Source organism: Pocillopora damicornis, chromosome 5 (genome assembly GCF_964200805.1).
Source record: "Pocillopora damicornis chromosome 5, jaPocDami1.2, whole genome shotgun sequence".
Lineage (NCBI taxonomy): Eukaryota > Metazoa > Cnidaria > Anthozoa > Scleractinia > Pocilloporidae > Pocillopora > Pocillopora damicornis.
In genome coordinates, this window is record NC_142674.1 from 18,121,883 (window position 1) to 18,193,971 (window position 72,089).

Sequence of the window (72,089 nt, forward strand, 5' to 3'; positions counted from 1 at the left end):
ACTGGTCATCAGTGTGACGATTTTCATTACAAAGTTCCTCTACAAAGTTATTAACTCTGGCATAAACCCCATAGCTTATGCCCTCTTCAAAAGGGACATAGAGCAAGAATGTAAAAGCCGCTGAAGTAACGAAATGAAAAAGCAACCTCACACAGTTTTTTTTTAAAGTTTTCTTGGCATGTCTTCGAGGCAGGTTTTAATTTCCGCTAGCGCGTTTAGCAAACAACTTTGAAGACAAAACTTTGAAACGGCATTGGACGTATATACATAACAACGTCTCCATGAGTCAGTTATTTCTTTTCTTTTTCTTTTCTTTTTGGAGGGGGGTGGAGCTATCTTCGATGGTAAATTCGGAAACAAAGCTCTACTTTGGGTAATTTTTGAATGATGCTGCAAGTGACAATGCTATAACATTTAGAAGCTTTTCCATTCCACAGAAACTTTTAAGGGAAATGCTTAACTAACTGTGAATTATTTGACTAGTATAAACGTCATGTAAATTATTGGAACTATCACAATGAAATTGTGAAAGGCGTGTTTTTTCGGGAAATTTGACGCCGTTTAAGTCTCTTGATAAGTGTTCGTGACAGGTTTTTTGGCTCTGTTGGTGCGTTGGGCAAACAATTTTTCCACGAAAGGTGACGAACTTGATGACAACGAGAGATATAATTACTCCAGTTCAAACAGGAAGATGGATAAAATTTTACTTTACCATTCGCACCTGCTGTTTTAGCTTCAAATAGATCTTTACCGACAAAATCCTTCGCAGTTGGGAGGTTATCTTAAAGAATTATCTGGTGGTAACCTAATTCCAATGAGATTAACTTATTCGATATATTGCTGGTGTCAACTTCTTTTTTCCATGGAAATACCTCGACACTGAAGTAACGTCGGCATAAAACAGAATTTTAGCTTTTAACCTTGTTGTATTTTGATCAATGATTTATTTTCCGGGAGCCTACAAAAATAACTGCCATTCAATATGCATGACCACCTGTATTTGCTCATATTTGACTGCCCTACTTCCTCTATCGCTGAAATGAAAAAGCAACCTCACACTGTTATTTTTTATGTTTTCTTGGCGTGTCTTCGTGACAGGTTTTAATTTCCGCTAGTCGGTTTAGCAAACAACTTTTTGATGAAAATAGCAGCTATGTTTTTTTTTAAGGGAAAGATGATAAGACAGGAAAACGTTTACAAGATGAAAATATGAAATATATTTGAAAACCTCAATCATTGCAAGGTTGCAAGGTTTCGGTTTCTCGGTTGGTTCTTGGAGTAGACATCGTAAGGTTTAGATGGTCGATTTAAGATGTAATTATTGGAAAAATCGGTTATTAAAAAGAGGTCAAATTTAATAATTAACTCGCTCACCGTATGGTCTCTGTGGCTAAGTGGTAGGGGGGCATCGGAGCGCGAAATCCGAAGGTCTGAGGTTCGCTTCATCATAGAGACTCAGAATTTCTCTTTTGTCCCACGCTCGTGACATGATGAAAAACATCCCTCTCCATGAAATTATCGTTATGCGAATAATTTGTTTTCAACAGGGAAATACGAAGCTATTTTTCATCAATTCACATCTTATTTGCACTATTGTGCAACATAAATTTTCTCAAAATAGGACTCTGCTGTAACGCAGAGTGCTGGTGCATCAAAGGGTAAATCTAGAAACGTTTCCTCTGCCTTCTCTCTTTCTTTCCTCAAATTTTAGTTTGTTGGTTTAAATGTCAAGGATAGAATACATGAGATGATGATGGTCCATACTTCTTGCGAGCCATTAAACGGGCACAGTGTATGACAAAAAAGTTAAAGAGTGATGGATAATTGCAGCCTTAAATGCTACTTGATTAAACAAAGTTTGTTGTCCTAATTGGCTTTATAGGCAAACTTATAAATGAAGCCGGATGGTTTTATTTAAAACTTAAGAAGTTTACATTCTCAAAACTCTCTTCACCCAACTGAAGGAAGAAATTGAAAAGTTCAAGACAGCCCATCAAGACGAAACGTAATGGAAACGTGGTTTTGGATTCTCGCTTGGTTCCTCTCAATCCTCACGATGGCTGGAAATGGATTTATCATCTTCCTCGTCTGCTATAAACGTCAGCTTCGTACCAAGACCAACACATTAATTGTGTCTTTAGCAGTGGCTGATTTTTGTGTTGGGATGATAGCTGTTCCTTCCCGATTTCTCTGCGGCATAGTAAATAAGTGCATCACCAGCGAAAAAGCAATCTTCATTGGGATTTATGTCAGAGTATTTTTCGTGTACGCATCTGGGTCAAACTTATATAGTTTAGCATTTGAACGCTACATCGCCGTGGCGAAACCGTTGAAATACTTGACTTTTATGACGAGCCGCCGAGTCATTCAAATGGTTCTTACATCTTGGGCAATTCCTTTTCTTTCGGCTGTTATTCTATTTTCGATGACATTAAATTCACTCCATCGTATCAGCGCTTATTTCCATTTGTTTTTCGAAATAATCCTATGTGTGATTTTTATCTTTTGCGTGGCATCCATGTTTCTTGTTGTTTACAAGAACTCTAAAAATCGCATTTCACCCAAGCAAATGCAGTTAAACAAACGGTTCGCTAAAGTTAAAGCTCAGAACACCTCAGCAGTAAAATGGCTGGCTTTGGTAACATGTGTGTTTCTATCCTGTTACGGATTATTCATGCATTGTAGTTTATTATCTATAACTAGTCATCAGTGTGAAGATTTTCATTACAAAGTTCCTCTACAAGTTATTAACTCTGGCATAAACCCTATAGCTTATGCCCTCTTCAAAAGGGACATAGAGCAAGAATGTAAAAGGCTCTTTTTCAAAAGGCGTCTCTGATTATTCCTCAAAGCAGTTCTTAGGCAAAAAAAAAACTTTAGTTGATGAATTTAGTTATCATCTCCTTTTAGATCTCGACGATGTCCGGCTGTGGATCCATCCGAAATGTACTGGTTCTTATCTTCGTTGATTTTAGACATACAGTGAAACACATATAACTCAACAGTGTAAGATTGTAGCAGGTAACTTAGTGTTAACAACTAGGTTGAAAACGTAAATTGACCACCGTTAAGAGTAAAAAAGCTTACGTTTCGAGCGCTAGCCCTTCGTCAGAGCAATTGAATTGCTACACTCTCCCACCGACGCAGCAACACAGTTTCTTTAGAAACTTACCTCCTTTATTCAGTGTAAGATTGTAGCTTCGATGTTAAAATTACTTTTTAGATTTAAGACCTTGTGCTGAATATAATGAAGCATTCCATTGCTGGAGCAGAATCTTTTTTCCTTTCAGCATTGAAGCTGATTTGTATTTTAGTACAACAAAGGTCTGATTCTCAGAACTACAAGCTAGCTTTACTTGTGATAATTAAACTGTAAACACATATTATATTCCTTCTCTATTGATAAGCTTCTATAAGTCTCTAACAGATCGCCATGTCCCTTTACTGGTCCCTCTTTTTTTTAGAAAGTCGTGTTTTTTATAAATTAGGGGGTTGTGGAGCTGTCCTTAATAGTCAATTCGAAAACAATGCTCTTCCTTGGGTAAATTTTGAATGGTGCAGTAAGTGGCAATGCTATAACATTTCCAAGCTTTTCCATTCCACAGAAACTTTTAGGGAAATGCTTGAATAACTGTGAATTATTTGACTAGTGTACATGTCATGTAAATTATTGGAAATAAGCGAGTTCTTTCAGGAAATTTGACACCGTTAAAGTTTCTTGATGAGTGTTCGTGACAGTTTTTTTGGCTTTGTTAGTGCCTTTGGAAAACAATTTTCCACGAAAGGTGGCGATCTTGATGACAACGTGACATACAATTGTTCCAGTTCAAACAGGAAGATGGATAAAACTTTACTTTACGATTCACAGCTGCTGATAGCCTAATTTCAATGAAATTGAATCACTCGATATTGCTGATGTCAACTTCTTTTTTCTGGGGAAAGTCCTCGACACTGAGGCATAAAGCAAAATTTTAGCTTTTAACCCTGTTGTAATTTGATCAATAATTTATTTTCCATGAGCCTACAAAATAACTTTCATTCAATATGCATGACCACCTCTATTTAGTCTTATTTAACTGCCCTACTTCCACTATTACTGAAATGAAGAAACCTCTCAGAGTTGTTTTTTGAGGTTTCTTGACATGTCTTCGTGACAGATTTTAATTTCCGCCAGTCTTTTTAGCAAACAACTTTTCAATGGAAATGGCAGCAATGTTTTTTTAAGGGAAAGATGGTAATGCAGGTAAACGTTTACAAGACGAAAATATGAAATACATTTGAAAACCTCCGTCACTGCAAGGTTGCCAGGTTTCGGTTTCTCGGTTGGTTCCTGGAGTAGACATCCTAGGGTTTAGTTGGTCGATTTAAGATGTAATCATTGGAAAAATCGGTAATTAAAGAGATGTCAAATTTAATAATTTCATCGCTCACCGTAGAGTCTCTGTGGCTCAAAGGCAGGGCATCGGAGCGCGACATCCGAAGGTCTGAGGTTCGCTTCATCATGGGGACTCAGAATTTCTTTTTTGTCCCAGGCTCGTGACAAGACGAAAAACATCTTTCTCCATGGAATTATCGTTAATACGAAGCTATTTTTCATCAATTCACATCTTATTTGCCCTATTTTGCAATGCTAATATCCTCGAAATAGGACTCTGCTGTAATTCAGAGTGCCGGTGCATTAAAGGGTAAATCTGGACACGTTTTCTCTACATTCTCTCTTTCCTTTCCTCAAATTTTCATTTCTTGGTATAGATGACAAGGATAGAACACATGAGATGATGAAGTAAAACATTCCTGTTTTGTCGTCAATCCCTGAACTATATTTCTTGCGAACCATTGAGCAGGTGGAGTGTGTGACAAAAATGTTAAAGAGTGGTGTATGCTTGCATCCTTAAATGCTGCTTAATTAAAGAAAGTCTATTGACCTAATTAGCTTAAAGGTAAACTCACAAATGGAGCCGAATAGTTTTTACATAAAACTTCTATATGAACACAAATTTCTATTCTCAAAACTCTCTCTCTGCCCGACTAAAGGAAGCAACTGAAAAGTCCAAAACAACCATCAAGACGAAACTTAATGGAAACGTGGTTTTGGGTTCTCGCTTGCTTCCTTTCCATCCTCATGATGGCTGGAAATGGATTTGTCATCCTCCTCGTCCGCAGAAACGTCAGCTTCGTACCAAGACCAACAAATTAATTGTATCTTCAGCAGTGGCCGATTTTTGTGTTGGGATGATAGTTGTCCCTTCCCGTTTTCTCTGCGGCATGGAAAATAAATATATTACTGGTTAAAAAGGAATCTGGGATTTATGTCGGAGTATTTTTAGTGTACGCATGTGGGTCAAACTTAGTTTAGCACTAGAAGGCTATATCGCCGTGGCGAAACCGTTGAAATACCTAAGTTTTATGATGAGTGGCCGAGTCATTCAAATGGTTCTTACGTCTTGGACAATTCCTTTTCTTTTCTTCCTGACTATAGCTTCGACCCGATTCAATTTAATCTTTCGGGTTAGTGGCTTTGTGTATTTGCTTTCCGAGGTAATTTTGTGCGTAATTTTAATTTTTTGCCTCGCATCCATATTACTTGTTGTTTACAAGAACTCTGGAAAACGCCGTTTAGCAAAGCAATTGCAGTTTAATCAACGCATCATCAAAAAGAAGACTCACCACAGGTCAGCAGTCACAAGGGTGGCATTGGTAACGAGTATGTTTCCTTTGTGTTACGGATTACTGATACGTTGTAGTATAGTAGTTTTAACTGGTCATTCTTGTAACGATTTTCACTATAAAGTATCTCGACAAGTTGTAAACTCTGAAATAAACCCTATAGCTTATGCTTTCTTCAAAAGGGACATGAAGCAATAATGTAAAAGGCTTTTTTTCAAAAGGCGTTGTTGAATTACTGCAGAGAAGTACAAGATTAATAAAAACTTCAGTTGATGCATATACTTCTTTCGACAATACTTCTTTTAGATCGCTAGGACGTCCGGTAGTGGATCGACCACGATTCTCTAATTCTCATCTTCATTAAAATTTAGTTGAAAAGCTTCTAATGAAAGAAATAATTAAACTGTGTAAGAAATGGAATGTTGATATTACATTTATTCTAAGATTTAAGACCAGCTATCGAATATATCGAGGCTTAACTTTGAAAATAAATTTGACTAAGGGGTATGTTTTTAAAAAAACATCGAAGCTGGCTTGCATTTTGGTCTAAGAAACATCCGTTTCTTAAAAATATGGACTTGTTGTTGGATATCTCAAGTGTAAAAACATTTCATTTGTACCTCCTCAATAAATAGAATAACTGATTACCTGGTCCGCGCGCGCGTTCAATGGTCGCTAATAAGAGATAAATTTTGTGAATTTTCTTCTTCAACAGTTGCCTGTCTACTTGTTAGTTGTTCCAAGAGCTGTCATCTATGGGGAAGTAACAATGGATTGATAAGTCTGTCAATGTCGAAATTCAGATGTTTTATATCAAAGCGTTTTCTCTATTTCATTTGCAAAAATTTCGTTTAGTTGAGTTAGATGACCCTGATGGGTGCGTGGGTGTTTTCATTCAAGCTGTTTTCATTCCAAGGATACTCTTCATGGGAATACTTGTCAAAAAAAAAACCGCTCACTATGCTGGTAGTGAATAACACGATGAAAGTAAAAGTCGAGCAGAGTGTAATAGGTAATCATATGATTCCTCGTGCAATTTGGAATAAATAAGCACGAATAAATTTTTTCAAAGACTAACAAAATTTCATAAGCCCGTCGGGCGAGTGCAATTTGTGGTCTTAGAAAGAGATTAACAAGTGCTTATTTACTTCAAATTGCACAAGAAAAATCATGTGATTACGTATTAGGAATATAAATGAAAAAATATGAGATAGCTTATCATAATTCTGCAGAAGCAAAGTGCGCGCATCAAGTGCAAAAATGACTTTGTGCGTTCGGTCAAAAAAAAAAACAAGACCCCTAAGATCAAAACAATATGCAATAATATTTTCACATATTTAAGGCACAAAAAAGTTCAAAGTCCGACTAAAAAGTTCAAGGAATTGTTCATTCTGTGTCCGAATCATTTTCGATGAAATGGAATCGTCGTCTCCGAGGTTTAACCATGTTTGTTTTTAGTTTCAGCGTAGAATCGCTCGAGTTAACTCGTAATTTTCGATTTCCTTGGAAATTGCCTTCTCTGATCACCCCTTTTTCCAAACCGACAACCAAACTGTCCTGTTACGGCGGCGAAAGAAAACCTAATTAAAATGCCGGCCATTGTTTTACTCGCAAATTTTCAGCGTAAATGTTGCGAAATCTGAGGCTCGCACATGACTGACTATCTGTGAGTTTCTTTGTTTATTGGCCAATCAGAATTTCTGGTTTGTTATACTTCTTCGCATTGAATTAACCCTCTTCTGCACTGAATTGCCTGAAAACTGCATTTATCTTAACCAATCAGAACTGAGTAATTTTTTTTCATGTATATTATTAAATTAGGTAATGAGATAATTTCGAGTACAATTTGGTGTTAATATGTTCGAGAAAATTTTTCGAGAACAACAAAATTGCACTAGCCCGTAGGGCATGCACAAGAGCAATCTGCAACATGTTCCCCCTATCCATTGGATAATTAATTTTTTTGGTAGTTTAGGTGACAATAATGTAAGATGGCCTGGCAGTTTTCATTCCATGGAAATTCTTCATGGAAATTCTTGTCCAAAAAGATACTCATTACACTTGTTGTGGATAACTTGACAAAAATAAAAGTCGTGCAATGTGTATAGGTACTTTCATAATTTCAAGTGTAGTTTGGTGTTAATAAGCTCAAGAGAATTTTCGTGTTTCGACTTTGCACTCGTGTTACATAAGAATGCACTCAATTTCAGCCGATCAGAGGTGCGTAATTTTTTTAATGTTCATTATTAATTGGAATAAAGTCGGGGAAACTGTGAAAGGCGAGCGCTTTCAGAAAATTTTACACTGTTAATTTTTGTTGAGTAGTCTTTGTACTATGCTAGTGTGAGTGCAAACGATTTTTTCCATGAAAAGTGGTGCAATTTTTTGAGGAAAAGGGGATAATAATCGCCATTATTAAATAATAATAATAATTTTTAAAAAATCAAAAACCGTACGCACGGAGCCGTACGGGTCTTATGATAAACATATGTTATCATGACTATTGCCCCCCAAAAGTGCAAAAAAGAGAATTACTACCTTAAGTATGCTGCGCTGCAAATTATTTATAATTTAGATGCATTTTTTGTCGACTACATATGCTATGCAAGGCTCCCTTAATGGCTGTAATTTTCCCCAACCTCAGCCGGAGCTATTTCGTATAAGGTAACCTGCTCTTGTCCTGTTTAACACTTACAGTTCCCTCATACATGTTTCCGTTATAATCCTTGTGATATACGTGATAAGTGAACTATAGCTGCATGATTGGTTCCAAAAATCCCAGAGGAAGACAACGAAAATTTCTTTTGTGTTAGGCTGGGGTGTCAAACAATTAACATGATCTCGTACCTTAGTGGTTGCTCGTCATTATAACTAGGGCAGTTTTGTCTTTTTACGGGCCTAATAAACCATGCTTATGGCTCAGCTATTGAAATTGATGTTGCATCGAACATAAAAACAGTGATACCGCTTACAAGCTGTTGTTCTGTGGCTATAGGTCCCCTCAACTATATCGCACAATAGCGAAATGATCCAGCAGGTGATGGATTTAAGTAGTATACATAAAACCCATCGCTTCTCCTCACATGAATTTTAACTTTTCTGTGGCAGCAATTAGAATGACTCATGGAAACACGCCTCTCTGTCGACAATGCCATCAACGATGATTGGGTGCAGCCCGTTTAAGAAACCTGTGACGACTGTTAGACATTTGCGGGGACTGACACATTGGTCCAGCATTTTAGTGTATGAACTGGATTGAAATCTGTACCAGCCAGACACAAGGGACCTGTCCGAGTTCTTTCCTCTTCCAAACGATGTGTGGCGACCAGGCTTGCTCAGTACACTGTAATTCATACATTCTCCTGGCGCTGAAAATAAGTGTGCAAATTTTAGTCAAAGTTAAGAAACTTACAACTAACGTCCTGAAGAGCGAATGTCTAGGCCATCTTACTCAGATTAAGATTGTCAGTTTTTAGTCATACTTTGTCATTTTCAGAAAAAAAATTTTTTATTACATCCATTTTGAAATCATTATTGATCCTTGCAATCTGACTAGCTCTCAGCACTATAATTTGTTTTCGAATCACACTATCTTTTGCTCAGTGAGAGTTTTGTCAAGCTTTGTCCATTTGACAAAATATGAAATGAACAGCTCCTAGAAAGCATCCTACTATAATTCATTGGCTCATTGGATCCCTCAACTTTATTTCACGTACCCTCTCCGATGGGATGTGAGTTGGTTTCCACAATAGGAAATATGACCAGTCAGAAAAATCAAAGATCTGTCCTAAAGATCACTTGTGGTTATCATTATCATAGAATAAAAAAATGTTTGCAGTAACTGTACGATGAAAAACTTCAAAAGTTACCTACCGATTTCACAATCACTGCCACGATAACCCGGATAGCAAATGCATTTATGGATTCTGTCTCTGAATGAAATCGGTGAACATTTCCCATGGCTGGAACAAGTTTGTCCGGTACAAGGATTCTTAGAGAATAAACATCGTTAAGGTCATAAATGCATTGTTTTTCTGCTAATTATGTTTCAAGGCGGTCTTCAGAGTATCAACCTTGAACTTTCCAGAGGTGATTAAACCAGAACTTTTCCTTTCAACACCAATAAATTATGTAGAAAAGTGATGATGGGTATCAGCAAACTCATCAGTTACTACTTTCAACAACGAATTCGATAAGATTCGGACTTGTAACCCGTTTTCTTTCATTCCCGAGAAATACCTAGCTACCAAATAGAGTATGATGCCAATTCATTGGTTGGGGAAAAAAGGAGTCAGTTTATGTGAGTCACGAACTTTTTGCAAGCTATCCTCAACTGAACTGTTTTGATTACTTCACTATTGTTTTTCTATTTTTTGATCCTTGCTCCGGCATTTCTCCGAGCTACACAGGGTACCAAAGGATAACTTTTTAACCGGGCAATTAAATACGGTCCGTTAGGGAACTTTAGACAAAGAAAATATATTTTGTGTACTTAGAGAGGTAAATTATGAAAGAAAGGAAAGTGATTTGCCAAAGACCATTACGGCAATGTATATCTAGATACAGACTTTTTATTCCGCGAGAACACAAAACCTATTTAAGAAAACTGCTTCCACTTTTATACGCCTCCTCATTCTGGAATTAAACCTTTTAAATTAAATCTCATGAATAGGTGCCTTTGCTGACATTAAAATTTTCTTTTTCAAGTGTTTCCATCCTCGTAAACTTTGTGTGTTTGCACTGATGTTTTTGTTTTTTTTTGTTTTTTTTTATCATCATTAGGAATAAACACTTCAGGACTCCCGCCTCGCTAGTTCAAATTTTGATAAATTCCTAAATGAAATTTCAGCCTTTTCGTAGTATGATTTCATTATTATGAAAAACAGTAGGGCGCCGTTTGGTCGAGAAATTACTTGCTTTCCTAATTCATGAACGCTCTAATTCTGGATATTTCTTGTTAGCGGAATCCATCTACACTTAGAGGACGTCAAAGATTATCGTTAACGAATAACTATCAGAGCCACCTTTGCATATTTCCCCTGTGAAGCATAATACACTTTATTCGGCTTTTTCATTTTCCTTCCTTTCTCCTTTAATTTTTGACGGGTGGATCATTTGACAAAGAGTTTTGTGAACATTCCACCCGAGGAACGAAAGAAATGTTATGAATTTGGAAGGTTAATCGTAATGCGACTTAAACTAAAATTAAGTTTTTAATCCTCTACCGCTTACTATAGACCGACACGTTAGCCTACACCAATGTTTCTAGTTTTCTACCTTCAACATGAGGTGATGCGAATGGTTATTTGCAATGAGCTTTTCAGTGTTATTGTAGAAATGGCACGATAGAAGCTCACACCAGAGTTTTCCTGTACTATCAGCAAAACCAGCCACGTTGAATGAAATGCAGAAGTTGTTCTCAAGGCAATCGAAGCCACACTCGAGGATGTCATCCACAAACGTCCTCTTTATGTGGGGAACATCAAGACGACAAAATGGAAGAGGCTCAAACGAAGCTATTATATACTTAGCAAAGAGTCGTTGACAATTCAAAATGCACAGAATTAACACAATGATAGTACAGAATTTCTTCTCTTTTGTAAATTTATGCCCAACCATTTTTTAACGCCAGATAGAAGCCTGGTGGTCTCCGAAAGACAAGACAAATGGAAATCATAGATAAATTGTAGTTATAACAATATAAATAATCGATGAGAAATCAAACACAATGTAAAATAAACAACGATATTTAACATATGTCCCTTTCTAACATTAAAGGTCCCAAATGTTACATGAAAATCACGAACCACTTTCATTCTACCTCCACGCACCAATGTTACCAACTACATAACGAGCACTCTGTGATAAAAGTTTTTAGATCGGAAGGACAGAAAGAAGCGGATTAGGTGATCGTTTTTGTGCGAAGAGACATAAAAAAATGACAAAGACGCCTCCAAACCTTTCTTTAAACAGCTTAACATTCCTGATCAATTATTCAAAAACAAGTCTGTCGGCGGGATTTTTTCTCCACCGGGGCAATACTGAGAGTATGCTATTTTCCTCCAACGCTAAGACAACGCTTTGAAAGTCAGCTTCTTAAACATCGTCTCGGTGTTCAAAATATATTTATCAACTTATAATTGGTAATCAACCAATTGATTCTTTTGTCCACGACTCAGAGAAAGAGCCTTTTTATATTCGAATAGACCTCATGATTATCGCAAGTTAGCTTTTGTCACATACATAAGTTTTAATATACCCGTAAGTTTTAAATATACCCATATGGAATCATCACGTGGAGTAAAGACAATTAACAAAAGGATGTAGTAAAAATGAGTTCCAGTTTTTGGAAGGTAACAATTCAAAAAATCAAAACAGAAATCTTGACGTCTTGATGTGACTAAAAACAAATTAAGCAAGTAATTCAGAGACGTGAAATTGAAATTCTTCTTCTAAATTCTTGGACCTGCTGCAAAGGTTCTGTTTTAAGATTTTGTTACAAATGTGGTTTCTCCTGAAAGAGAGAGTTATCTCAATTTCAAAACCTATGTAGTCCACAAAAAAAAAATTCTTTTAAATTAAAAAAAAATGTTTCTTTGCGCAAAATTGAGGCTAGATGGTTTTAGAAAACCTCTATTTCAATATAAAGGTAATTTATAAGGTAAGGTCGATTTTCAACGATACATATTCGAAATATGAACGTTCCACACGCAAAATCGATAGAAGACTGTCAAATTAACATAAACATTACAAAACTTAAGTTGATAAGCTGATGTTTGTTTCAAACTTATTGCAATGGAGATGTTGAGAAAGACGTTATGCTTAGCAAATCTTTTCGGAAAGTCATTTTAAATTTTTTCAAGGTGATTTAGTATATTTCGGATATATTTTGCAAAAATATGACTAATTTTGAACCAACTTTGAAACTTATTAAATTTAAAATCAACATCCTGTCTGGTTTAACAAGTGTAGAGTGGTTTCAATGCAGTGTTTCTTTATTCAGTGAATTCGATTTTCAATACCGTACTCGGCAAAGCCTCTTGCGGTATTGAAATTACTCGTTCATTGTTAATGAACACGTGCAGAATACTCCCTATAATTCACTCACTGGGTACCTTAAACTGTAAATAATAAACTTTATTTATACACGAGAACTTTAGCGAACTGGGAAAGTTCGTTACAAAAATGAACGTGTACCCGATTGTATTAATATCGTATTAACATCATTAATAGTATTAGTATTTTTTTTCCGTTTCTCTGAAAGTTCAGGCATCTCTTAGACAAAAGCAAAGTAGTTGCTCCTTGGTTATGGAATCAATTGCCTCTTGAACTCTGGAGTGTTACCTCTGTTGACCAGTCCAAGATGCAGTTGAAGACACTTATTTAAATTGACTTATGATGTCTAGTTTTTAGTAGTGTAGTTTAGTTAATTTCATTATAATATTAGCTTTTGTACTTTATAATTTACCCTTTGTTGTACAGCGCTTTGAGCAATTAGTGAACACAGCGTATAAAAGTGTTTTTATCATAATTATCATTATCATCCTTATAATTATTATTATAGTTATTGATATTATTGGGTCGTGAGCATGATTTGGATCGCCTAACCAATTAGATCTTCTTTGGCTTTTGCAAAATCCTTTTAACAGTCGAAAAAATATTTCTCGCCTTTAAGGGCAGTTACCGTCGAATCTTTGATGTGATTTTTTTAGATAGTGAAAATAATGCGTTTGGAGAAACGCAGGAGGATTAAATGTTGTAGGAAGAAAGCTTATTTACTGCAATTCATTCATTTCATATCTCACTTTCTATTCTCATTTTTATTAATCTGCCCTCTTTGAACGACGTGTTCGATTCACAAGCCTTTTGCTTAGAAATTTCTTTTGACAGCATTGTTGGGGTTCTTTGGTAGCTGATGGTTTTCCCTCGTCAAACTTCACCTCTTTGCACTTTTCAGCGGCCTCCTTCGCTTTTTAAGCAGTTTTGCATATTCAATAGCTTCTTGATCAAAGACTCTTTTTCCGACAGTGGTACATGTCAGGTTTCTTCAACAGTTCGATATTTCACCTCCTTTAAACGTTTCTTTATGAAATTTTCAGTAAACTGTTTCACTCCCTTGGCTACCTCGGCATCTGCATGATCTCCTAGGTTCTCGACGATCATAATGTCGTAAACTAAATATCCTGCAATATAAATTTCTTGTGCTCTTTTCTCGAAGTCCATTACCTTGACTCCTGAATCCCATTGTCTATAACATATTTACAAGAGGATCGAACGGGATTTCTTGGTCAAACATCTTCTCCGTGCCTATAGAAAATTTTGCTCGTCCTTCCGCTTGTTCCTCACCGCAGTACGGGGGAGGGGGGTGATTTCAAACCCCTTTGCTTTTCGTCACGTTGAGATATTTTGAAAGGTTTCTCTCTTAAACAAATAGCCTGCCATGTCGTCTACGAGATGATGTTAATATTACGGGATACATATGCAAATGACGCTGCTGGAGGCTACTGACGCCATTCGACATGGATAATTTTTAAAATAAATCACTTTTTTCACCATAATTTTTGGCTTGTCGGAAGAATAGTAGCTATCGAACTTGACAGGAAATTGCTACGTCCCCAACCCGGTAAGTGAGAGGTTTTCAAAAATCACCACCACTGTATCAACTTAACAGTCTGATCCAGGTTATTCAAAAGATAACAAGTGTTCATTAATACTGTTTAATAAACAGCTACTTAGTCCTTGATTCGCTTACGTGCCATTGATCATTTTTTGTCTCTTCATATTCTCTATTGAAAGCTATTATTCTGTGCACATCAGAAATTGAAACATCGCTTTACAAAGTTTTAATAAGTGTGAACACTAAGCAGAAAGAGGCTTTTCTGTTTTTTTTTTTATTTATGACCATCAACATGTCCTAATTTTGTTTTGGCGATTAACCTCTCCCCCTCTTTTTTGCAAACGCAACTAAAAGGAGTGAAACGTAACTGCAAGGCATTCACTATGAGAAAAGAAGAAAGAAACTATTAGCGTATTAGCGTTAAAAGTTTGGTTCGCCGCAAGTAACTATCAAACCAGCCATTAATGCAAAAATTGATTCCGCCTCAAGTGATCCATTTGTTTACAACTGATTCCTTCCAGGGAACCATTTCTTTACAATTGATTCCCTCAAGCCAATCATTAATTCACAACTGATTCCTTCAGTGTTTTCATTGGGAGTACGAATGGAAAAGAACTTATTGATTTGGCATTTTACGGTTCATTGCAAATGATTCTATCAAAATCCCTCTGACACACGAAAAGCCCATTGTCCTCATTTTATAACAAGCTGTATCGTGCCCTCGCCTGCTATTTTTCTGTACTTGCTGTGCCCACTTTTCGACTCTTTCATTCCAAGTCCAAGCTTGCTCATCAAAACATATGTCTGTTAAAAGTATTGCTAATTAACTGACGGAGCTCATCCATTTTTTCATCAAGATCGTTAGGTATTTTTTTTCTTTCTCTGAGTGAAAGTTCTCGGAAAAGTCTGGCAATTTCATTCCAAGTCAGAAATTGAGAAATTTAAGGGAAAGAAAAAATTCTCTATCGATTCAAGTACTTTCGAAGGTTTTAAAGGCACAAAATGCTAAAACACTGAGTTGAGTTTCAATGGATAAAAAAAATTGATTTAATTTTAGTGGTAGCTCATCCACATACTCAGCTCTTTATCGATAAAATTCCAAAACCGGCTGGCGAATAACATTCATATACGACTCTGCTGTAACGTTGATCATTTGATAATAAAAGTGGGCGATTTTGGCTTGGCACGGACGAAAAGGATGATGCTTTAGATAAAGATTCACAAGATAACATCCTTAGGAACACTTGTAAGCCTCCGTTATTGCAAGGTTTGGGTTTCTCAGCTGATTTATTAAGCAGAGATCACAAGGTGTTCGTAGGTGGATGAAAACTGATGTAATCATTCGAAAAAGGAATGATAAAAAGGTTATCAAATGTCAATCATAGAAAGTTTTGTCATCAATTTCTCATCGGTCCATACCTCTTAAAAATGATAAACATGCGCCTTACCCCGTGCACAAAGTTCCTGACACAAAAAGAAGGACGAACGGATACTTTCAGCCTAATTACATAACAACAGCGACTGACTTAATTTTAACTTTAAAGTGCGGGTTGGGCTGGGTGGTTTTGTCGAACTTCTTTAAAAACACAAGTCTTTATTCTTAAAACTTTATCAAAACACTCTTTGCTCGACCGAAGAGGCAATTTAAGAGTCCTGGACAGCCATGGAGCTGTGGTTTTGGGTTTTCAGCTGGTTTCTTTACATTCTCACGATAGTTGGAAATGGATTTGACATTTTCCTCGTCTGCAGAAAACGTCAGCTTCGCACCGAAACCATCACATTCATTGTGTCCTTAGCAGTGGCTGATTTTGCTTTGGGAGTGATTGCTGTTCCTTTGCGTTTTCTCTGTAACATGATAAACGAGTGTATCTCCAATAAAAATGCAAGCTTATCCGTGATATATGTGTGGGTGTTCATACTTTACGCTTCTAGAACAAACTCGTCTAGCTTAGTTCTGGAACGCTATATCGCCGTCGTGAAACCGTTCAAATATTTGACTTTTACGCTTATTTCCATCTGTTATTCGAAGTAATCTTGTGTGTGATTTTTATCTTTTGCGTTGCTGTTTATAAGAACTCTAAAAATCGCATTTTACCTAAGCAAATCCAGTTAAACAAACGGTTCGCTTAAGTTAAAGCTCAGAACACCTCAGCAGTAAAATGACTAGCTTTGGTAACGTGTATGTTTCTATCCTGTGACGGACTATTCATGCATTGTAGTTTATTAACTATAAATGGTCGTCAATGTGAGGATTTTCATCACAAAGTTCCTCTACAAGTTATTAACTCTGGCATAAACCCCATAGCTTATGCCCTCTTCAAAAGGGACATAGAGCAAGAATGTAAAAGGCTCTTTTTCAAAAGGCGTCTCTGATTATTCCTCAAAGCAGTTCTTAGGCAAGAAAAACTTCAGTTGATGAATTTAGTTATCACTTTCCCTTAGATCTCAACGATGTTCAGCTGTGGATCCATCCGGAATGTACTGGCTCTTATCTTCGTGGATTTCTAACGGTGTAATATTGTAGCTTCGATATTAAATTTATTTCTAAGATTTAAGACCTTGTAATGAATATAACAAAGCATTCCATTGCTGGAGCAGAATTTTTTTTCTTTAAGCATTGAAGCTGATTTGTATTTCGATATAGGAAAGATCTGATTCTTAAACCTACCAGCTTGCTTTACATGCGATAATAAAACTGTAAACACATCTAATATTCCTTCACTTTTGATTAGCCTCTACAAGTCTCTATCAGATCGCCTTATCCACTGACTGGTCCTCCCTGTGTTTTAGAAAATCGTGTTTTTGTTGACATATTACGTCAGAAAAAACTTTGAAACGGCATTTAACTTATATACAAAACAACTTCTCCATGAGTCGGTTTTTTTTTTTTGTTTTTTTGGAAGGGGTTGGAGTTGTCTTTCATAGTAAATTCGAAAATAAAAGCTCTCCTTTGGGCAATTTTTGAATGGTGCCGTTAATGACAATGCTATAACATTTCCAAGCTTTTCCATTCCTTAGAAACTTTTTAGGGAAATGCTTAACCAACTGTGAATTATTTGGCTAGTACATAAGTCATACAAATCATTGGAACTATGACAATGAAATCGTGAAAGGCGAGTTCTTTCGGGAAATTTGACGCCCTTAAAGTTTCTTGATAAGTGCTCGTGACAGGTTTTTTGGCTTTGTTAGTGCGTTGGGCAAACAATTATTCCACGAAAGGTAACGAACTTGATGACAACGTGAGATATAATTGCTCCAGTTCAAACAGAAAGATGGGTAAAACTTTACTTGAACCTTAGCAGTTAGGAGGTTATTTTTGAAAATTCTCTGGTGGTAGTTTATTCGATACTAGTCCTAGACAATGAAGGAACGTCGGCATAAAACAGAATTTTAGCTTTTAACCTTGTTGTATTTTGATCAATAATTTATTTCCGTGAGCCTAAAAAATAACTGCCATTCAATATACATGACCACCTGTATTTGCTCCTATTTAACTGCCCTACTTCTACTATTACTAAAATGAAAAAGAAAACTCTCACACTTATTTTTTTAAGTTTTCTTGGCATGTCTTCGTGACAGGTTTTAATTTCCGCTAGTCCGCTAGCAAAGACATTTTCGATGAAAATGGCAGCAATGTTTTTTTAAGGGAAAGATGGTAATACAGAAAAACGTTTACCAGACGAAAATATGAAATACATTCGAAAACCTCCGTCATTGCAAGGTTTTCGGTTTCTCGGTTGGTTCTTGGAGTAGACATTGTACGGTTTAGTTGGTCGATTTAAAATGTAATCATTGGAAAAATCGGTAATTAAAAATATGTCAAATTTCATAATTTACTCGCTCATCGTAGAAACTCTGTGGCTGTAGCATCGGAGAGCGAAATCCAAAGGTCTGAGTTCGATTCATCGTATGGGGACTCATTTCTTTTTTCTCTCACGCTCGTGACAAGACAAAAACATCTTTCTCCATGAAATTATTGCTATTTTTCATCAAATCACGTCTTATTTGCACTATTGTGCAACACGAATATTCTCAAAATAGGACTCTGCTGTCACACGTCATAACGCAATTTTCATTTGTTACTATAAATGAAAAGGATAGACCACATGAGATGATGAAGTAAAAATTTCCTGTTTTGTCGTCAATCTCTGATTGGTCCATACTTCTTGCGAACCATTTAACTGGCACAGTGTCTGTCAAAAATGTTAAAGAGTGATGGATGCTTGCAGCCTAAAATGCTACTTAATTGAAGCAAGTCTATTGACCTAATTAGCTTTAAGGAGGACAAATTTCCATTCTCAAAACTCTCTCCACCCGAGTGAAGGTAGCAGTTGAAAAGTCCAAGACAGCCATCAAGACGAAACTTAATGGAAACGTGGTTTTGGGTTCTCGCTTGGTTCCTTTCCATCCTCACAATGGCTGGAAATGGATTTGTCATCCTCCTCGTCTACAACAAACGTCAGCTTCGTACCAAGACCAACACATTGATTGTGTCTTTAGCAGTGGCCGATTTTTGTGTTGGGATGATAGTTCTCCCTTCACGTTTTCTCTGCGGCGTGGAAAATAAGTGCGTTACCAATAAAACAGCAAGCTTAATCAGTACTTATGTAAGAGTATTTTTGGTGTACGCATCTGGGTCAAACTTATTTAGCGTAGTACTTGAACGCTATATCGCTGTGGCGAAACCTCTGAAATATTTGACTTTTATGACAAGCTGCAGAGTCATTCAAATGGTTGTTACATCTTGGGCAATTCCTTTTCTTTTCATTCTGACTATAGCTTCGATCCGATTCAATTTAATCTTTCGTGTTAGTGGCTTTGTGTATTTGCTTTTCGAGGTAATTTTGTGCGTCATTTTAATGTTTAGCCTCGCATCCATGTTTCTTGCTGTTTACAAGAACTCTGGAAAACGCCGTTTAGCAAAGCAATTGCAGTTTAATCAACGCATTGTCAAAAACAAGACTCACAACAGGTCAGCAGTCACATGGGTGGCATTGGTAACGAGTGTGTTTCTTTTGTGTTACGGATTACTGATACGTTGTAGTATAGTAGTTTTAACTGGTCATCCTTGTAACGATTTTCACTATAAAGTACCTCTACAAGTTGTAAACTCTGGAATAAACCCTATAGCTTATGCTTTCTTCAAAAGGGACATAAAGCAAGAATGTAAAAGGCTTTTTTCAAAAGGCGCTGTTTAATTACTGCAGAGCCGTTCATGGTTAATAAAAACTTCAGTTGATGCGTATACTTATTTCGACAATACTTCTTTTGGATCACTAGGACGTCCGGTTGCGGATCGACCACGATTCTCTAATTCTCATCTGCATTGCAATTTGGTTGAAAAGCTTCTCATGAAAGAAATAACGCAACTGTGTAAGAAATTATAAGATTTAGGACCAGCTATCGAATATATTGAGGCTTAACTTTGTAAATAAAGTTGACTAAAAAGAATGTTTCTAAAAAACATCGAAGCTGACTCGTATTTTAGTCTAAGAAACATCTGGTTCTTAAAATATGAACTTGCCGCTAGATATCTCAATACAAGTGTAAAAATGTATCATTTGTATCTTCTCAATAAATGGAATAACTGATTGCCTGGTCCACGCGTTCAGTGCTCTCTAATAAACGATAAATTTTCTGAATTTTCTTCTAAAACAGTTCCCTGTGTACGTGTTAGTTGTTCCAAGAGCTGTCATCTACGGGGAAGTTACAATTGCTTGATAAGTCTGTCAATGTCGAAATTCGACTCTTTGATATCAAAGCGTTTTCTCTATTTCATTTGCAAAAATTTCTTTCCGTTGCGTTAGATGACCATGATTGACGCTGAATTGTATTTCAGTCACAGAAACATCCGATTGCTAAAACTGCGAAAACACTTTGTTTACTATCATCAAAAAGTAACTGACATATCATATTCCTCCTCAATTTGCTGTAACACTCGAAAAGATCGCCTGTTCCTCTATCTGTTCCTCTCAAAATTTCAGAACATTATGCTCTTGTTCAACAAACTGCAGGACTTTGAAACGATGAAAGCTAGAAAGGAAGAGCTAATTTTACCGACTTTTCGTGCAAAATAGTCGATTTTGTTGACATGTTTTAGAACTTATTCATGAGCTGCTATTTTCGGAGAAGCTATATTTGATTGATAAGTCCGTCAATGCCGAATTCAGACTCTCTGTTATCAACAAGTTCTTCCTATCTATTGCATAATTTGACAGCGTAGGTGTTTTCATTCACGCTGTTTTCATTCCAAGGAAACTCTTCGTGGGAGTACTTGTCAAAAAAAAAACGCTCACTAGATTGCTAGTGAATAACTTGACAAACGTAAAAGTCGTGCAATGTGTATAAGTATAGGTAATCACATGATTTCGAGTGCAATTTGGATTAAATACGCACGAGTAAATTTTTTGAAAGACTAACAAAATTGCATGAGCCCGTAGGGCGAGTGCAATTTGTGGTCTTTGAAAAAATTAATAAGTGCTTATTTACTTCAAATTGCATTCCTGTTACATGAGAATGTACTCGATTTCAGCCAATCAGAGGCGCTTAATTTTTTTATATTCATTATTAACTGGCATAAAGTCGAGGAAACTTGAAAGGCGAGCGCTCTCAGAAAAATTTACGCCGTTAATTTTTGTTGAGTAGTCTTTTTACTCTGTTTGTGTGAGTGCAAACAATTTTTCCGTGAAAAATGGTGCAATTTTTTGAGGAAAAGAGGATAACATCACTATTATTAAATAATAATAATTATTTAAAATAATTAAAAGCCGTACGCGAGGAGACGCACGGGTCTTATGATAAACATATGTTATCATGACTACTGCCCTCCAAAAGTACAAAAAAGAGAATTACTACCTTTAGTATTTTGCGTTGCAAATAATTTCCAATTTGGATGCATTTTTTTTTTGTCGACTACATATCCTATGCAAGGCTGGCTTTAGTGGCTGTAATTTTCCTCTAACCTTAGCCAGTATTTCGTATAGGTAACCTGCTCTTGTCCTGTTTAACAATTACAGTTCCCTCATACATGTTTCTGTTATAATCCTTGTGATATCACGTGATCGGTGAACTATAGCTCCATGATTGGTTCCAAAAATCTCAGAGGAAAGCAAAATATTTTCTTTGTGTTAGGCTGTCAAACAATTAACAATGTTCTCGTACCTTCGTGGTTCCTCGTCACTATAACTAGAGCAGTTTTGTCTTTTTGCGGGCCTAATAAACCATGCTTATGGCTCAGCTATTGAAATTGATGTTGCATCGAACATAAAAACCGTGATGCTGCTTACAAGCTGTTGTTCTGTGGCTATAGGTCCCCTCAACTATATCGCACAATGACGAAATGATCCAGAAGGTGATGGATTTAAGTAGTAAACATAAAATCCATCGTATTTCCTCACATTAATTTTAACTTTTCTGTAGCAGCAATCAGAATGACCATCGAAACACGCCTCCCTGTTGACAATGCCATCCTTGATGAGTGGATGCAGCCGTTTAAAAAACCACTGAGGAGTGTTAGGCATTTGCGGGGACTGATACATTGGTCCAGCATTTTAGTGCGTGAGCTGGATTGAAATCTGTAACAGCCAGACACAAGGGTTCCGAGTTCCCTTTTCTTCCAAACGATGTGTGGCGACCGGGCTCGCTCAGTACACTGTAATTCATACATTCCAATGGCGCTGAAAATAAGTGTGCACATTTTAGTCAAAGTTAAGAAACCTACAACTGAAGTCCTGAAGGACGAATGTTTAGGTCATTTTATTCTGATAGAGACGGTCAGTTTTTTATCATAATTTATCATTTTCAGCAAAAAATTGCTTTATTAGAATCATTTTAAAATCATTATTGATCCTTGCAATCTGATTAGCTCTTCGCACTATGATGTATTTTCGAATCGTACTATTTTTTGCTCTGTCAGGGTTTTGTTAAGCTTCGTCCATTTGACAAAATATGAAATGGACAGCTCCAAAAAAGCATCCTACTATAATTCATTGGCACATTTGTTCCCTGAACTTTATTTCACGTACCTTCTCCGATAGGATGTGAGTTGGTTTCCACAATAGGAATTATGACCAGTCAGAAAAATCAAAGATCTGTCCTAAGATCAATTGTGGTTATCATTATCATGGAATGATTGAAAAGCTTCAAAAGTTACCTACCAATTTCACAATCACTGCCACGATAACCCGGATAGCAAATGCATTTATGGATTCAGTCTCTGAATGAAATCGGCGAACATTTCCCATGGCTAGAACAAGTTTGTCTGGTACAAGGATTCTTAAAGAATAAACATCGTTAAGTTCATAAATGCAATTTTTCTCTGCCAATTACAAGCCGGTCTTCACAGCATCAACCTTGAACGTTCCAGAGATGATTGAGCCAGAACTTTTCCTTTCAACACCAATAAATTATGTAGAAAAGTGATGATGGGTATCAGCAAACCCATCAGTAAGTAAGAGTATTCTTCAACAAGGAACTCGATAAGATTCGGACTTGTAACCTGTTTTTTCATTCCCGAGAAATACTTAGTTACCAAATAAGGTATGATGCCAATTGATTGGTCGGGGAAGAAAGAAGTCAGTTTATATGGGTCACGAACTTTTTGCAAGCTATCTTCAACTCAACTGTTTTGATTACTTCGCCATTGTTTTTCTATTTTTTGATCCTTATTCCGGCATCTCTGCGAGCTACACAGGGTAGCAAAGGATAACTTTATAACAGGGCAATTAAATACGGTTCGTTAGGGAAGTTTAGACAAAGAAAAAAATTTTTGTGTACGTAGAGAGGTAAATTATGAAAGAGAAGAAGGTGATTTGCCAAAGACCCTTACGGCAATGTATATCTCGATACAGACTTTTCATTCCGCGAGAATAAAAAAGCTATTTAAGAAAACTGTTTCCACTTTTATACGCCTCCTCATTCTGAAATTAAACCTTTTAAATTAAATCTCATGAATAGGTGTCTTTGTTGACATTAAAATCTTCTTTTTCAAGTATTTCCATTCACGTAAACTTTGCCTGTTTGCAGCGAAAAACTGATGTTTTTGTTTTATTTTATCATCATTAGGAATAAAAACTTTAGGACTCCCGCCTCACGAGTTCAGATTTTGATAAGTTCCTGAATGAAATTTCAGCCTTTTCGTATTACAATTTCATTATTATGAAAAACAGTAGGGTGCCGTTTGGTCGAGAAATTACTTGCTTTCCTAATTCAGGAACGCTCTAATTCTGAATATTTCTTATTACCTGAATCCATCTACACTTAGAGGACGTCAAAGATTATCGTTGACGAATAACTATCAGAGGCACCTTTGCATATTTCCCTGTGAAGCATAATACACTTTATTCGGCTTTTTCATTTTCCTTCTTTTCTCCTTTAATTTTTGACGGGTGGATCATTTGACAAAGAGTTTTTTTAACATTCCACCAGAGGAACGAAAGAACTGTTTTGAATTTGGAAGGTTAATCGTAATGCGACTCAAACTAAAATTAAGTTTTTAATCCTCTACAGCTTACTATAGATTGACATGTCAGCCTACACCAATGTTATTAGTTTTCTACCTTCAACATGAGGTGATGCGAATGGTTATCTGCAATGAGCTTTTCAGTGTTGTTGTAGAAATGAGACGATAGAAGCTCACACCAGAGTTTTCCTGCAAAACCAGCCAAGTTCAATGAAACGCAGAAATTGCTCTCAAGGCAATGGAAACCACACTTATCCACAAACGTTCTCTTTTTGTGGGGAACATCAAGACGATAAAATGGAAGAGGCTCAAGCGAGGCTGTTATATATATAGCAACGAGTCGTTGACAATTCAAAATGCACAGAATTAACACAATGATGACACAGAATTTCATCTCTTTTGTAAATTTATGCCAAAAAATTTTCAACGCCAGATAGAAGCCTGATGGTCTCAGAAATACGAGGCAAATGGAAATCACACATAAATTGTAGTTATAACAATGTTAAATGATTGATGAGAAATCAAACAAAGTATAAAATAAACGATATTTATATTTTATTTTATGTCCCTTTCTAACATTTAAGGTCCCAAACGCTACATGAAAATCACCAACCACTTTCATTCTACCTCCACGAACCAATGTTACCAACCACGTAACGAACACTCTGTGTTTTGGATCGGAAGGACAGAAAGAAGCGGATTAGGTAATCGTTTTTGTGCGAAGAGGCATAAAAAAATGACAAAGACGCCTCCAAACTTTCTCTAAACAGCTTAACATTCCTGATCAATTATTCAAAAACAGGGCTGTCAGCGGGATTTTCTCTCCACCATTGCAATAGTGAGAGTATGCTATTTTACTCCAACGCTAAGAAAACGCTCTGAAAGTCAGCTTCTTAAATATCGTCTCGGCGTTCAACAAACTTATAAATGACAATCAACCAATTTATTCTATTGTCCATGAAGCTGAGAAAGAGCCTCTTTTTATTCGAATAGACCTCATGAATATCACAAGTTAGCTTTTGTCACATACACAAGTTTTAATGTACCTGTAAGCTTTAATATACCTACATGGAATCATGGAGTGAATTTAACAAAAGGATGTACTACAAATGAGTTTCAGTTTTGGAAGGTAACAATTGAAAAAATCAAAACAGAAATCTTAACTTCTTAATGTGACTGAAAACAAATTAACCAATTAATTCAGAAACGTGGTTTCTCCTGACCGAGAAAGTTACTTTAATTTCAAAACCTATGTCGTCCACACACAAAAAAAAATTTTTCTTCACGCAAACTTGGGGCTCGATGGTTTTACAAAACCTCAATTGCAATATAAAGTCAATTTTTCCTTTCTTTTAAGAATTTTGAGAACTTTCCTCTTAGTTTCTGCTAGTGTGTTTGGCAGACAATTTTCTCGTGAAAAGTGGCGCACTTGTTAAGGAAATTTCAAGTTCAATACGCAGTTGAAGACATACTTATTTAAATTGGCTTATGTAGTTTAGTTAATTTCATTATAATAGCTATTAGCTTTTGTATTTTATAATTTAACCTTTGCTGTACAGCGCTGTGAGCAATTAGTAAACACAGCGTCTTATCAGTGTTTTTATTATTATTATTATTATCATTATAATCCCTATTGTGATTATTATTATAACGTGAGCATAATTTGGATCACCTCCCCAATAAGATCTTCTTTGGCTTTTGCAAAATCCTTTTAATAGTCGAAAAAATATTTCTTGCCCTTTAGGGCAGTTACCCTCAAATCTTCGATGTTTTTTTTTAGATAGTGAAATGATGCGTTTGGAGAAACGCAGTAGGATTAAATGTTGTAGGAAGAAAGCTTATTACCTGCAATTCATGTATCTCCCTCTTCAGAAACCTCCGAATCCTTTCCTTAAAATTTTCGACAAATCTTTCAACGACGCCGCTTGTTAACAATTATTCGCCTCGTGTAGAAAATTTTTTTGGATACAATTGCTTAGGAGCTTTTTGATTATGTTGTAAATATCCGTGTGATGCTGAAAGCATTCTGTTTCAATTCAGTATTTTGATTACTCGTATGAAGAAGCAGTTTCCACGAGAATTATAAGTTTCATTTAATTCAGTCAGCAAATACTTCATATCTTTCTTTTGAATAGTGTTACTCCAAACTTATTAGCATCTTTTGGGCTCTTCGGAATTTAGTTTTCCTTATCGCATTTATCAGTTCCTCATTAACACTTACTAAACAAGAAGCAGCTATTTAGATAATATAAATTTAGCGCTCCTGTTATGATCACCTCGCCATAATCACCTCGCGCGAGGCATTTATGGGGAGATATGAAGCAATCTTCGACCAATCAGAGCGCTCACATCTGTATATTTACCGGAACAATTATACTTTCAACAGATAGAACACTTATTTTAAATCATAGTAACATATCTTTGACCTTCTCCCTCCTCATTTTCATTGTGTCCTTTTTTCTTGTCTCACTTTCTATTCTCATTTTTACTAATCTGCCCTCTTTGAATGACGTGTTAGATTCACAAGCCTTTAGCTTAGAAATATCTTTTGGCGGCAATTGTAGGGGTTCTTTGGCATCTGATGGTTTTCCCTCGCCAGACGTCTTTTCTTTGTACTTTTTCTTCGCTTCTTTGGGCAGTTTTGAAAATTCAATAGCTTCTTGATCAAAGACTTCTTTTTTTAGACAGTGGTACATGTCAGGTTTCTTCGACAGTACGATATTTCGTCTCCTTTAAACGTTTTTTATGCAATTTTCAGTAACCTGTTTCGCTCCCTTGGCTACCTCGGCATCTGCATGATCTCCTAGGTTCTCGACGATCATATTGTCGTTAGCTAAATATCCTGCAGTATCAACTTCTTGTGCTCTTTTCTCAAGGTCCGTTAATCTTGACACCTTAATCCCTTTGTCTATGGCATGTTTTACAACTGGATCGAACAGGAGTTCTTGGCCAAACATCTTTTCCATGCATGTAGAAAATTTTCCTCGTCCTTTCGCTTGTTCCTCACTGCAGAAGGGGGAAGGGGGGTGATTTGAAACCCCTTTGCTTTTCGTCAAGTTGAGACATTTTCTCTTAAACAAATAGCCTGCCATGTCGTCTACGAGATGATGTTAATATTACGGGATACATATGCAAATGACGCTGCTGGAGGTTACTGACGCCATCGAACATGGATAATTTTTAAAATATATCACTTTTTTCACCATAATTTTTGGCTTGTCAGACGAATAGTAGCTATCGAACTTGACAGGAAATTACTTCGACCCCAACCCGGTTAGTGGGAGGTTTTCAAAATGATCATCAGTGTGATCCGTGATCCACTTGATCGATTGAACCGTGTGATAAAATTGTTCAGCAGAACCACGATTTCCGATCGAGACAAAGCTAGAGGCCATTACTAAATTGAATGGGTTCTTCGAGAATCATTGACTACGAAGAACATTGGTGGAAATAGTCCATCCTTTGTCACTAACCTAAATGCACTTCTAAGTACTTGTGACATTTGTTGTTAGTTTATCAACGAAGGTAAAAGCTTATCACCATTAAACTAAGATGCATAAATGTTGAAAAAAAATAATAATTGGCGCCTTTTTGAGGATATCAAACAACCCGGTGTCCTATGGACTCGCAGGGAGCTTTTTTCGTTTATTTAAGTTATTTCTTATCTTTTTAGAAAGAGTTCGTCGCTTATAGTCATGAACACCTAACCTGACTGGATCCAGCGATCGTATTGGCGAAATCGATAGCATTTTTACTGAGATTAAGCAGCCCGAATTCAAGGCCACAGGGATCGCACGACGGCACTAATTGCGAAAGCTGTGATCCTATAAACAATTGATGCTGCCAGTTTCAAATTAACAGTCTGATCCAGGTTATTCAAAAGATAAGTGTTCTTTTATACTGTTTAATAAACAACTACCTAGTTCTCGATTTGCTTACGTACCACTGATCATTATTTTTCCCTTCATATTCTCTCTTGGCAGCTATTATTCTGTGTACATTAGAAATCACCACATTGCTGTAAAATGTGTTAATAAGTGGCAATATTAAACAGAGAGAGGCTTTTCTGTTTTATTGTCTTATTTATGACCATCAACATGTCCTTATTTTGTTTTAGCAAATAACCTCTCCCCCTCTTTTTGCAAACGCAACCAAAACAAAATCGGCCTTTTTAAGGAGTGAAACGTAACTGCAAGGCATTAACTGAACGCAACCAAGAATGAAGCTAGTAATTTAGTGTTAACAACTGAGTTGAAAACGTAAATTAGCCACCGTAAAGGGTAAAAAAGCTGACGTTTCGAGCGTTAGCCCTTCGTCAGAGCGATTAGAGGAATTGTGGGTTGTGTCACACAACCCACAATTCCTCTAATCGCTCTGACGTAGGGCTAACGCTCGAAACGTCAGCTTTTTTACCCTTTACGGTGGCTAATTTACGTTTTCAACCCAGTTGTTAACACTAAATTACCTGCTATACTCTCCCACCGACGCAGCACCACAGTTTCTTTAGAAACTTACCCCTTTATTCAAGAATGAAGCTATTCGAGTTGAAGGTTTGGTTCGCGCGAGCAGCTATCAAACCAGCCGTTAATTCAAAAATTGATTCCACCTCAAGCGAACCATTTATTTACAATTGATTCCTTCAAGCCATCCAGAAAGATGTATATATCCTGGTGTCTCAAAATAACTGTCAACAACATGACAAAAATCAGAAATTGCTGTTTTCAGTCTCCAATATAATACATTCTTCGATCTCTTTTTCTTTCTTCAAGAAATAGAAAGAAGATTACCTTTGCGGTGTATTTGCAATCAGTCATCCTTTGCATTTATTAAATTGGCAGTTGTGGATATTGTGACATAGATTCTGAGTACTGAAATGTTTGTTTACCTTGACTATAAAGAAGTACATGCGGTCTTTGTCTCCAGACTGAATCATCATGTGTTTTCTTAAGCATTTATCTTGCACAATGACTACTATTAATGATTCCTTTCATTTTGTTTGACTCGATCTCTCAGTTATGTTTTTTCTTTACTTTTATGTTTTGTTACCCTGAGAATTTCCTAACCTTGGTCATGCACAGGCTTGCCACGAGTTTGATGCGGGCGGGTTTAGTTACAAAATATATAGCACCAGTGTTAGTTAATATTTTGAAGAGTTCATTAATATTTTGAGATTGAGTTTAACAGTCGAATTTTTAATTTCTCAACGAATCGGCTTGAATTAGGCCCATCAGGTTCCAAAACATAAAGGTATTCAAGGTCAGTTGAAATGAACACTTTGCAATAAAAAACAGCTTAACATCATAATAGTTGTTTTATTCTCCTACCATCATATTCAAACGGAAACTAATAACACGGTGTTAGTTTCATAACTTATACTTTCCCCAGAGCAGTGAGCCCTCGATGTAAAATAGAACGTTTGGATTAAACGTATAGATCTTGCTTCATCGCACTTTCCACCTTTATGACGTAATTGATAGGTTAGTGAGTTAAGATATGAGTCTGTAAACACGGCTGTGAAGTTACATATTTGTGAGAACCATTTCAAAGCTTTCACAACGAGGAAAAAAAATTAGAAAAAAATATTAAGGCAAAATAAAGAACTTCAAGGCTTTGCCCGGCTCGATGTCGGTAATCTGGACGACTTCGTCGAGGGAGCTTAAGCAAAGACGATAAATGTGCAACAAATTACGCAGTTAACAACTTCCAAGGTAATTTTCGAGAATTCCTCCCACCCAAGAGTTTAGGTGAGGCTATGCAAATATGGAAAAATTTCCTTGTTGCTTAAGCGATGCGGGCTAACTGAGTGTACAAAATTTAAAAAAATAAATAATATTCCTGGACCCTATTAAAACTGCCAGTTTTTCTATATTTTACACTTAGCGCCAACGACAAATAGGAAAAGACGGTAATCTCAGAATTTTTTTGATGATGTCATAATAATAATAATAATAATAATAATTTATTAGTTGTATAGCCCTATTTACATGTACAGATCAATAGTGCTTTACACTGAATAAAAATTTAAAACCTTATATATCTAAATAAAAATTTACAATAGTAATGGTAGCTAAAAATACATAAGAATAAATTATTTTAATGTAATATATCTGAGTTAATGATTACAAAAAGCTTCATTAAACAGAAACGTTTTAATAGCTTTTTTAAATTTATCCAAACACTTAATCATTCTAATTCCATGAGGAAGTCTGTTCCATAAGTATGGTGCTGCTGCCTGAAAAGACCGATCTCCAAATGTCTTCAGCATCTTACCCTTAGGGGGCTCTAAGTAAAGACCGTCATTAGATCGAAGACAATAAGAAGATTTTGATTTAATAGATATGAGGCTGTTAATATATGACGGAGCTAAATTATGAACCGCTTTAAAAGTAAGTAGAAGAATTTTAAATTTAATGCGAGCCTGGATTGGAAGCCAGTGTAACTCGTATAGAATAGGAGTAATATGAGAGTACCTTCCAAGGTTCAATAGCAGTCTTGCGGCTGCATTCTGTACACGTTGTACTTTAGCTATCAGTTCCTTTGAGGCACCATACAAAAGACTGTTACAATAATCTAATCTATTCGTTATAAACGCATGAACTAAAGTATGGAGACTGTCTTCGTGTAAATATTTCTTAATGCTTCTAATGTTATGAAGATAAAAGAATGCAGATTTGCAAATATTTGTAATATGCTTAGACATGCTTAGGTTAGCATCCAACCAACAGCCTAGATTTTTAACCTCGGAGCTATTATTAATTACCGAGTTGCCAACGGAGATACTGATTGGCTGTAGTTTAGATAATTGTTGTTTGGAGCCTATTAAAATCAGTTCAGTCTTGCTATCATTAATTAACAGTCTATCATGAATCATCCACTTCCTGATCTTTTCAATACAGTTCTCCATTGCTTGCAAGACTTGGTCTTGAGATGTAGTATTAGGTTTAAAACTCAAATATAACTGGGTGTCATCAGCATAACAATGAGCACAAGGAAGCTCGTGTTCAATGATCTTAAAGAGCTTAGATGCATATATAATAAATATAATCGGTCCAAGACACGACCCTTGAGGAACTCCGCAGCCTAAATCAAATGGGTTAGATATCGATCCCTCGATGTCAACTTTTTGCATCCTGTTATGGAGATATGACTCAAACCAGCTCAGGGCAGAATCAGCAATACCTAATTCTTCGTGTAGACGTTTGATCAGTATATCATGATTAACAGTGTCGAAGGCGGCACTAAGATCCAACATGACAAGAAGAGTGACCTCTTGTGAATTCATCTTCATTAAGATATCGTTAACAACTCGAAGAAGCGCTGTTTCGGTACTATGTCCTTTTCTGTAAGATGATTGCATTTCTGGATAAACAGAATTGTCTATCATGTGTAAATGAAGTTGATTATACACCGCCTTTTCAGTGAGCTTCGATATGTATGGCAAATTACTAACAGGTCTGTAGTTACTAAGAAGTGGATCAAGACCAGCTTTTTTGAGCAACGGCTTAACAAGTGCACATTTCCAGACATCAGCAAACACACCATCCAAGAGGGATAGATTTATCATTTTTGTGATCACGCATACCTTGTCATACGCACTTGAGTCTTTTCTGTCTTTGTGAAATTGATCTGCATGAACACAATATAAGCATTGTAAGTCATAATATCACTGCAGGTGGAAGAAGAGATAATAACTCCTGTAACATTTCCTAGCTCATGCAAGGAATTTGTTTGTTTTTCGCTTCTGAGCAGAAACTCTTCAAATCTTTGAATAGAGATTTGGTCTCGAAATATTTCTTGGTCGTTTTTACCTTGTCATTTATTCGTAGTTTTCGGGCAGAAAACGATTACCTGGTATACCCGATCATGTTGCAATAAACTCTTTTTTGTCGAGCTCAGCTTCTGTCTTCATGCTATGTTAAAAATAAATTGTTTCATACTTTAGCTGTCCTAACATCCATCAACAAATTACATATTCACAATAATGAATTCTTATAATTACTACTTCTGAAAACCCTCTCTTTCTAACAAAGATAAATGCGAAATGCCCTGGACCACTCTTACAGAGATCGCCACTTAATTGACATTATTGATAGATCAACTTTCACTCCACGATTCTATGTTAGGAACATGCCAAAAAACCAAAAACCTTCCAATTTTGTATTGAAATGTTATCAGGTTGTTTTTCTTTTTCTAGATCGTTTTTTGTTATAGCCAAAGGGATTTAATATGACCATTAATTTTATTGCGAAAAATAATCAAATACTTATTAAAAAATAATTTCTATTCGTATAGGGTTTTCTAGAGCCAGCTGTTACGACCTACAATTTTCATAAAAAAGCAATTCCAAATTGTCTTCCTTTCTCAAGTTACCTTTTAAAGTCATTTATGACTATAGTAACTTATTTTCACATACTGGCTGAATTGCTAACCGTTTTAGAAGAATCCTTTGAGAGCAAAGAATTACTACCGAAGAGTGGTCACAAGGCAATTTTATCTTCCATCTATTTTCGAAAAAATGACATATGTACGGCTGCGAACGCAAGTTACTTCGTTATATCTTTTCCATGTGATTATTGTGTTCAATACCCATTTGCCCATTTGTTTAAGAAGATCAGAGAATGATAAAGGGACAAATTCTGACAGATGCTGCATCTGAAGTACAACGGAAGTTTTATTTTGTAGAGCTTAAAAATAAAAAGGAAGATAGGAGCCAATTGATCCAACTTTGATAAAATTTAGATTTAGACAACTTGGAAAAAGTTGATCATAATAAATATATAGCATTGGATAATGCGATAGTTATCGCCCGCTAATTGACAGTCAAAGCTTGCTTCCCCGTAAAATCCAGATCCTGGAGATGTTGGCATGTACACAAACCTAGTGCTCTTATTTTCTAGCATTTACCGTTTCAAAGTTCTGATGATTGTTATGTATCAACAGGACCATGATGTTCTATAGATTAATAAAGGCACGTTACTTGAAGAGGAATATATAGATACGATGTGCGTTTACGCATATATTATTATATGGACGGTAAGTTTATACTTTAGGAACCAAACTTACACTTCGTTCAGTATCAGGGTAAAAAAAATCTCTTTCAGCGAAGTAAAGGCTCGATATATTCGATGTGTGGTCTTAAATCTTTTAAGAAATAAAATTAGTATCAATGTTACATTGTTGTTCAGTTGAGTGATCTATGTTTTATTGAAAGCCTTTCGTGTAATATAAATATCAATTAAGGTAAGAAGTAAATCTTAGAAGTAAACTTAATATCACAGCCATCTTCGAGTCGAGTCGAGTCGAGCAATCTCTCTATTAGAAGCTTTTCAACTACATATCTTTTAAGATAAGAACTAATACATCACGGATGAATCCAAAACCGGATGTCCTCGTGATCGAAGGGAGCCGTTTAGTTTATGCATCAACTAAAAATTTAATTGCCTAGAAACCGCAGAGAATTTGTGAGCTGCTGTTAGAAAAAAAAAAAAAAAGCTTACATACGTCGGCTTTTCATTATAGCCCTGAAATGTAAATGCAGAGGAAAACTTGGAAGAGCTAGTCCGGGAAAATGGACACAGGCCTTCCATGAAAGTCACAGATAAGTGCAAGAGCTGAACGTAAAAACAATTTTTACCTTGATAAGTTAAGAAACTATATCTTTTATCTGCATTGATTTCTGAGCTCTTTACAGCAAAAAAGAACCCCTGATATAGAACACAAGGAAGTTCATTGGTCAGTTCGTGTCAAGTTACTTTTGCATCTCGATTAGTTCTCGTGACAGAGATAGATTAATAAGTCTTTATTCCTCAGGATTAGATACGAAAATTACACTTTAAGAAACTATCATAGTCCTTTTCAGAATTCGTTTAACATAATATACTAGCAGTGCCCCTGATCAAAATTAAACTGACGGGTTCCCCTCCTCCGTTCATCGATTTTTTTTCAAGATCCGAATTAGGAAAGAAATGAAACTTCAATTATATTTTAGAAATTACTTCTCTCAGGATTCGTTCCATCAACATTTTCTTATTGACCAACACAAAGGAAAATTAATAATAGATATCACACTCTTCCTGTCAAATCATATGGTAAACACAGTACGAGGTAACTCTCCTTTGCAGTCATTTATGTGACAACTATGACCTTTTCTTAGAAAAAGCGGGAGGCAAAAATGACTTTGCAATATTTTCACGAAAATTCCAGATTCTTTGCATGCAATATATTCACCTCCGCCTTCAAGCTCCATCAGCCTGAAGAGAGCAGGTACGTGACAGACTGCTGAACCAATGATCAAATTGCTTTTCACAATACATAAAAAACTATCGTGAATGGCCCAAAGCCAATGGTTTTAATGAAAACTGTGGGTCGGAGCAGCAGGATCTAGGAAACTTTTGTGTAAAAACAGATATTAATCCATGAAAATGACTACTCCTGAAAACATCTTCTGGAAAAGAAAAAAAATCGGAGAAATTTACGGTATAGATTCAACAGAAACTTGTAAGGAGTTAGCTTTTCGGCTGCCTCCCTAAGTGGAGATCGAATGGTGTTAGTTAGCGATTAAAAAGCAATGGAAAAAGCAATAATTAAAGGATGTGAAATTATTGTTATTTGGTAACGTCAAGGAGTTGAAAACTACAGGCGGCAACCATTTGGCTCACTACTTGCCGCTTTTTAATTTCAAAACTATGGTAATATGAAATGTTTGTAAAACGAATTAGATGACAATTAAAACAGCCCTTCCATTTCTGATTGGTCCATTCCATGCCCAGTAAACAGGTGTCAAACTCTGTGCGTCAAAGCGTCTGACAAAAGCTTCTGAGGGTGATAGTTTGCAGCTTTAATCGTGACTCTGTTAGCCCAAATGGTTTTTCAGTTGCCTGTAGATGGAGCCAAATGGTTTTCATAAAACCTCAATATATACATAATTTTTCCTTCTTAAAAGTTTGAAATATTCTACTTGTTCCAGTGAAGGAGGCAATTAAAGTCTCATACAGCGACTGAGAAGATTGTTGAATATTTTAACGGCAGACTTCAATAACTCCTTCAGTCCACTCTTTGTCGGAATAATTTTTGACACAGCAAAGAGCCAAACCTGCAACAGAATGGATGCGAAAACTGCGACGAATCGCAGTATTGCGGCGAATTTCACCGGGAATTTATCACTTCGTCCAGCTGTCCAGTCTGTACCGTTGGGGCCCGAGGTAAGTCCATTTGACGAGTTTTTCAGGTTTGCCTTCGGATCAGCAATTTACATTATCATCGCTTCCTTCGTAACCGTCTTAGCCAACGGTTTGTTTCTTGTCGTTTTCTTCTTCGATCCATTGAAGACATTTCGCACTGCCACTACCTATTTCCTAATCGGTCTTGCCTTTGTGGATATCTTAACAGCCGCCTCGCAAGAGCCCATGTACGCTACATGCTTCATAATGATGTATCTTAGACATCCTGACACCCTAGCAACGTGCACACCTCTTCTGAATGTGGGCCAAGTGATAGCTGTTGCAGCCATGAATGCATCCTTTCTGATAGTACTTGCTTTCACAATTACACAGTACATTGTGTTGGCCTCGCCGCTGAAATACGGCCGGCGCGTTACAAATCGTGCGTGGTTATCTGTGTTTTGGCTATATACGCGTATTCCATATTGTTCAGTCTCTTTCCTTTTATGAGCCTAACCGAAGAGATCGTGCAAAAGATCGATAACATTTTTCACTACATTACATTGGTCTACGTCACTATTATCTTTTACATTCTGCTGTACGTCGCCTTTAGGAAGAAAATGGCTGCTTCTAAGAGTCTTCAAGAACACAAGACCACACAAGATAGAGGGAGAGACAATAAACAAACAGGGGTGGAACGCAAGTTTATCATCATCAATTTTCTCCTAATCGCCATCTTGTTTTTGACGTCTCAGCCGTCTGCCATTTTATGGATTTACCGCTTGTATTCCAACGAAAATCCCAACACTCCAAGAGTTCTTATCGTCAATCTCATGTTGGCGGATAACCTGCTTTACCTGAAATTCCTGCTCGACCCGTTTGTCTACGCATGGCGAATACCCAGATATCGACGGGCGCTAAAATATGTCATGCGTTGTGGCAGAGAGGAACCTGAGGAGACCTTCAGTGACCGCGTCATGGCCCAGGGTAGGAAGTCACGTGAAACAGTGGTAGCCCTGGACTTTAAATGCATTAAGGACTAAAACTTTGATATTAGTTTAAGGTTTAGAGAGGCTATTTGGAAAAATGTCGAGTCTTACAAGCCTTTCATTCGATCTTCTCATCACCATAGCCTCTATAACTATTTTCAAACTCTTTTTTTTCAAATTTCTCAGACTCTGGGATCCGAACCGATTGTCTACTTCCAGAGAAAGCTAGAGCAGCGTTAAGGTTTCTTCGTGAGCAAAAAAACGCACTTTCTGAAGCTGATAAATTGCCAAGATACACAAAATAGGAAATCGCAACCATAATTAGTCCCGAATGGTTATCAAATTTGACAACCATGTGACGTCATAATATGGCGACCAGTTCAGAACTCGAAGATTTTCTCACTCAATGCGAAATGTTCGTCATTTATTCGTTTTTCTCGCCGTGAATAATCATAACTCTATTGCAAATTAATGAATAGATTATGTTCTTCGCTCTTCCTCAAGATGGTGGTCATCAATGTGTAATAGAGACGACATTTTGGGCAGAGAAGGAACAGGGCACTTGAAATGACGCGTGTGATCGAGGTGTGTTTTTCAATTTTGCCTTAAGATTTAGGGTAGTAAATTAACTTTTACGAAGTAAAAAAAATTATGGAGCTTATCCTCAATCTATTTTCTTCCGATGTTTATGTTATTTATCGTGATGCAAACTGCACCAGAATAGTGCATGAGGTGGTCTTGATTTACGTCCACCCAATCACCAACTGCCATTTTTAATTTTCAACGATGCTTTTCATCTTTCTGTTCATTATGAAAACATTGTGATTCCTTATCACTGTTCTATACTTAGTGTATATGGAACCTTTTTTAAAGACAATGATACTTCAAACGAGAGCACGCTGTCGTAGACTGTTATCCTCCGTTGGAGGGTTGACCTTACTTAAATACTTTAATGCATCAAGAATTAAATGGGGATACTCCTAAAACAGTGTACAATGTACTAGGAGTTGAAAGTAAATATAGTAAATAAATAGAAGAGATAATTATTTGGATGCCAATCTTAATATATCTACATTACAAAATTACCATTTACGCGAATTAAATACAGTTAATAAAAATGGAAACAAGAATGTATATCATTGTAAGATAATCGTGGATCCAATAGTTGGCATTACATACTGGTAAAGGGAAAAATATCTGTAGTTACAGGTAACTGATTCTAGGCTACCATCAAACTTGGGTAAAACGAATATAAACTTATAAACATTGTAACTGGTCTGAATATTACGAAAGGGGAATGCATTACGGACTCAAGAAGCCCTTTAAGAGGACATGCTTCAAATGAAAGGGGGATACCAACTGAGCCTTGTTGAATTTTATAACACGTGGATGATTGGTAGGAAAGTCTAACTTACCAAGAGTGTCCCAAACAAGATGATATAACATGGGAGTAACATGACAAAAATTTTGCTTCTAGTCGCTCTATGCTAAGGAAACCGAGTTATTAAGCTCCCGTTGGATAGGCCTCATGGCTCAAGTACAGACCTTACTTTACCTTACATGGTTGCCATAAGTCAAGAAATAACTTTTAAAAAGTCGTTGTAGTTTATTAGCTATAACTATTTTAAAAAGGTCGCGGTAAAGTCTGGCAATTTCTTTCCAAGTCAGAAACCTAGTGTTTTTGAGAAATTTAAGGGAAAAGAAAACATTTTCTATCGATTCAAGTACTTTCGAAGGTTTTATAGACACGAAAGGTTAAAACACTAAATTGAGTTTCAATGAAAAAAAAAATTAATTTGGTTTAAGTGGTACCTCATCCAGATAGTCGGCTCTTTATCTACCAAATTCCAAAACCGGCTGGCAAATAACATACATATACGACTCTGGTGTAACGTTGATCACTTGATAATAAAAGTGAGCGATTTTGGCTTGGCACTGACGACTGATAGGTGATGATTAAGATAAAGATTCACGAGATAACACCGTTAGATATACTTGTAAGCCTCCGTTATTGCAAGGTTTGGGTTTGTCAGCTTATGTCTTAGATGTAGAGATCGCAAGCTCTTCGTAGGTGGATGAAAAATGTAGCCATTCGAAAAAGCAGTGATAAAAAGGTTGTAAAATGTCAATCATAGCAATGAAGGATTTGAAATTTTGAAAAAATATACTGTCTTTTCAAACATCTGTTGTTGCTGGTGAAATAAGGAGTTAATTTAGAACAAAATTTCCCTTTCCTGTAAAAAATGTTCATTTGTTGATATAGATGACAAGGATAGTACAGATGAAGAGGTAAATGTTCCTGTTTTGTTATCAATTTCTGATCGGTCCATACCTCTTGAAAATAATAAACAGGCGTCTTACCCGCGCACAAAGTTCCTGACACAAAAGTTAAGGACGAACGGATGCTTTCAGCCTAAATTACGTAACAACAGCGACTGACTTAGTTTAAATTTTAAATGCGGGTTGGGCCAGGTGGTTTTGTCGAACTTCTTTAAAAGCACAAGTGTTTATTCTTACAAATTTATCAAAACACTCTTTGCTCGACCGGAGAGGTAATTTAACAGTCCTGGACAGCCATTAAGACGACATTTGATGGAGCTGTGGTTTTGGGTTCTCAGCTTGTTTCTTTGTATCCTCACGATAGTTGGAAATGGATTTGTCATCTTCCTCGTCTGCAGAAAACGTCAGCTTCGCACCGAAACCAACACATTCATTGTATCCTTAGCAGTGGCTGATTCGGCTGTGGGAATGATTGCTGCTCCCTCGTATTTTCTCTGTAACATGATAAATGAGTGCATCTCCGATAAAAAAGCAAGCTCATTCGTGATAAATGTATGGGTGTTCATACTTTACGCTTCTGGAACAAACTTGTGTAGCTTAGTTCTGGAACGCTATATCGCCGTCGTGAAACCGTTGAAATACATAACTTTTATGACGAGCCGCCGAGTCATTCAGATGGTTCTTACATCTTGGGCAATTCCTTTTCTTTTCGCTATTATTTCATTTGCGATGAGATTGAATTCATTCCATCGTCTCAGCGCTTATTTCCATCTCTTATTCGAAGTAATCCTGTGTGTGATTTTTATCTTTTGCGTTGCATCCATGTTTCTTGTTGTTTACAAGAACTCTAAAAATCGCATTTTACCCAGGCAAATGCAGTTAAACAAATGGTTCGCTAAAGTTCAAGCTCAGAAGATCTCAGCAGTAAAATGGCTGGCTTTGGTAACGTGTGTGTTTCTATCCTGTTACGGACTATTCATGCATTGTAGTTTATTATCTATAACTGGTCATCAGTGTGAAGATTTTCATTACAAAGTTCCTCTACAAGTTATTAACTCTGGTATAAACCCCATAGCTTATGCCCTCTTCAAAAGGGACATAGAGCAAGAATTTAAAAGGCTCTTTTTCAAAAGGCGTCTCTGATTATTCCTCAAAGCAGTTTTTAGGTAAGAAAAACTTCATTTGATGAATTAAGTCATCATATCCCCTTAGATCTCGACGATGTCCGGCTGTGGATCCATCCCGAATGTACTGGTTCTTATCTTCGTTGATTCTTAACAGTGTAATATTGTAGCTTTGATATTATAATTATTTCTAAGATTTAAGACCTTGTGATGAATATAACGAAGAATTCCATTGCTGGAGCGCGATATTTTTTCTTCAAGCATTGAAGTTACTCAGTATTTTAGTATGAGAAAGATCTGATTCTTAAAACTAAGAGTTTGCTTTACTTGTGATGATAAAACTGTAAACACATATTATATTCTTTCTCTATTGATAAGCTTATCTTTGACTGTCAATTCGAAAACAAAGTTCTCCTTCGGGTAATTTTTGAAGGGTGCCGTAAGTGACAATGCTGTAACATTTCCAAGCTTTTCCATTCCATAGAAACTTTTTAGGGAGATGCTTGACTAACTGTGAAAATTATTGGAACTATGAAAAAGAAATTATGAAAGGTGTGTTCTTTCAGGAAATTTGACACCGTGAAAGTTTCTTGATAAGTGTTCGTGACAGATTTTTGGCTTTTTTAGTGTATTAGGCAAACAGTTTTTCCACGAAAGGTGGCGATTTTGGGAAGGTAAAGATAACTAAAGAGATAGGGTTTCACATGATGACAACGCGAGATACAATAATTGCTCCAGTTCAAACAGGATATTGGATCAAACTTTACTTTGCGATTCACACCTGCTGTTTTAGCTTTAATGAGATCTTAGCTGATAAAATCCTTCGCAGTTAGGCGGCTATTTTTTCATATATTCTCTGATGGTAGCCTAATTTAAATGAGATTGAATTATTCGATATTGCTGATGTCAACTTCTTTTTTCCATGGAAAGCTCTCGACACTGAAGTAACGTCGGCATACATTAGAATTCTAGCTTTTAACCTTGTTTTATTTTGATCAATAAGTTTATTTTCCATGATTCTACAATGCAACTGTCATTCAATTCGTATGACACCTCTATCTGCTCCTATTTTACTTCCCTACTTCCATTATTACGAAATGAAAGAAGCAACCTCACTCTGTTATTTTTTAAGTTTTCTTGACATGTCTTCGTGACTGTTTTTAATTTCCGCTAGCGCGTTTAGCAAACAAAATTTCAGTGAAATGGCAGAATTACCTTTTAAGGGAAAGATGGTAATATAAAGGTTTACAAGATGAAAATCTGAAATATATTCGAAAACCTCCGTCATTGCAAGGTTGCACGGTTTCGGTTTCTCAGCGGTTACTTAGAGTAGACGTCGAAGGGTTTAGCTGGTTGATTTACAATGTAAACATTGGAAAAATCAGTAATTAAAATATGTCAAATTTACTAATTAAATCATATTATAACATAGCTAGTAACTTTGTCTAATCAAATTGAATTGCGCGAGCGTGCTTCATATTCCTATTGTGCACGCTCATGACGTCAGCAAACAAATCCCTCGAGAAAAGAAATTTTCCTACGGGTTGAAAATGTTATAAAACAATTGGTTCATACGTCATCTGTGCGTTCATCGAGATATGAAGCACTTGGGAAGTTTGGAGAGCACTCAAGAAGCTAGAGTTGCTCTCGGCTACGCCTCGAGCCATTCTTACGCATCTTTCGTGCTCTCCAAACTTCCCGCGTGCTTCATATCTCGATGAACGCACGCTGACGTATGAACCAAGTGTTAAATGTCAATCACTTGAGAATACAAGGGGGCGATTTGGGCCTTTTATTGAATGGTTAGTAATAATGAAATTATCGTTATTTGAATTACTTGTTTTTAACAGGGAAATAGAAGGCTAATTTTCATCAATTCACATCTCATTTCCACTATTTTGCAATACTAATATTTTCAAAATAGGACTCTGCTGTCACGCGTCATCACGCAATTTTCATTTGTTGGTATAGATGACGAGGATAGAACATACTCGATGATGAAGTAAAACATTCCTGTTCTGTCGTCAATTTCTGACTGGTTTATACTATTTGCGAACCATTGAACAAGTGCAAAGTGTCCCTAAAAAATGTTAAAGAGTGATGGATGCTTGCAGCCTTAGATGCGACTTAATTGAGTCATTCACATGGTTCTTACACCTGGGGAATTCCTTTTCTTTTCATCCCGACTATAGCTTCGATCCAATTCAATTTAATCTTTCGTGTTAGAGGCTCTCTGTGTTTGTTTTTCGAGGTAATTTTGTCGGTAGTTTTAATGTTTTGCCTCGCATCCATGTTTCTTGCTGTTTACAAGAACTCTGGAAAACGTCGTTTAGCAAAACAATTCCAGTTTAATCAACGCATTGTCAAGTGCGATCGGGCACAACTGTGAACAACACACTGACTGTGTTTTTAGACTTTTTGATTCATCCAAATATTTGACAACTTTGAGGTCAAATATCTCCCGTTGCCAGAAAGCCACAACACTTATCTGAATTACCATTTATAACCCATTTTTCATCTCTGAAAGTCTTTGGGCACTACCGTATTTTTGTCTTGGATGCCTTTTAAAATCTGCGGCTGTGACAAGTTTCTCTCAACTAAACCTGTCATGAATTCTTGCTTTAGGGGGGTCACTTGACTAAATAAACCCACAGCTTCACTGTGTCTGTCCTTGTTAGGGTACTTTTCGATGGCAGCCAATGACTGAAACATCTTAATACAGCCTTCTTTTTAGCAAGAATATCTCGCCTTCTTGTTCTGTTTGTGACGGATTGGGTATAGTTCTCGCGATGACCTGCGTTCGGAAATTTGTGCACGTTGCTGCTAACCACCCGCTTCTACGATTAGTTTGCTGAAGGTTTCTAATGTGATGAGCCCAGGGTTTTAGGGTTAGGGTGCGCCTACGAAGTTATACATGCGTGACATTTTTCGGACGTTACGTGTACGAGTACGCAATCCGTTTGAGGGTCACAGATTTCGAGTAAATAACTGACCCCTCAACATCAAGCAATTTCTCTAGTTTACAGAGGTCTTGGAACGTTTCATTATATGGATTTACCTTCTGCGGTTAGAAGGCTACAAGCGAATTTATCAAGCGTAATTGCCTTTGATTTCTCAACTGATGGTGTCGCAAACACAGTTTTTGAGAGTCACGAGACAAAAAACTCATCAGGACCTAGTTTCATGTTCTAATGGAAATAAATAGGAAATAAAAACACATTATCTTGAGAAATAAAGTTATAAATAACGGGGGTTCTCTGAAACAAATTGTGGTAGAAAAGGATTTCAGTTCTGGTCAATATTGACTTTTCATAGTCTACTTCCAAATCTGAGGGAACGCGCCGAGGGATTAAAAAACATAAATGTGTGATAATACAAGGAAGAGAATAAAAATACAAATAAATAAAAAGGAGAAAACATAGGAACCCGTGTTGCAACGTGCAGATATCTTTTGAGCCAGACCTACACACCTAAGCCACACACCACCCAGAGAAACTCGAAAGAACGCTGAAAATGAACTGGCTCGCACGTGCACGCAGGAAAGGCCATGGCAATCAGCGAAAATAATAGCAAATGCAGATGATATTTGCAGTCGAAAAACAGGAAAATAAGATAACAGAAGGATTAAGAACTTTCTAGAAGTGTCTTCTTGAAAAAAAAGATAAACAATTTTTACTTCTCGTGAAAGGTCACGCAGTCAAATACTATTTCTGTACGTATTTCTGGAATTTCTTGATAGTGGAAAGTGGAAAAAACATTTTCCAGACTTATTTTCTGGAAACACGGCGCAGTTAATGAATTTATGGGACCATTGATATTTCCTATCAAATAAGGGGGGCAGAGTTTCCTGTCATCCGAGGTATGGAAAAGCCGAAATAGTTACACTCGGGAACTTGTACGTCAACAAGCACGCGACATTAAAATCTCCTTTCCTGTTACAGTTTCCTAATTGTAAACTGTGCGATAATGATAATTGACGATCAAATTATAGGCTAATGAATGTTTTGTTGTGTACAAGAGCCCTATTTCCTGATTTTAGCAAATCTTCGAAGTAATAAACGACTGAATAAAGAAACGCTACGATTTTCCCATTGATTTTTCACCTACATGCATCTCTCTAAACGTGAAATTTTCCATTCCTACAAAAAATCTCGAAAGTTTTTCACATTTTTCACCTTTCTTGATCAATCATCTTGTATAAAGAGCTAAAAAATGTAGGCTTATTTAGTCAAGTGACCGCCTAAAGCAAGAATTGCGTGACAGGTTTAGTTGAGAGAAACTTGTCACAGTCGCAGATTTTAAAAGGCATCCAACACAAAAATACAGTAGTGCCCACCGATATTTTGATGATTTCAGAGATGAAATAATGGGTTATTAATGGTAATTGAGATAAGTGTTGTGGCTTTCTAGAAACGGGAGATATTTGACCTCAAATTTGTCAAATATTTGGATGAATCAAAAAGTCTAAAAACACAGTCGAATATTTGCCTCTGTTGATTGACAAGCCGTTTGACTGATACTTGCGGCGGACATTAACTAAGGATGTAAAAATATGTGTGCAAACTCTCAGAGTAATTGATTAAATACCATTGCAGTGAGAGCTTCATACATTTTACCTATTTTGAAGCGATTTCCTTGGTGAAAAGCAAGAAAAACCGGGGGGCTGGTCTATCTCCCCCCGGAAAAAACCAAAACAGAAAACCAGTTTGTCTTTTTGAGTTTTGGGGTAGACCCCTTAAACTGGCAAAGTTTCATTGAAATCGGTGAGATGGCATGTAGCACGACTGCCCGGTGCTCTCGTGGACACGCTCTTAATGTACGTGGCTGGGGTATTTGTCTTTTTCTGAGTTACGTAGTTTTTTGTAAGTTGACCTCCAAAGTTGTCTTAAATTAAAGTCTTGAAAAGTATCACGACAGACCTTCGCTCGAGTGAAATTTAATTTCCGTAAAACTCTGAAAAATAAAGAAATCCGATCAAACGGATTGTGGTTTTAGTATAGGAACATGAATGTCTTAAAACACACAAGAAATGAGGGAAATCCGTGTCTCAAGAAAAATCGACCGGACCGCTCTCACAGAGACACCCTCTTAATAGTTAGCAGTTTTAATACAATCATGTTGACAGCGTCTGAAGTGATCTACCTTGACACTTTATATGTTTTGTGCTTTGACTTGCGCAGGGATCGAGACACTCAGCCGTGAGAAATGCCATTATCAAAGCCACTGAATACGTAACTTTCGATTTTTCTTTCCGTATTTTGGTTTCCTTCCCATTCTAGAAAATTTTGAACGTCACTGCCTGCGAGCAAATTTTTCAGTGTTTTAGCAGCCATAATCTGACAAAATTTCGACAAAAGATCTTGGATTGAGGATAGTGAAGACTTTGCCATCCTTTCATCAACTCGACAAAGTGGTGCGAAAGGCAAGTGACGTGTCAGCAGCTGATCATGATGGGCTTTATCAAACACACGTGAAAAATTATCGTATTTTTTCACGTGTTGTTACGACTTTACTCATAGTTGGAAATATTTGTACAACATCGCAGTTTGTACGATAATTTTTTTTTTTATCTCACGTCTTTTACCCATTGTACAATTGCACTCTAGTGATATTTCCACACAACATTCTGGTACAGTGATTTTCTCAGTATCTTTGCACAAGATAACAATTTTTTCGTTGATATTGTTACCCATTGTTATCGAATTCCCCCTTCGTCCCCTCCCCCCCTTAATATGTTATTGTTACTTATCTTGATACCATAGGGTAACTGGTTGGGTCTGGTCATACAAGGTACAAATATTGGCCACCGATGTTATAGAGGGGATACTGCAATCATTAAAACATAGGCATCAGTACGCATGCAAGAGTTATTTTTTAGCTAGGCGGGTTGAGGTGAGACGCTTTGCGTAACTGATGTTTCCATTTTTGTAAAAGAAAAAGAAGAAAAACTTTTATGAGAACTAAAATATGACATTACTTTACCCTGATAAGAAAGAAAAACAATCCTCCAATAAAAAAAGAAATAGACTCACACACCGATATTCTATTGTCTGAATACTTGTCAGCAAAAATAAACCAATATTAGGTACATGCTTTCAGTAGTCTCCTTCGTAGCTGTTATTTGGTCTCGTCACACAACACCTGTCTCTACCCCACTTAAGAGCGAGCACATTGCCTCGAAAATATTATTTCACGGAAAGGTCCTAAGCAACGATAAATTGCAATCTCCGTTCTTCGAGCAAAGAGAAAAGAATCATATTTCAGAGAGGGTTCCTTATTTAGTTGTTGCTTAAATTCACTTTTCCCCCTGTGTCTGAGATGCGTGACAAAATTTAGGTTTTCTGTCTGTTTACATTTTTGTCGCTTTGTGGATTCATCTTTTTCCCGCTGATATAGTTAAGAATGCCGCAGCACCCGACAGAATCCTTTTAGATGATCAGCAACGACCCATTACCTGTTCTGGAAACGATTGCTTTGATGTTACAATGTGCCTGCAGGTTATAATTTTACTTTTTATTTTTATTTCCTTGAGTCACGTTTTATTTCATTTTCGATCTGCAAGTTTTAATAAAGTTTGGATTCTTTTATGTTTAATCAACGCTAACAACTTCGAAATGAAGTGACAAAGCTTAAAAAAATTTGCATGCAACATAGACAAGTGAACTAAGACGATTAGTGTCGAAAGCTTACTCCTTGTGAACAAAATATTTGAACAAGTCCCTTAACAATATTTTTTATACCTGACACTTTATTGATTAGTTTTGTTTTTCTGATTGTTGTAAGCTGAATGGGGGTTCTTATTGTTTGCAAGCGTATCTTAAACGTGCTCAATAGCTTTTGACAGCGGAATACGAAGTATCAAATTTCATATTCAATAGTTAGACTAGCAGATTTGGCGTAGGCACCTCTTGCACCGGATACTATAGCTTTCCAAAAGCAGTGGTTTGAAGGTATTGTTTTTCCTTTTACAAATTTTTATTGCTATGGAGGTGTTTACTTAATTTTCTTTTAATAGTTAAGATTTGCGTTGTTTCGAGTGTAAGGATTCAGTTATGTAATGTTGACAACACTCAAGATGCCGATCAACTGAATTTAAGACAGAATATCCAGTTTGTGTTTAAGCGCACATCTCCAAGCACACAAATCATACAGAAAAGCTCTCTAAGCAATACACCACACTTTCTATCGGTTTCCGGGTTAATAAACTACACAGGACGTTGGGAGAACACGAGGAAAGTTTGTAAACCACGAGACAAAGCCCTGTGGTTTGCAAACTTTTCGAGTGTTCTCCCAACATCTCCGGTGGTTCGTGACGCCGGTAAACCGATAAAATTGTGGTTTATTGCTTTTATGACATGAATGTGAGTGAAGTTCAGAAGTCAGAGCGAATGATAAATTTTTTCTTTCTTTTTTTTTGCGATGAAGTCGTTGATCCTCATGAAAACCGTCAGAAAGCGCCGGTAACTGAATAAACTATCAGCCGGAAAAGCAAAGACTGAAATTAATGTATCACTGAATGACCAAAATGGTTGAGAACCCGATCAGAAATGGTCAAGCAAACTGATTTGAAATAGTGATATGATGTATGCAATGGCCTTTCGCAGAAATTCAAGCGCAAGCGCCTTTGGTAAGCTTTAGTACCTTAGTGTTAGTATTTTAGATCTGTGGTAAACAAAGCAATAGCACAAATAATAATTTGCTTGGCCTTTGTTTCTCAACTCTACCCTAACATTTAAAAAACTAGAGCAGTATTCCCTATGGAAAAAGGGACCAAACCCCCCCGAAACCTCGACTAATAAAAACCAACGACTGTACTTTTCGGCGCTAAGATTACGGATCTAGAACTTTTTCGCTATTGCAAATAAATGCATCGAGAACACTAGGCATTCTGTGCAGGACGTTAAAAAAAGATGAGTCATCCGTAGCTTGTCTCTTACATATTGGTGAACTGGTCGACCATCAGTTTGCATATATAGATACTGAAAAAGTTTACGATCTCGAATGGCGAGCCTCTTAAATGCTAGCTCTCTTTGGAGAGTAAATTGTCTGGATTTCTTTGTTTTAGAATTTACACTTTGCCTGCAAATAAACTACTCTAACTCCCCTTGGTTATACATATATATCTCATAGTAAGCCGACTTAATAACTGGAAACTCGGCCAGGTGTCGGCCGCTTTAATTTCTCTGGTAATAAGTCTTATTAGTATAATTGAAATCTAGGGCACTTGTTTCACCTTTATTTCTTTTCCTCTGTTTAAATAGCCATCGTTCATATCTACGCCTCCCAATGTAATGTGCCTAGCGCACATGTAATTTGTGGTTTACACTGCGTATCCTAGCGGGTATCGGTCAGATTTGCACCAATGCATAGCATACTTCCCGGCTGAAAGAATTTCATCGGTTCCTACATTATGTCAATCTGTTGAAAAGGACTGACGTTTTCTATTGACGCTCGAATGTAGTGTTGAGTGGCTTTGACGTGTGCCGGTCAAAGCTGATTAACGTAAGAGATTCATTAACCATCACTTTTCCAATCCTACACGCACACAGAGAAACCGAAGCCAACTTTTACCACCCTGTGGAAGCTACTGGTCAGGTTAATATTTCGCTGTGTATTTGTGAACCAGGCGGAGAGGAGAGATACGTGCACACAGTAAGATCGGACACACAGTCAAGCCGTAGTCATCTAATAGTTAGCAGTTGCAATACGATCATGATGGCAGCAGCTGAACTGATCTACCTTAACACTTTGTATATGTTTTGTGCTTTGACCTGCGCAGGGATCGAGACACTGGTAAAAACACGTCCAAAGCAGTTTAAAAGAATCAGCAAAAAATCTGCCTTTGTGGAATTCACGTTCACAGTATGGACCTGTCTTTACATTGCAACGTTACTTTGTGTACTTTGGCAAATGGCTTTTCAAACACAATCGCCAGACATAAAGTACCTTTGTTCGTGGTTTTCTATTGTTCAATTTGCTTTCTTCTCCACATTTTTGCTGAGCTACGTTGCGTGTTTCAACAGCGTTTCCAAAGTAATTTGTGAAATTTTTTTTCCCACCATAAATGCTACCGCATGGATAGTTGTTATGGTTTGTCTCTCAGATGGACAAGGGGTTGCAGAATTTCGATATTTGCGGTATTTCACTGTTCATATTCTTCCTGCGGTTGCTGCATCATTTCATGAGATCTATATTTTCAGCTTCTGTGGATTTTCATCCACTGCAAACAAAGGTCAGCTCAAAACAGTTTGGACAATCTACAGTCCCGCCTTATTGCTGACGTCATACGCCTTAAGTTATGATCAAACTGAAGTTTATAGCTACAACTTAAGTCCTCCAAATCCCCTGTTTGTGATATTCATCGGAATATTTTCTAATGTAAGATACGTATACTTTCCTTTTCAATTAAGTTGAAGAAAAATTTGAGCTGTTCTGTTTTATTTAGGTGAACCCAACAGCAATCAAATGGTATCTTGTAAAACATTAGCATGCAGTTTTCCCCAGGATTATTGATAATGAGGACGAAAAATATATTTTTAAAAAACTGGGTCAAGTATAATCAAAAATAAAGAAATGACTATAGAATGATTCCTATTTGAATATAAGAAGCTTGTACCTGATAGTAGGGCAAAAATTAACAGCCACATTGAATAGATACGTATACTTTCCATTTCAATTAAGTTGAAGAAAAATTTGAGCTGTTCTGTTTTATTTAGGTGGACCCAAGAGCAATCAAATGGTATCTTGTAAAACATTAGCATGCAGTTTTTCTAGGATTATTGATAATAAAGATGAAAATGTATTTTTAAAAAACTGGGTCTAGTAAACTCAAATATAAAGAAATGAGTATAGAATGTTTCCTATTTGAATATAAAAAGCTTGTACCTGATAGTGGGGCAAAAATTAACAGCCACATTGAATACATGTGAGAAAATTAAATAGAGAATAATACAGGGGCGCGCGTAGATATGTCAAGAATTCAACTCGATATCGCGCTGAATTTTTGACATCGAATTGAACACTCGAAGAGAAATTCCATTTCTACAAGAAGCCATTTATAATTTTGTTTATTTTATAAACACAATTTCCCTCTACTGACAAGAAAAGTAGACTTAATCAATGAATAAAAAAAACCCGCGTAAAACGCGTGGGTGATAAGGCTCAAGATTAAAAAAAATGCGTCGAATCACTACAAAAACAAACAATGGGGGTTGCTTTAATTTACATAATTCGCAGTCCTTGACTTTTCCTTACCAATGGAAGAAATAGTCTCAAATACTCCGCCAAAATCGGCCTGTGGCAAATCTTCCAGATATTGATCGATTTTCGTTCTCAGCCGTGAGAAATGTATAACAAGGGCTAAAAACTTCGAAATGAAGTGACAAAGCTTTAAGAATTTGCATGCAAAAGAAAAAAGTGAACCAAAACAATTAGTGTCGGAAGCGACAAAGTTACAAAAAATAAAAATAAAAATGTTCACTAAGATGTAAAAATGTAAAATTAGATACAAAGAATTAAAAAGCTTTTGCAAATAAAAAAGTCTTAATGGCGTTCTTAAACTTGTTCAAAGATTGGGAGTTTATGATAAAGCCCGGAAGATCGTTCCACAATTTAGGGGCGGCTGCATGGGAAGATGGTTCGCCGAGCGTGGTGAGTGTTTTACCCCTGCAAGGAGCAAGGAGTAAGCCGTCACTGGAACGTAAACTAATTCAAAGGCCCACGATCTTGAGCCTCTTAAATTGATCTTTCCGTTACTCTGCTCTTTATCTTAAGTTCCCTCGACATTTCTTTCTTTCTTGGTTCACTTAGGTCTAATTTCACCTTAAGGTGCCGTTGTTATGGAAAACACAACACAGAAAGAACCGAGAGGCGACACTGCAGATCATCAAGGTAATGCAGTTCTAGCAATATTTTATTTCTTGCTGTAACTGTGATGGCCCGACCTACCTCTGCATTTCCTACTGCTTAAGTACTGTAGGCAGATGAAAGAGCATCCAGGTATCCGAATGTTAGCAATGGCCAGATACTGTTTATAGCTATATATACTAACATGAAAAGGCGTGGTCCTTTCCGTCCGTGATGCTTCATATCAAAGCATTGCATTCTAACTGATTTAGATAATCACAAGATATCTGCAGCTCTATGCAACTTTCAGATTGGGATGTAACTTTCTTATACAACGTATTGTCTCCAATAAGCGATAAGTGTCTTCTTCAGTTTCCCCAGAATCCTTATGCGAAAAAGTCTCTTCAAGAGCTATAGGGTGGTTTAAAATAGCATTTGGTCCGGTTTCCACGAGTACACCAACGATTTACTGGTGCTAATCCCCCCCATCCTCCCCCCCCCCTCCTTCCGCTACCTTAGTCACTTCTCGCCTCTGAATAAATCATTCTATAACTTCGTCCTGTTTAGTTGAATTCAAGCAAAAGAAGTGTCTTTCTACACGGGCTGTTAGGACTGCAGCACTTTTGGTTGGCATTTTCCTGGCAGCTGTTGCTGTTTTGTCAGCTTATGCTGCAGGTGCGTTTGATTCCAATCCAGATTTACCGGAAATTATGGAAGGAGAGGCTACATTTACAGCTGATGACGGCAAGGGGGAAGTTTTCCACGTAATGATCGATTATAAGAGAAAGCTAATACAACTAACCTCATTAAATGATCAAGCAGCGTCGCCGCAGTTATTTGGAAGGCGTCTAATGTCCTTCGAAGAAAACAAAACAGTAAACGGGACGCGAATTAATGCAACAAAAATCGTCATACAGGACTACAACGCGGTGAGTTCCAATGTAATACCATAATTATCGCAAGGTTTTGGTCGGAGGAAAAAACAAATGCAAAAACAAAACAAAAACACAAAAGAATTTCAATAAGCACAAAAGTAAAAAATTTTTTCTCCCTATACCAAGAATATGAAAGTCAAAGCTACCAATGAAAAGGTAATTTGGCATTCTAACTTAGTTTTTATAGAGCTAAAGACCATTTCGTCTCAAACTCATTGATAACTCATCAAGTCTTGGAAAAAAGGTAACACAGTCCTATTTTTTTGCGATTGAGGTTTAAGTTCGATTTGTTTTTTTGGAAGCGGGGGGGGGGAGGGGGGGCTGGGTGGTTAAAGATGGACAAATACAAATTACAAAGACAAATTTAGGGTTTTTTCAAGACCATGCATTGTTCAAATGTAAAAGTGTTTTGTTCGTTTTCGAAGCATTTTTTTTTTTTTACTGTAATAATCCATATCATTGCACTTTTCCAGCTTGTAATAAATTCTGGCAACTAAAACTGCTAAAAACTACATCTTTACATTAATTGGAACAGATTGAAATCCACGCAATTGCCAAAGCAAATGAACGAGCTTGCGTCAGCCTTAGGATTTTAGTAAACGAACAAAGTTTATTTACTACACCACTTGTTGATCGTTCAGTCTTACATGTTTAATATTTTACCTTGCAGATGCGAAAGTACTTTGTTGTCCCAGAGAATGGAAATTCAACAACAAAGTGCATTTATACTAATCTTGAAGGAGAAATGATTCCCAGGCATTTACTGAAGCACGCTACCCTTAAATCGGTAAGTTAGATAACTTTAAAACACAGCTAACGTTTAATATTTTAATATATTGCTTGTAACTCTAAATTCGGATCGAAGACAGGATCCAGAATATCGATTACTAGGACAATAAACAAGTCAGTGGCATCCAATATACGACTTTCTTTCTTTCCTTTTTTAGCTGCATTAAAAGGTAATGGATTTAATATGTCTAATTCGGGTTTTTCTGCCATAAATCTTCACTTATTTTACTCGTCTAATCACTGATATCAAACACTAGGCCACTAATCTCTTTTTTAAAGGAAAGCGTCGAGGGAAATATTACCCATACCCTATTTCAAGTTGATAATGACACTGATGTGGACGTTTATCGAGCGAAAGGGTACAATGGAAAGATTTACGAGGTAAGATCTTGAACCCTTTTAGAGCAAACAAATATTATCGATAGACTGCTCTTCTCTGGGATTACATATATCTCTATATACATTTCCTTTTTTTTTTTTTCGTTCATTGATTTTTACATCCAATTGACTGTTTCTTCAGTACTTAGTTTCGTCAGGTTTTAATACATAATATCTCTCCTAGATTTACTTACATCTCCCAAACGGTAGCATTCATATGCGTTCCAAGGAAAAGGAAATGAACTTCACAGATTATAAACATCTGAACTGCTACAGATATATTGAAGAGAACGACACAATTGAGGAGGCCTTCTACCAGTCAAATGACTCGAAGTTTTGTAAGTTTTCACAACCGGTTTTTACCCTTTTTTTCCACTAAGTCCTAAGCATTCATTAAGGGTCATGCTTATGAAAATTCAACCAACATCAAAAGGATATATTATTGATTGAAAAAAATAAAGGAGATATAATACTAAATATCTACGTATTTTTGGTTGTTTTTGTAGTCGTTATTTTAAAGCGCCATCACACAGTCGTGTCCGTTTCAAACGTTCATTAAATTACAAGCAAACTAATCGGCGCTTTGACTGTCATTTTGATTACGTATCTGAGGTATATAAGAACATTTAAGATATATTAGATAAGAGTAACAATATGGGAAAAAAGGGGAACAAAGAGACTGTGCTAAATTTGATACTGGTAGCCGACGAACCCTTTTATGCACAGAAGTAAATTCGTGTCTGTTCTACTTAGATCAAGAGTCAACCGAATTCGCAGATCCTGAGATGGAGAGAAATATTCAGGAAACTTCTCCCAACTTGACTCAGCTGTTGAACCAGACGACATCATTTAGCAATGAAAGTCTGGCTAATCAACTGCCGATGACCTCAAGACGCCGCCGCCGGGGGATTGGATGGCGTGGAGGTAGATTGGACTGGTGGTACGGAAACTGGTGTGGGCCTTACCAGGGTGGTTACACTTATAACCCAAAGCCATCTTGCAGGGGCGTTTGCCGTACTACAAGCTATGTGAGTAGCGCCTGTCGTAGGTGCCTCCCGACAAAAGACGGATTAGATGAAGCGTGTATGGAGCATGACAGGTGACAAAATATCTAAGTATAGTTTAATTTGTTGCTCCCTTGAAAGCACAGTTTCCTGTACGCTTGACGACAAATTAATACGCGCATATCTCAATACTGAGCCACTTCCGAGTTCTCGCGGCTCGGTGATCTGGTACCGAAATTACGGCGCAAGTACGAGGCTAAGTGCGACGTCGTTCTCATCGGTATAAAGAATAAATTGTCGTAGTAGTGAAAATGCGAGAAAATTTCTCGAATTCAGTGAGGGAGTGAAAAATTATTCGTGGGAGAGAGGCATTCAACAGCTGTTGAAGGCCAAAATGTAGTAGCTGTCCTTATGTAATAAGGTCCGGGCAATCAGCGTCTTCTTATTTGCTAGATTTGAGTTGAGAAGCATTGGCTGCAAACCGTCATGCCAATGAACAACTGGCATCAATTGACAGCTGGCAAAACAATGAGTACGCTGACCGATTCCTCTCCATATATCATTGGCTCAGACTTGAGTACAAAAGATTTGGAAAAATGTACTAACGTGATACTTGTGTGATCAGTGATGGAGTTAACAAGTCCTAAACCAACTAACAGACTTGGACAAGGGAGTCCGCTGACTTGTAGGTCGGACAATTTGCAGGCTCGGATATACATTAGTTGAACTTGAGATATTGCATTTCTAGCCCTCTGCAGGAGCCCAGTATCAGTGGCTTCACTCCACCTAAGTAATCAGTTCATGTACCATACAACTGTAAGTGGAAACTGTCTTTTATTTAGTTGTCTATTCATTTTCTCCCCCCACGGAGGGGAGAAGAGATGAAGACAAAAAATGAAATACAAACTTGAGATCGACTGTGGAATGTACGTTCTCTCTTGACCAAGCTTATTCGGTCAAGATAGCTGGATATTAACCTCGTTCATTTTCTGCGTTTTTATGGACCGACACTGAGTAGAGGTCCATAAAAACGCAGCAAATGAACTCGGTCTATAACCAGCCATCTTGACCTCACGCTTGGTGAATAATGCATATGAATATATTTCATGGAAACCCATACATCTGGCAAGGGAAGACATTACAAAAAATGCACTTCCGACCGAGCTCGGAATTTGTCTAACTTATAGGTCAATGGACTTCCTTTTCCTTGTAATTTGATTCTTAAAATGTTAACTTCAGCACTGATCACACAAATATATCGTCAAAATATTTTGCACGAAGAGTCTGAGCCAATGAGATAAAGAGAGGTATTGGCAGCGTTCTCATTGTTTGGACGTTTGTCAATTTAATGCCAAAAGCACATCATTATACGGGTTTGTAGCCAATGCATCTCTACCTACATCTCTAACAAACAAAAGATGCCGATTGATACCAACGAGCCCGCAATATGCCATGAATATTGGTCAGAGGATTCTATGGTGCAACAGCTGTCACTTAAGCATCTAAATGTGAATGTCCGCTATAACAACAATGCACCAGCCCCATTAAATGATTGCATTGAAGGCTTATTACATTTAGGAACAGCTATTACATTTAGGCCTTCAGCATTCAGCTTAGTGATGGCAACAAAGGAAAAAAAGGTAGAACTATTCGATTTATGCAAGAAAGCTGCAGCAATGAAGCAGATCCGCCAATGCTAAAGACTGCAAAAGCTGTTGGGGGAGAAATTTTAAATAAGTGAAGGTAAATTCCTAGTACCTGAAATTTTGGATGTTTGAATGCCAAACTTCAGTAACTTTCTAGAGTTCTCGTTCGGCGTTCGCATGTAGCCTAGGCAAGCCCAGCCTCAGTTTCTCCTATGTCATCATTTATTATTAAGCGTGATTTTTTTCTTGCTGATTCGTAGCAAGGGCTTACTGTAATTCGCGAAATATTCTGAACGAAACCAACTGGAAGTCTGTTATCTGCAAACTAGAGTTCCTTTAGTCTCCTAAAAAACTAGGAACGAGAAATTGGAATTGCTTAAGCAACAATACTTTTCGCCGACAGAAAGTCAGGACGTGTTAGAACGATAACTGGTAAAAACGAAATTAGCTTCAATAGGCCTTGATAAACAACAGTTATGCGGGTAAGAGCTGAATCCCAATCCTAACATTTCGAAGCAAATGGAAGAAAAACAGTGAAATTTTCCCACTTGTAAAAATGTGGTCGCTATAAAAATTTTAAGGTCCGTAAAGGTAGGGAATAATAACGTCAAAACCTTCTTTACTTTTTGGATTACATTTTACTTTAAATTATCACAAAGTTATAAATATTCAAAAAGTTACAGTTCTCCTAAAAGTCAAGTCAAGTTTTAGCATTTCCGTCTATTAAAATGTAAATGGCAAAGCAATGTACGGTTTCTTTTCATTCTTCAGATGTATTGAACATAGAGGCGGTGGTCCTTGGTGGTGCCTGCCTATTGGAAATCCGTGCAAGTGTGACAGCCCGTTTGTATGGGAAGCCTTCCGCCAGATATGGAGTTGTTCATCCCTAACCTGCCGATGGCACGCTTTACAAGTCTTCTCGTCATTTATGAGCCTTTTATCGTGTTGGTTTCCTGTCAGGTTTTGCTTTCCTTGGATCCGGTTTGTGTGCAGATGCAAGTATTGTTTGTGTCCCAGGATTGTCATATACTGGAGGTGCATTTTTTTTAAGATGTGCGCTTTCTTTGGTACTGGAAAGATTTTTGCTTGATTTGATAGGCGTATCTGCATAACAGACAAAACATTGTTAAGCCACAGATTGTCTTTAAAATAACGACGTTATGACAAACTAATTGATATTAAAAGTGTTAGTGATTTTATATAGGGCACAAGAAAGATAGAGTTAGACCACTACGTATCATGTGTAAATGTTGATGTTTTTGCGAATAACCTAAGAGCTACGAACTTCAAACCAAAGCATGAACTCTTATGAACAGAGCTGTAATTAACATTTAAGATGATTTTGAGTATATAATTGCCTCTCTTTTGATTTAAAGTAGAAAGAGTTCTCTTTCGTTTCCTTGTCGAGTTTACAACCCTATTTTCCAGATACTACCGTTCACAGTTTGAATTACTTACGTGGCTAGCATTCCTGGTAAACCAGTTTACAATTGTGCACGTGAATTATACCCTTATAATGGTAAATAAGTATCGAGGCAGCTGGAGTTCAGTGATCGACGGAGTTAGATCAGAGTTTTTTGAACACAACATTCTTCAAGTTACGTAACGTTACAGTTTCTTTAAGCCCTTTAAGACAGAATCAGACGTAAGTTCCATCCTATCGTATTTAGTTTCGTTTTCTTTCCGATTTCGCTTTTTTTGTAATTAGCTTCAGCCCATTTTTAATCTTGTACATTGCATTGCATTTCCCCTTTTAGTTTTCACCGCATGTGTATGGTACTCAGACGATAGCATTAAACGTTGTTGAATCAACTTGTGTTGTCTATTCCAAAGCTGTGGTTAACACTCCCCGAACTCCAGTGCACAACGCCCCGTGTCAGTTGTATTGGGTACGCTACAAGAACTATGAACTCCAAATTTGGTGACTCCTTAATAAATTTATCCGTGCACGATTTGAAATGTACAAATTTCATTTCCATAGATCGACGTAAGATGTCTTTTTTCTATGATCAACCTGGTACTCATCGTCTATGGTGAATTCGAAAGCATGATACAGATAAAACCTACAAGTACTACTCAGTACGACATTTACAGTCAATCTCTAGCAAGAAGAATCCAGTAAGGAAGAAAAAAATGGAATTCGTTCCATTTACTACAGAGCAATTATCTTATCTCGCTAAACAAGATGCATGTCTAGCACCTATTTATGAAGGGGTATTTGCAGCAGACCAATTACCAGGAATCACAGTCGTGTGGACAACATGCATTGATGTATTTGAAAATGAAAGCCAGGGGTAAAAGCATGCACGATTTCATAGGTTTGTTTAAAAAAGGCGATTTCATGTACAATGATCATTTAGTGGGGGAAATGGTCAAACCGTTGTTGGGATGGAGAGTTAGAAATCTTAAGAGGATGTCCGCGTAAGAACCGACCATCGAATTTTCGGCGCCACACGGAATTCCTTCAATTTTTTTTGCAAGACAGTTAGTCTATATGATGAACGAAAATAGCAATAGTTTGGTTTGTAGTGCTTTTTATTAATATATTTGGCGAGGATTTCTGAAGGCGACCTTAAACCGAAAAATTCGCCCTGTTTCGAGTCAAAATTACACGTTGCGGTAAATGCGCTAAAAAATTACTCTTTTACTCAAATAAAATGAAACTTTTGCATACGTTTATTTCATATCTTGCCTTTAAATTCATAGTAAAATATTTGAGATCGGTGTTCAGGAAAAATAATAGTGAATTTTTGAAATACCTCCCAACAAACATGCTTTTGGTTAAATAAGTGTTTCTCAAAACTATAACGTAATCTGGAGCCCTGACTACTACGCATGTTGAGTACTAGGGCTAGTGTACCAGAAACAACAAAAAAAGTTTTGGGCACTAAGGTTTTCGAGCTATGGGAGTTCGATCAAAATTGCCGTAATTCAAGGGTCAGAGAGTGCGTGACACAAATTTGCATAATTATGGTTTCTAACTTTGCCGCACAAAATAACTATCCGTGGGCGCAAACATTCTTGAAACCAACTCTATTCTGGAAATAAGGCATAGATAAACCGTGTTTTAAGCAGATTTGTGATCAATATTGCCGATATTTAACGTTAAGAGATGTGCGTGACATACATTTTGCATAATTTCGGTTACTTACTTTGCAACATAAAAAGACCATCCGGGAAAGATTATATTCCTGAAGCTAACTTTGTGCTCGGTGTAAGGCATGGATATACCTAGATTTATGAAAAATTGTCCAACTTAAACAAAAATGTAGAACTAAGGTAAAATACGCGGCTCCCATTACAGCTGTCTGTTTTTTTTTAACACAACTGTGTAAATAGTTCCGTCTAAAGGGTGTTTACCGAAATTCGGTTATCTTAAAAGTCATAGGGTTTTAACGAAAAAAAATAATTATTAAATGAAAAAGATTACTTTGTTGTGGTCATATCCCCAGTGAAAAAAGGGGGGTTGAATGTACCGTGATACCGAGAAAGGAAAATGTATATATCAGTCGGCTAAAACACGCCAGAATGTCTGTTAATTTTGAGCAGATTAACTTTTTTGTACATAAAAAAATTGTATTTGTCTACTTGTGTCGGTAGATATGCATGAATGAAAAACGGCCCCTAGAAATGTGGCAAGCTTTACGATTAGTTTATAGTTTTGCGAAAAGCCAATAATCTTCGCCTCTCTCTCTCTCTCTCTCTCTCTCTCTCTCTCTCTCTCTCTCTCTCTCTCTCTCTCTCTCTCTCTCTCTCTCTCTCTCTCTCTCTCTCTCTCTCTCTCTCTCTCTGCCCCACTCTCTTACTACTTTCTCTTTTTTAAGGCGTATATAAATTATCCCACTGGTTCCCCTCGTGTCTGCCTCTTTGAGAAATCTGAGAAAAAAAAACAAAACCGACCAAGAGCAAAAAACAGCAAAAAAAACAAAAAAAAAAAAACAAAGCAACCGTAATAAAAAAAGATAAAAAAGAATGGAATAACTTTTCCGTCCTGTTTTTAAAACAGGATGTCTTACTGACACAAATTCACAAGACTCAAAAGTTTGCTTCTTGTTCCTCTCTTTCGACGAGATCGTTACCAGTAAACGCAGCAGCTTTCTTTGGCACAATTCTTGACCTTTCACGGCGGCAACAGAGCAGTTTGCGAAACTCCCTGCGGAACTCATCATTTGTAAAGGCGTAAATAATGGGATTGATTACAGCACTCAGATAAAAGAAAAACGTGGCAAGCAACTCAGCCATATCTTAGATCTGCGAGGCGAAAAAATCTTCTTGTAATGGCTTGTCTTTACAATTTTCACGTAGCGGTCAATTGCTGTCAAACCAAGTGTTGCTGGGGTCACCTGAGAGGTGAACATATCAACAAAGCCTTGAAATTGGCATAAAGCGTCGCCAACGACCCATCTTCCGATGATTAGCGTTGCAGAAGCTGACGTCATTTCTACTGTTCCACACAGTAGATCGCTGACCGCTAAAGCAATGATATACAGGTTTGTGGTTGACCGCAGGTTTGTGTTTCTGTATGCTGCTATACAAATCAGACTGTTTCCAATGATGCTTGTGATGTTCAATGAAACGCATGCAATTGCCTCAGTTATTACAGCAGATAAGCTTCGGCTTGGTAGCTCTAAGTTTGACATAGCACCTTCTGAAAATAGAAGAAATTAAAAAGCAAGTAATTGAGTAAATTAATAAACAAATATGTGAAGAGAGATGAAGATTAACAAAATGAAAATAATGCCTTTTCCCCTTTCGCGGCAAACTACATCACCCGCACCTTTAATTCGCTCTCAGGGTTTGTGAACTGTCGAAATCTACTTGTAATCATCTATCTAGTTATTATTTATATATTCGTTTATTTAGTGGCTTTTTGTCTTTCAACCGCGTGACCCATCTTAGTCTCGTCTTCTCGAATGGTAAGTTTATCCAATGCCAAGCAAGGGAACAGTGAGGTTTATGAAGACGTATGAAGATTAACGGCAGCGTTACAATCACATTACTTCCTTAACATGTAATTGCTTTGAATACTACCATCATATTTCAACCCTAACGACAAGTGAAGAATACACTGAATACAAAACATCATACTGGTAACTCGTATAATACCTACGCATTTCTATCAGCTAGATAATCGTTCCTGATCGAGTGACTGTATTGCTAGAGAATCTCATACTACCTTTTTTTTTTCTGCTTTTTTATTTTATTTTATTTTTTCCATTTTTTAGGTAAAATACAGGAGTGTAATTTGGCATGCGTTTCCAATTCTTTTGTATATCCAAACCGCAAGTTAAAGCTTAACGGAAAAAATAAACGTATTTAATATTTCCGTTCGAGTTTTAAACTTGTGCAGTTGTATTGTCTCCCTTTGCAATCAACGGATACTTTTTTTAATCTCCCACAGGTATAAGCTATCCACATACTCTGTACATGCAATGAGTATTTTGTTGATGTAGGCGCAAGCAACTTACAATTTATTTAAATTAGAAACAGTATTGATAACAAGCGAACGTTTGAAGATAAACGTAAACCGTCAAACCTGTTTTCTCTGTTTCTTTGTTCCTGTTTTGCTATTTTGTGATAACAATCATAATCATCGTTTTCTTTATTATTGTTAATATTATTGTTGTTATTATTGTCGTTAAAACCAGTCTGTCGAAAAGTTCCATTAGTTTGTTTCCACATTTACTTCTGGTGAAGTCTGGATCGAACATAAACTTTTTTGATATTTCCGTTCGAGTTTTAACCTCGTACAGTTGTATTATCTCCCGTTGTGATCAACGGATACTTCTTTTAATCTTCCACAGATATGAGCTATCCATATACTCAGTACATGCAATGAGCATTTTGTTCATGTTGGCGCAAGCAATTGCTTACAATTTATTCAAATTAGAAACAGTATTGATGACAGGCGAACGTTTGAAGATAAACGTAAGCCGTCAAACCCGTTTTCTCTATTTCTTTGTTCATTTTTTTCTATTTTGTGATTACAATCATAATCATCGTTTTCCTCATCATTGTTAATATTATCATTATTGTCATAATTGTCGTTAACACCAGTCTGCCGAAAAGTTCCACTGGTTCGTTTCCATATTTACTTCTTATGAAGCTTGGATCGAACATATCAGCTGAAGGCGCCAATTCATATTACTTTTATATTTTCTCCGTATCGTCATAACTTTCCTGTTACAAAGGACGTTAATTTGCATAAATAATTTAAGTTTGAAATTGACGATCATTTATAAGGCTTCCTTCAAACTTTTGTCGCCTAAATAAATTATTTTAGTAATTGAAAGTTTCGCTTGAATTGAAATCGATCGAAAAATTAGGCTGTCCATGCAAGCTTTCAAGCTAAATTTTGAAAATTCTCCTTTCTTTCAACAAATCTTGAACAATGCATATGGGCTCAAAAAGATGTATTTTGACAACGTCTGAATAAATTTGAGTGAAGAAAAATAAAATTGGATTATAAACAAGACAGTCATCATTTATTGCCTTCGGTTGGGGTATCATTTAGGGAAGTGTCAAGATATGTCATTCTATTTCTGAAACTCTTTTGCGTTTTCAGTCAACCCTGAATTCAGTGTGAATAGATAGAAACATAAATAAATGAAAGCTTTATTAACCAGTTTAAAGTTAGAAGCAATCTTTTTATTGAATAGTCGTCGTATCTTCCCTTACTTAGAAATGTTTTTATAGAGGGTCCATTTAACTTACAGCGTTCATACACAGAATCGAGCGAGATGTTCCTAAAGCCGGCCAGACCGTTGTGTTATCAAGCTTTATAAATAAACGAGGTTGGTCAAAAACCTATCGTTTATCGCACGGTAACCCAGAGAAATATGAAACAATATGTTTTGTTTTAAGTTTATTTTATAAAAGCAATAAACCACACTTTCTGTCGGTTTACCAGCATAATACCCCACTCGGAACGTTGTGAAAACACTCGAAAAGTTGTTAATCCCAAGTAAGAGGCGAGTGATTCACAATCTTTTCCAGTAACACGGTTCTCCAAATATTTTAAGTTGGTTATTAACTTGGTAAAACGATTGAAAATGCGGCGTGTTGCTTAATGACTTTCCGCAAAGATGGCGAAAGCAATTGATAAATAAATGTACATGTGGAGTTTTACTTCTCTACTCGAGAAAGAGAGAAGATTACTTCACTCCCTGTTTCCCACGCCAAAAATATTTGAAGAAAAATAATCATCTGATAAGGTCACGAATGTGTTGCTGAATTTATCTGTGGCACCGTTAGTTTTCAACTTTGTCTCACGATAAGAATCAGAGAGCTTGACCAAATTTCTCAAAATCGTTTGTGAAGAACTCTAAAGCTCTCATTTTATTTGCTTTAAGGAACAGCTGGCTGCGAGTCAGTCGCGTATTTCGAATTTTCTTATGCCAGGAGTTTGTGAAAATTTTGTGTAGTGTCCGCGATCCAAGCAAAAGTTTTTGCCAGTTTAAGCATTCACTGATAATTCTAATTAGACCTAGCGAAAGCTTTACCTTACGCTGAGATTCGATGAAAACAAGTCAGACCACAGAAGAATATGGGACGGTATTTATAATAGCTCAACGCGGTGAAACTTCCTTGCAAGGTTGGAATTATTGTCTCTCTACTAGTCTTTACCCGTCACAGTGCAGAGAGTGTGGCTTTTTTTAGAGCAAAAAATTAGGTTTAAAAAGCAAAAAACGGATTACTTGAGATATTATCTGTAACTAACGTTAATTCCACAGGAAAATTTCCCCAAAACGGTATTGAAGAGGCTAATTAATACTTGTTTCCAAAGTTCACGATTGCCTAATCCAAATTGAGGCTATTCTTAGTGCAAAAGGCCTTTTTGCTTTTAAATACCACAATTTCTGTTCATTTCTATAACCTTTCAAAGTAAGAAGGCCTTTCCATGCCTTTACCCATTTTAAGGTAACAGCGGAGGGGCCAATAGCGTTTGATGTATTTTGTATAGTGACGTCTGCAAGACACATAATTGCTGAACGAAAGCCCCGAAAAAAAATGCGAGAAAGACTGAAACATCTGTATGTTTGACTATGATTTCAAGAAAAAATATTTTTTTATTCTCCCGAATTACATATAAGTTTGCCGTTTTCGAAACACTTCGTCTTTTTCATTGAAAGATAACCCCAGAAAATTACTCTTTCCTTGCGTAAGCTTGATTGCGAATTTTCATCAGCATTTTTATTAATTACATATCTGGCCCAATGTCACGTCTAATTTGTAGCAGGCGGTGAGTTGAAAGGTGAGGTAGTAAAAACGAATGAATTGTTTATTATTCGGCATAGCCCTCAAGCTCTTGAAAAAAACTGTCATTTTGCTAGAAAAACACTGAAGTTGTGAAAATTCAGCTGGTCCGACTGATAAATGCAAACTATCATATAAACTGCGGTGTTTAACAAAGATTTCTAACTTGAGAAAAACGGTAACTTCATATTTGTAAATAAGGATTATGTATGACTTGACTCAGTCAATTAGCATTTCATCATATGATCATGAATAACTTTTGAATACTTCGAAAAGCTTGTGTTTACTCAAATAGGACGCGAAGCCTGGCGTGCGCGGGGATAACCACAAAAAAAATATTCTGCGATGAAAATTCTTCCTTTCCTTTTTCGAGTCAGAGCAGGAAATTGCGATTCATCGAAGGGCGTGGCTTATTTTCTTATTTCTGCTCACTACTGTCCTTCAGTTTATGTTTTTGTCCGCTTATCTTTCACGAACACGTGAAGTGAAACAAGTTTTCTTCATCTCTATTGTATCATAGCTGTCAAGGAGTGGCATGCTTGTGAAAATGTCATGTATTTGTCAAATTACAAATGCTAATGTTGAGACGATAGTTAAGGTTAGGCGTGCGCCGAATACGAGACTTTTGTGTGAAGGTTATATGTCGTTGGTTATCTCGTAATTTTGTGAATATTAAATTTGCTTGCTTGGACACCGCACCTATCAAGCCTAACAATGTAGAGAACAGCTTAAATATCTTTGTAATCAATCTTCCTTATTTACTAAACGAATTTTATTTAGGTTTGGGGAGACAAAAGCGGTTTTAGAATTGTGCCATTAAGAGTCACGGATAAATTTCTGATTTATTTAATTTTTTTTTCATGAGATAAAATTAGTTCAAGACACAATCTCACTCAATAGAAGCAGCAAAATACCGTCTTATATATCGTCCTTTGTCATAAAAATGTCCCTAGGTAAAGAAAATTTCATGAGATAAATTTATTTCAAGACCCAAGCTCACACCTAGACAAAATAAGTCGAAGCAGCAACATGTCGTCTCAAATAGCGTCCTTTGTCATAAAAATGTTACGGGTAAGGCGGCGCGTCATAATATCAACATTTTCCTGAGTGCGTGAAAGGAGTAATTTTCTTTTTCTGAATCATGACTGAATTGACTTTAAATTTTCTAATGGCCGACGATCCTTGAGGGACTCACAAAAGTTTCCTACGCGTAGCTATCTTAAAAATGGACGCATGAATACTAATACCACATTTTGAGGCCGGTAAAGTGCAACTTAATCTTTTATTTATGTCAAATTACTTATTTCATGTGGAAATTATCCCTTTTAGCGTATTCACTTACTCATAGAGCCTCACTATCCGATGGATAGGGGCCAGAGTTTAAAGCCCTTGTCACTCAACGATTAAAAAAGATGCTTGAGGTTCTAATATAACACTTGAAGTTTTCACTGCTATTAGGAAATCATGATTAGATTAGTGATAATGATTTTTGAGGAGCCGTTTATTCATTCCAATGATTATGAGTTTATTTACATCTGTCGACTTCAAGTTTAGCACAATGAATTATAAGTCAGCGATAACTTAAATATTATTGAGAGTTCAGTTTCTCAGTTCTCCGTTTCTGAATTTCATCACACTGAATCCCTTTTAATAAAACATTTTTTGCTGGTGTGAATGGGGTTTTATCAAAGGCGCGCATTTATATATTTTCCTATACGTAGAAATTAACTGGTTCTGTTTATTTTTCCTATGGGAAGGGAGGGTGTTAGTGGTTTCTGTTCTGATACAGTGTATATAGGATTAAAATTTTCCTTTGAAGAGATCTGGCATACGAGGAATATAATGTACCAACTTACTGTATTCTGATATGTTTGTACTAATTCGACAATTATAGCTGGAAATATCATGAACATTTCTGCGAAACATTACACAAGTTACGTTCCCTTCTACTTTTAGCGGATAGGATGTTTTATTAGATACTTTGAAAATCTACAAGACTTGTACGTTCGCTTCGCCCTCATGTTTTGCAATTTCCTTTTCATTAATTAAGGCAGCTACATTTCGCAGATCTCTTGCCTTTTCACGGTGACAACGAGAAGGTTCTGAAATTGCTTTCGAAATGCACTAAAATAGTAGAGGAAAGTTGCTAGCAAAACTGCAATTCTTGCGCAGGTTTCAAAGGAAAATCGAAACCAGAGAGTGAGTGCCCACATTGGTATCCAGCAGCACAAAAAGCGTGCGGCCACGTATAACAGTACCCGATTAATGTTTATTTCTTTCAATGAGTTGGTTACTGAACCATTTTCAGTCCTGTTCTGTGGCCACGAGACTACATTATGTTGATGCTCACTGGTTTTGAGAAATATCTTGTAAAAAACTGAAAATACCGATACGTAATGGTAAAACAAGAAGCAATCCGACAGCGATACAATAATGAAAGATTTGACTCTCTCTACTTGGGTAAGTAAAGGAGCACATTGCATAACTTCGAATAAATTTTTGCCGAATTTGTGACTCGGGCAATGAACAGGTAAAGTGCTTGGGAAAGCCACAAGCAACTCAACCATATCTTAGATCTGCGGGGCGAAAAAAACTACTTGTAGTGGTTCGTCTTCACAATTTTTACATATACACACACACTTTATTAATTTCCGATTAAATTTTACAGAAAAGGGCATGCCCGCAACTAGCAAAGGCTAATCTAGGCAGGCCATGCCTTAATAACCGAACTACAAAGATATGTTAAAAACAGAACTAAAAAGTAGAAGGCAAAGAGACAGTATTAAGTAACAACAAGAAAAAACGGTTATATTGACCTAATTTAAAATATTAAAGGTACAGCTACTGGTTATAAAAATAGTCAGGACAGATCAGGAGAAGTATTACCAGGATGTTTGCCTCTCTGAGAAATCTGAGCCCAAGCATAGTAGAAAACAAAACAAAACCGACCAACAGCAAGAAACAGCAATGACAAAAAGCAACCGTAATAAAAAAGATAAAAAAGAATGGAATAACTTTTCCGTCCTGTTTTTAAAAGAGGATGTTTTACTAACATAAATTCACTAGACTTAAAAGTTTGCTCCTTGTTCCTCTCGTTCGACGAGATCGTTGCTAGTAAACGCAGCAGCTTTCTTTAGCACAATTCTTGACCTTTCACGGCGGCAACAGAGCAGTTTGCGAAACTCCCTGCGGAACTCGCCATTTGTAAAGGCGTAAATGATGGGATTTATTACAGCACTCAGATAAAAGAAAAACATGGCAAGCAATGCTGTAATTCTTGAGCTGGTTACAGGGGAAAAGCGAAACCAGAGGACAAGTGCCCACATTGGTATCCAGCAACACAAAAATCCCGCTGCCACAAGGATCAACATTCGAGTAAGCTTTATTTCTTTCACTGTGTTGCTTACTGCAGTATTGTCAGTACAGTTCCGTAGCGATGGCACTACATTCTGTTGATGCTCATGGGTTTTCAGAAATATCTTATAATAAGTGAAAATGCCGACACACAACGGTAAAACAAAAAGGAATCCGACAGTGATGGAATAATGAACGATTTGACTTTCATTAGTTGGGTAATTAAAGGAGCACACTGCATAGCTTTGATTAAAATCGATTTTAACCCAATTTGTGGCACGGGCAATCAACAGGTAAAGTGCAAGGGAAAGCCACAAGCAACTCAGCCATATCTTAGATCTGCGGGGCGAAAAAATCTTCTTGTAATGGCTTGTCTTTACAATTTTCACGTAGCGGTTAATTGCTGTCAGACAAAGAGTTGCTGGGGTCACCTGAAAGGCGAACATATCAAAAAAGCCTTGAAATTGGCATAAAGCGTCGCCAAAGTCCCATCTTCCGATGATCAGCGTTGCAGAAGCTAACGTCATGTCTACTGTTCCACACAGTAGATCGCTGAACGCTAAAGCAATGATATACAGGTTTGTGGTTGATCGCAGGTTTGTGTTTCTGTATGCTGCTATACAAATCAGACTGTTTCCAATGATGCTTGTGATGTTCAATGAAACGCATGCAATTGCCTCAGTTATGACAGCAGGTAAGCTTCGGCTTGGTAGCTCTAAGTTTGACATAGCACCTTCTGAAAATAGAAGAAATTAAAAAGCAAGTAATTGAGTAAATTAATAAACAAATATGTAAGGAGAGATGAAGATTAACAAAATGAAAATAATGCCTTTTCCCCTTTCGCGGCAAACTACATCACCCGCACCTTTAATTCGCTCTCAGGGTTTGTGAACTGTCGAAATCTACTTGTAATCATCTATCTAGTTATTATTTATATATTCGTTTATTTAGTGGCTTTTTGTCTTTCAACCGCGTGACCCATCTTAGTCTCGTCTTCTCGAATGGTAAGTTTATCCAATGCCAAGCAAGGGAACAGTGAGGTTTATGAAGACGTATGAAGATTAACGGCAGCGTTACAATCACATTACTTCCTTAACATATAATTGCTTTGAATACTACACTGAATACAAAACATCGTACTGGTAACTCGTATAATACCTACGCATTTCTATCAGCTAAATAATCGCTCCTGATCGAGTGACTGTATTGCTAGAGAATCTCATACTACCTTTTTTTTTCTGTTTTTTTTTTTTATTTTATTTTTTTCCATTTTGTAGGTAAAATACAGCTGTGTAATTTAGCATGCGTTTCCAATTCTTTTGTATATCCAAACCGCAAGTTAAGGCTTAACGGAAAAAATAAACATATTTAATATTTCCGTTCGAGTTTTAAACTAGTACAGTTGTATTGTCTCCCTTTGCAATCAACGCATACTTTTTTTAATCTCCGACAGGTATAAGCTATCCACATACTCTGTATATGCAATGTGTATTTTGTTGATGTAGGCGTAAGCAACTTGCAATTTATTTAAATTAGAAACAGTATTGATGACAAGGGAACGTTTGAAGATAAATGTAAGCCGTCAAACCTGTTTTCTCTATTTCTTTGTTCATTTTTTTCTATTTTGTGATTACAATCATAATCATCGTTTTCTTCGTTATTGTTAATATTACCATTGTTATGATTGTCGTTAACACCCGTCTGCCGAAAAGTTCCACTAGTTTGTTTCCACATTTACTCCTCATGAAGCTTGGATCGAACATATCAGCTGAAGGCGCCAATTCATATTACTTTTATATTTTCTCCGTATCGTCATAATTTTCCTGTTACAGAGGACGTTAATTTACATATATAGATTAAGTTTAAAATTGACGAACATTTATAGGGCATCCTTCAAACTGTTATCGCCCAAATAAATTATTTTAGTAATTGAATGTTTTGCTTGAATTGAAATCGATCGAAAACTTAAGCTGTCCATGCAAGCTTTCTGACTAAATTTTGAAAATTCTCCTTTCTCTCAGCAAATCTTAAACAATGCATATGGGCTCCAAAAGGTGTATTTTGATAACGTCTGAGTAGAATTGGCCTAAGAAAAATACAATGTTGGATGATACACAAAACGGTAATTATTTATTGCCTTCGGTTGGGGCATCATTAAGGGAAGTGTCAAGATATGTCATTCTATTTCTGAAACTCTTTTGCGTTTTCAGTCTACCCTGAATTCAGTGTTAATAGATAGAAACATGGTAAATGAAGGCTTTATTAATCAGTTTAAAGTTAAAAGTAATCTTTTTATTGAATATTCGTCGTATCCTCCCTTACTTAAAACTGTTTTCATAGAGGGTCTTTGTAACTTCCAGCGTTCAGACACAGAATTGAGCGAGGTGTTCCTAAAGCCAGTCAAACGTCAGCTTTTCCCCGCCGTCGCAGCACCACAGTTTTTTTGGAAACTTAGGCTCCTTTATAGTTTGCTTTATACTTGTCTTTTCCAATACGTACAAAATCGACACCTTTTTTTATTCTTTCCTTACATAAAAAAGTGAGAGCTGCAGGTGAGGGGGAAAGCTGTTTGCAATAGGTTTTAAAGACACAATTACTAATGGATTATTGTTTTTGCCTAAGGCCTGAATACATTCATTCATCCAACATTTTTTATTTCAACATTTCCCAGACCGTTGTGTTATCAGGCTTTATAAATAAACGGAATTGGTCAAAAACCTATCGTCATTGCATCGGTAACCCAGAGAAATTTGACACATAATATGTTTTGTTTTAATTTTATTTTATAAAAGCAATAACCCACACTTTCTGTCGGTTTACCAGCGTAATACCCAACTCGGAACGTTGGGAAAACATGCACTCGAAAAGTTGTTAATCACAAGTAATAGTGTGGTGCGGTGCTTAATGACTTTCCACGAAAATGGCGAGAACAATTGATAAATAAATGTACATGTGGTGTTCCACTACTGTACCTGAGAAAGATCGACGATTACGTCACTCCCTGTTTCCCCTGACCAAAAATGTTTGAAGAAAAATAATTATCTTACTTCGGTGATTGATAAAGTCACGAATGTGCCGCTGAATTTATTTGTGGCGCCGTTAGCTTTAAACTTTGTCTCACGATAAGAACTCAGAGAGCTCGACCAAATTTTCCAAAATTGCTAGTAAAGAACTCTAAAGCTCTCATTTTATTTGTTTCAAGGAACAGCTGGCTGCGAGTTAGTTGCGTATTTCGAATTTCTTATGCGAGGAGTTTGTGACAATTATGTGAACTGTCCGCGATCCAAGCGAAAGTTTTCGCCAGTTTAAGCGTTCACTGATAATTCTAATTAGATCTAGCGAAAGCTTTACTTTACGCTGAGATTCGATGAAAACAAGTCAGATCACAGAAGAATATGGGACGGTATTTATAATAGCTCAACGGCGGTCAAACTTCCTTGCAAGGTTGGAGCTATTGTCTTTTTAACTCTACCAGTCTTTACCTGTCACAGTGCAGAGAGTGTGGCTTTTTTTAGAGTTAAAAATTGGGTTTAAAAAGCGAGAAATGGGTTATTAGATATCATCTGTAACTAACCTTAATTCCACAGGATAATTTCCCCAAAACGGTTTTGAAGTGGCTAATTCATACTTTGTTTTCAAAGTTGTCGATTATCTCACCCAAACTGAGGTTCTTCTTGGTTCAAAATGCCTTTTTACTTTTAAATACCACAATTTTTGCTCATTTTCTATAAACTTTCAGGGTAAGAAAGGCCTTTTTATGCCTATGCCCATCTTTAAGGTAACAGCGGAAGGGCCGAGAGCGTTTGATGTATTTTTAACTTCCTCATAGTGACGTCTGCAAGACACACAATTGCTGAACGAAAGCCTACACAAATGCAATAAAGACTGAAACATCTGTATGTCTGACTATGATTTCAAGAAAAAAAATAAGTAGTTTTTTATTCTGTCGAAGTGCATATAAGTTTGCCGTTTTCGAAATACTTCGTCTTTTTCATTGAAGGTAACCCAAGAAAATTAATCTATACTTGCATAAGCTTGATTGCGAATTTTCATCAGCATTTTTATTAGTTACATATCTGACCTATTGTCACGTGTAACTTGTAGCAGGTGGTAAGTTGAAAGGCGAGTTATTAAAAAGAATGAATTGTCTATTATTCGGCATAGCCCCAAAGCTCTTGAGAAAACTATTATTTTGCTAGAAAAACACTGAAGTTGTGAAAATTCAGCTGGTCCGACTGATAAATACAAACTGTCATATAAACTGCGGTGTTTAACAAAGATTTCTAACCGGAAAAAGCGGCAACTTCATATGTGTAAATTGGGATTCTGTATGACTTAACTCAGTCAACAAGCATTTTATCATATGACCATGAATAACTTTTGAATATTTCGAAAAGTATGTTTTTACTTAAATAGGACGCGATAGGGTGGCGTGCGCGGGAATAACCACAAAAAAAGATTATAACATAGCACGTAAATTTGTCTAACAATAGGAAAATGAAGCACGCTCACGCAATTGAATTTCATTGGACAAATTTACTAGCTATATTATAAATTTGCTTGCTTGGACACCGCACCTATCAAGCCTGACAATGAAAAGAACAGCTTAAAGATCTTTGTAATCAATTAATCTTCGTTACTAAACGAATTTTGTCCAGGTTTGGGGAGACGAGAGCGGTTTTACAATTGTGTCATTAGGATTCCCGGATAAATTTCTGATTTACATAATTTTTTTCATGAGATAAATTTAGTTCAAGACACAATCTCACTCGATAGGAGCAGCAACGTACCGTCTTAAATAGCGTCCTTCGTTATAAAAATGTCCCTAGGTAAAGAAAAGTTCATGAGATAAATTTATTTCAAGCCCCAAGCTCACACTTAGACAAAATAAGTAGAAGCGGGAACATGCCGTCTCAAATAGCGTCCTTTGTTATAAAAATGTCCCAGGTAAGGCGGCTCGTCATAATATCAACATTTTCCTCTGTGTGTGAAAGGATTAATTCTTTTTTCTGAATCATAACTGAATTGAGATTGAACTTTCTGACAGCCGACGATCCTTGAGGGACTCACAAAGGTTTCCTTCGCGTAGCTGTCTTAAAAATGGACACCTTAGGACTAATAACACATTTTGAGGCTGGTAAAGTGCAACTTAATCTTTTATTTATGTCAAATTACTTATTAAATATGGAAATCTTTATCATTTTTAGCATATTTACCTGCTCGTAGAAACTCACCATCTGATGGATAGGGGCTAAGAGTTTGAAGCTGTTGCCACCCAAAGATTAAAAAAGATGCTCGAGGTTTTCATGTAACACTTTAAATTTTAATTGCTAACAGGAAATCATGAATAGGTTAGTAATAATGATTTTTTAAGAGCCGTTTATTCATTCTGATGATTATGAGTTTATTTAGGAGGAAGCATATTTGGGATGCAGGTTTGCGTCAAATTTTGTAATTCGCCTACTGCGTCATCATTTCATTTCCATGCATCTAATACCCCATTCACAAGAAAGCTTAATTATATATGTTTTAAACTGTTTTGTTAAACATGATTCAAATTCTTTTCTTTATAGAAGCTTCTTTAAT

At 36.7% G+C, this 72,089-nt stretch overlaps 4 protein-coding genes and 1 pseudogene across 15 annotated transcripts in view; 3 read left to right on the plus strand and 2 right to left on the minus strand.

Moving 5' to 3' along the window:
- LOC149045750 (uncharacterized) overlaps nt 1–9,689 on the plus strand; it is a 27,678-nt gene extending 17,989 nt beyond the window's left edge. For 9 of the 11 annotated variants that reach the window (XR_016186808.1, XR_016186811.1, XR_016186810.1 and 6 more), the window contains one exon: nt 1–3,386. This exon is cut by the window's left edge. Coding sequence is in view for 1 of the 11 variants with exons in the window: in XM_089207126.1 (XP_089063252.1) it covers nt 8,776–8,831 (56 nt within the window). In the remaining 10 variants the exon portion in view is untranslated. Of the gene's footprint in view, nt 3,387–8,775 lie in introns of those variants that run through there. The other 2 variants (XR_016186812.1, XM_089207126.1) reach the window with 1 other exon arrangement.
- Nucleotides 9,690–21,490: 11,801 nt separating this feature from the next.
- Nucleotides 21,491–26,836, minus strand: LOC149045753 (uncharacterized; annotated as a pseudogene).
- Nucleotides 26,837–33,736: 6,900 nt separating this feature from the next.
- LOC113667432 (rhodopsin, GQ-coupled) lies at nt 33,737–37,022 on the plus strand. Its single transcript, XM_027183252.2, is given in 2 exon segments — nt 33,737–35,345; nt 35,348–37,022. Coding segments are annotated over 2 exon segments (1,098 nt in total). The 5' UTR covers nt 33,737–34,846; the 3' UTR covers nt 35,947–37,022.
- Nucleotides 37,023–46,138: 9,116 nt separating this feature from the next.
- LOC113667431 (uncharacterized) lies at nt 46,139–56,705 on the plus strand. 2 transcript variants are annotated; one of them, XM_027183251.2, is made up of 8 exons: nt 46,139–46,246; nt 50,106–50,186; nt 50,709–51,070; nt 51,747–51,863; nt 52,145–52,246; nt 52,428–52,581; nt 52,997–53,342; nt 55,665–56,705. In XM_027183251.2, exons 2-8 carry the CDS (start codon nt 50,135–50,137, stop codon nt 55,981–55,983), a joined length of 1,452 nt encoding a protein of 483 aa, XP_027039052.2. In that variant the 5' UTR covers nt 46,139–46,246; nt 50,106–50,134; the 3' UTR covers nt 55,984–56,705. The 2 variants fall into 2 exon arrangements, with proteins under 2 accessions (XP_027039052.2, XP_089064532.1); XM_089208406.1 differs by having other exon boundaries at nt 46,156–46,246; nt 50,124–50,186.
- Nucleotides 56,706–65,768: 9,063 nt separating this feature from the next.
- On the minus strand, nt 65,769–70,349 carry LOC113672270 (octopamine receptor beta-1R-like). Its single transcript, XM_089206659.1, has 2 exons — nt 70,078–70,349; nt 65,769–67,239 (listed from the first exon to the last, which is right to left on the minus strand). Exon 2 carries the CDS (start codon nt 67,229–67,231, stop codon nt 66,218–66,220), a length of 1,014 nt encoding a protein of 337 aa, XP_089062785.1. The 5' UTR covers nt 67,232–67,239; nt 70,078–70,349; the 3' UTR covers nt 65,769–66,217.
- Between the last annotated feature and the right edge of the window lie 1,740 nt (nt 70,350–72,089).

Excerpts from the sequence above, each read along its gene's own strand:
- LOC113667431 (XM_027183251.2), top strand. The coding sequence starts at position 50,135 with ATGGAAAACACAACACAGAAAGAACCGAGAGGCGACACTGCAGATCAT. Across the intron at positions 52,247-52,427 it reads ACAATGGAAAGATTTACGAG|ATTTACTTACATCTCCCAAA; the intron begins GTAAGATCTTGA and ends TATCTCTCCTAG. Across the intron at positions 53,343-55,664 it reads GCGTGTATGGAGCATGACAG|ATGTATTGAACATAGAGGCG; the intron begins GTGACAAAATAT and ends TTCATTCTTCAG.
- LOC113672270 (XM_089206659.1), bottom strand. The coding sequence starts at position 67,231 with ATGTCAAACTTAGAGCTACCAAGCCGAAGCTTACCTGCTGTCATAACT.